We start from the raw sequence: 72,089 nt of genomic DNA, 5'->3' as shown, positions 1-72,089 counted from the left end.
AACCCTTTTCAGTCGATTCTAAAGCCCCAAACTACAGATCCAACCACCTAGGGTTAAGATACCACATAAAGTTGCTAACTTTACATCTATGCAAGGCATCAAAGGGATAAAAACACTTAATCAAAGCTTGTCAAGGGACTTAGAACATGAAGGAGGGCCAAGACTTGATAAAGTTGGCAACTTTAAGTCCCCAAAGGCCCTGAGATGTCCATATCTAAAGCCATATCTTCATATCATGCTCAAAACCAAGAATGGTGCCAAAATAGGCTAATAATGGCCATAAACTTTCATAGAAGAAGATCTAAGCAATGAAAGGTCAAGATTTCGACTTTGTACCTTAAAATGGTTGCCACCTTAGAGTAAACACCAGATCTACATCCTCTCCCTTCAGCTATGCATTCAAGTTTCTTCTCATAAACACCAAAAATGCACTCCTTAAGCCCTCACACACTCAAATGGGAGATGAGACACGATTTAGGGTTTCTCTGGACAAAGGGGGTGATAAGGGAGGCTACAAGTGAGGCTTAAGGCCTTTAAATAGGGTACAAACCCTGAAAATTAGGGTTTTCCTTTCCAGTGTCTACTCGTCGAGTTGGGGCCTTCCAACTCGTCACCGAAGTCCCGCGTCCTCATAAATGATCTCTACTCGATGAGTTGGAGCTCCCCACTCATTGAGTTCTAACCCAAAACCCTAAAAAATCTGAAAATAATTTGACACCTGAGACGAGCGTTACATACATACGCTTCGCGTGAAACACGTATCAACTCATGACATTGTGTAGAAGTTCCATGTAACAATTCTTGTGTATGTTGATGAGCGCTCATTTCTGAATTGTTATCAATTGGCCTTCCGATTCTATTGGATGCTAGATTCAACCAATATCAACATAGTAAAATGAAAATGCAATTTCTTCATCCGAATCCATATGGAATCTGTTATTTTGAAAATACATAACAATTATATTAACAACATATAACATAAAAATTCATCCAAAACATCAAGTCATTCATGTCATATAAAAATCTAGTTCAAACTAAAGATCAAGTAATACGAAACATCAAGTCAAAACATCCAGTTATCCAAAAAAATCATCAAATCATTCAAAACATCTACTTATCCAAAAAAACCATAAAATCATTCAAAACATCTACTTAGCGAAACATTCCATAATGTGCTCCAACAGTCTTGACCAAATTCTCACAAATAGCTGGATTAATGGTTAACCACATGTGCCTCTTATCCGCACCTTCACCAAAAATAGCAACAACAGTAGTGTATCTTGGATCAAATATTCCTCATCCTAACTTCTCCCACTTTTCCATACATGCACCCAAATTTGAAGAAGCATACTTTTCCACAAATATCTTAGCAATTGTTGCAATATCTTCCCCGATTTCAAGCAATCTTGAATTCAACGCCTCTTTGCCCTTATCTTTTTACTTTTATTTTGACTCTTTGCCGTATCTGTAGTATTTTGTTTTTTTGATTGAGCGGAGGACTCCTCACTGAGACCTATAGTTTCTTGTGGAGTGCAATTGATGTCGTCAAAGTCATGCAAACTATAGTGGATTGAATCTTGAGTAGGACGGGAAAGAGTAGAAGTTGGCCCCTAACTATGAATGTTTGTCGCAGTCACACCTTCAAACAACTATGTATAAAGGTCAGGGTACGGTGGTGGCGTGCGTTTCAAAGAATCCACATGTTTGTTTGACTGTTTGGAAAAAATATTTTATTATTTAAATATGATAATATATTTTTTATAACTAAACAAAATACATTCGATTCTAGTTCCCATTCTTCTTTGGAAAGATTGAAAGTGTTGGTTGTTGAATTGTATACATTGCCGGTTTTGTTTTTTAACTTCAAAAAAGCACCAAACTTTGACTTTAGGTAGTCATAGCGGTTCTTCATTTGTTTTTGGTTGGCAATAAATTTATGTTCAATTTTTTAAGGTTTCAGCTACATTCCTCCAAGATAGTGCTTTCAAACTACTCCTTTCCCGTCCACTGACCGTAACTTCACGTAAACAAGCTTTTAGAAACGTTTTCTTTACACCTTCAACCTTCCAACTAATCCTATCATTCTTTTCTCCCATTTCTTTGATCAATTCAACAAAAAAAAATGCATGTTTTAGCAACAAGTTAAGCATTGCAAACACACATTTTCAACAACAATTTAAGCAATATAAAGGAACATTTTCAACAAAACAAATGCATAATTCAGCAAAACTAATGGATATTTCATGATAACAGCAAGAACATATATGATTTCACTATAACATCAAACACAAATATTATGTCAGCAACAACATTGCAACATAATACTCAAACATAAAAACATTAAACATAAAAATTTGAGTATAAAAAATCAAACATAACATAAAAAATTCAACATCAACATTTCATCATATCCATTGAACACATTCAAGATTCGATCATATAACATCAAAATCGAGCATATAACATCAAAAATCGAGCATATAACATCAAATATTGATTTTGATTGAACAAATCAGAAACTAATAGCATAACAATTTCGATTTTTGATTTTCAAGTTTGAGGGGAAAGAAGGAAGAAATAGAAGAAGACCAATGAATTCAATTTTAAAAGAAAAAGAGAAACAAACCTGCTGCGGTCGGCAGAAGAACGAGTTGGAGACGGAAGACCTTGCGGCGGCGGCGGAGGAAGGCGGCGTTGTTGGGTGTAGCGTCGTCGACGTTTTGGGTGGGCGGCGCTGTCGGAAATTGAAGAGAAGAAGATGTGAAGCAAGCAGACGCGAAGGGAAGAAAAGAAGAGGAGAGGTCGTTCCTGTTTAGGGAAAATAAGAAAGGCGTGTCTCTTTTTTTTTTCTTTTCTTTTTTTCTTTTTCAGACTTTGTTTAATATCTGAAAAAAATGAGAGACATTTTTAATTTTAAGATGTAAAAAATAATGCGCAAACAAGCGCTCTGAATTTGAAATTTTAAGACATTGCCTCTTAATATTGCAATTAAGAGGTAAACAAACAAACCCTAAGTCCATCCATTTAGTAGCTACATGGTATAATAATGTGATACATGTACCAATAATAGAAACAGATACATACACAATAACATAGACGGATATGGATAATAAAAATTACTGTATTACCCTTTATGCATTCAGTTTACATGAACACATATAAAATATAATTAAGTTTTTTTACTTTCATTTTGTTTCCTCCATCATATTTGCAATTTAAAGTTACTATGATACACATTACTAAAAAAGATACATTTACTTTCAGTTTTGTTTTTTTAAAAGCATCTTACTTTCTGAAATTTTGCAGAAAAAGGAATTATAGATTCAATGGAGGATTTGATCTTGAGTTTATTTATCAAGAAGTTGAAGTAGAAATCTATTGAGTCAAGTAGGATGCGTTTCAATAATCAAATATGCGTTTCAATAATCAAATAAGAACAACTACTAAGGTTTTTACTAATTTTGAAAGCGAAATTGCAACAGATACACGTACTTTCGATTATATATATATATACATTCTAAAAAAACATATTTTTTTGTGAAATTTTGCAGAAAAAGGAATGATGGACTCACAAGATTAGTAGATAACCCCCGCTAACTGTATAACATGAGATGTTTTTAGAAAACTAAAAGTACATTGGTATTAAAGTATTTTCAGAAAAAAGTTATAATTACTAGTTTATGAAGATGAACTAACCCGATTTGTTATGATGTCTCTTTTGTAGAAATCGTAATCTTGAACATGAGAAAACACAATACACTTCAACAATTGGAATGAAAGTTGAAAACGTGTTACTGATATGAAATATAGATGGAATAAAAAATATTTATTATTAGAATATTAATTTCAAATTGCTAAATCCTAATAAAGGTTCATCAAAATAGATAGGACTTGTAATTAAAGATTTGAACATAAATTGCTATTGTTTGTTGATGCGTATGGCGAGCTTGATCTATCCAAAGCTGTGTGATCGGATTCTTTGTCGCCTCCGCACAATATCAAGAGAAGAAAGTCGTTAGTCGTTAGCCGTTCCTGGGAGAGTGCTCCCGGAAGAACGCTCCGACGGTCAAGTTAGAGTGTTTCTAGGGTTTCTCTGTGTGTATATAAGTCAGAGAAGAGTGCTTACCTTGTGAGTCCAAGGGTGTATCCTTTTGTACCTAGCGCTTTTGCCTAGTCCGTACCAGACAAGATCGCTTTTTGGGGGAGACAGGATCAGGGGCGTTGATTAGAGGATCATGCGCCTTTGACCGTTAGAGCGCTCTCATTGGTCTTGACGATAATGGCCTGACCCTGCTACTTGTCTCTTGACCGTATCTTTTGTCTTGGAGTTGGGAGCGTCCTTTGGCTGGCACGAGCCTTTCGTTGGGACTCCATAAGTGCTCCTAGCGGGCACTGAAGCCTTTTGTTGAGGCGCCCTGCTAGTGGGAGCGTTGGCGGACGCTGAGCTTACTGAGCCCGACCTGGCCGACACGCTAAGGCCTTGGCCAGGGTGTGGTTTTACCGTGCTGGCTTAGGCACATCATCATTTGCAAATGTGGAATTTGAATGTTATTTGAACCAAAAAAATTCGGTAATTTGATGAAAAATCGGGATTATAATTAATATCTATCAATTTATGATTTCTTTTTGTAGTAATAATTAAAATTATTTTTAAAAATGACACGTGGCATTATAATACGGTAGAATAGGACATGCGTCACAATGATTTTGTTTATTAATGATTTTGCTTATTAGATGATGAGTAGATACATAGATTAAGATTCCGAATAAAAGGAAAATCTCAAAAGTCTTTTTAAAATCAATTGATTTCTCACGTTGAGGAATCATACAATAATATTCGGATTTTGACCCATAAGTCTTTCTAAATTTTATAGAATGAGTGGTCTCTAACTCCAAGTATATGTTCTTATTTAGATTAAGAATAAAACGAAAAACCAAGTCAAAAGTCTTTTTAAAATCATGTTCTTATTTAGATTACGAATAAAACGAAAACCAAGTCAAAAGTCTTTTTAAAATCAATTGATTTCTCACATTGACTTCATGTAATCATAAATTCACAATCATTTAACTTACGAAAATTGATTTTACTTGATCATCCGATTAATTACAACAAGAGATGGCCTCATCAATTGAAATAATGGAATCAAATCTCACAACATCAAGTAAGCATATTCTGTTTATAGAGTTCTTCGTAGTTTATTAGCCGATATATATTTTTAATTTGATTACGTTTATATAATCAACATATATATTTGAATTGTTGATCTGACACAAAAAATGATGATATTCTGTAAGAGAATCAGGAGGAGAAATGCGAGTTAAAGCCCGAATTGGCCGATTATGGCAGTTTAAAAGACGATGGCGATTATCCCAGTGGAGAATTTGAGTTTAAAAAACCAGGTGCTTGGAAGAGCTTCGTGGTGAAGCTACGCATGCTAACTGTTTATCCATTGCAACGTGTTCGCAAAGGCAGCGTTCTGAATATCAAATTGCGCGGCAAGGTTTGGTCGTTTTCACCCCTTTTGATTTTATCAACTATTGTTCTTGAATCGAAATTACACAATAATGTTTATCGAAGTGAACATATTGGATGACGAAATTGATTTTTTACTGTTGCCAATTTCAGATAACTGATCAAGTGAAGGGTCGTTTCTCTTCAGGATTATCCCTACCTCAAATCTGTGAAAACCTAATTAAGGCAGCATATGATCCTCGTATATCTGGTGTTTATCTCCACATTGAAACCCTGAAATGTGGATGGGCCAAAATTGAAGAAACTAGAAGACACATACTGGATTTTAGAAAGTCAGGTAGATTTATAATAATTGTTATGAAATTACATGTATATGAGTTTTCAATTACCATAATTCTGATACTTGTATTAAACTGTGATAATTCAATTTAGGAAAGTTCATTGTTGGTTATGCACCTGTATGGCATGAAAAGGAGTATTACATTGCCTGTGCTTGTGAAGAGCTGTATGCCCCTCCAAGTGCGTACTTTTCATTGTATGGTTTAACTGCTCAAGCATCATTTCTTGGAGGTAAGTTTGACACATTACATTTCACTTCCAGCTTTAGAATTGTCCCCATTGTTGTTGCTTTACATCTATCAAATCTTGTGATCAACTTCTTAACTTAACTAACCAAAGTGGTGTGCATAAAGGTGTACTTGAGAAAGTAGGAGTTGAACCACAAGTAGAGAGGATTGGTAAATACAAGAGTTTTGGTGATCGACTAACTCGCAAGAATATATCTGAAGAAAATCGCGAGGTTCTTACAACATTAGTAGATAATATCTATGGGAATTGGGTCAACACGGTTTCTCAATCCAAAGGTGAAGTTAGCTTGTCCTTTCTTTAGTCTTGAATCTTGATATATCAAAGCAATCGATTCAGATTGTTTCATTTACAGGAAAGAAAAAGGAAGATATTGAAAGGTTTATCAATGAAGGAGTTTACCAAGTAGAAAAGTTGAAAGAAGATGGATGGATAACAGATATAAAATACGAAGATGAGGTTACATCTATGCTGAAAAAGAAATTAGGCATTGTGGAGAAGAAAAAACTTCCACTTGTTGCTTACAAGTAATGATCTCTTATTTAAATTAGTTTTTTTCATCTTATAATCTTACAAGCACTTGTCAATATGCTCCAGGAAATACTCAAGAGTTAGAAAATGGAGCTTGGGATTGACAGGTGGCAAAGATCAAATTGCAGTAATCAGAGCTTCAGGTAGCATTAGTCGTGTAGGAGGCTCATTTTTTGAACCTAATTCAGGCATCATTGCTGAGAAATTCATTGAGAAGATTCGCAAAGTAAGAGGTATGTATGTATATATACACTTCATTTTATGTCATTTTAGATTCATGTGTACGAACTTGTCTTGTTTTTTTTTTTTCAGAGTCAAAAAGGTATAAGGCAGTTATTATCCGAATTGATAGTCCTGGTGGTGATGTTCTTGCTTCTGACTTGTAAGTTCTTGTTAATATTAACCACAAGGCATTTAACATTAACATGGATATTTGATTTTTGATGTTGTTAAGGTTTTATTTTTGTGCAGGATGTGGAGGGAAATCAGTTTATTGGCTGAATCTAAGCCTGTGATTGCATCAATGGTTGATGTTTCAGCTAGTGGAGGATACTATATGGCAATGGCTGCACAAAGTATAGTCTCAGAGAATCTTACTTTGACTGGGTCAATTGGTGTTGTTTCAGGTAGATTACACTATCCTCGAATTTTCAGTTAGTTTTTTTTTTTTTGGTTAAATCTTTCATTATTAGGTGTCATTAATCATGAATAAGAATCTTAAATTCTTGGGTTTGTTGGTAATATTGACACTAATCACGATTGCTACTTAAAATAAGAAAAGAAACCATTTTTTATATGTTTTGAGCATGTTTGATCACTATTTTTGTTGTAGCTAAGTTTAATTTTGGGAAATTATATGAAAGAATTGGTTTCAACAAGGAAACCATATCAAAGGGACAATTTGCTGACCTGTATGCTTCTCATCGGCCATTCAGGTGAAAGGGTTCTTAATTTATTAAATGTATAAATAAACACGTATTAAATATGATTAAGAAAAATTATATCTTATGATTTTAACTACTATCACAGACCTGATGAAGAGAAACTGTTTGCGGAATCTGCCCAGAATATGTATAAACGATTTCGTGACAAGGCAGCAGCTTCAAGATCCATGAGTGTATGTAGTGAATATTTTTAAGCTACTCGTTTATAATTGGTTACATAATTTAATAACAAGTAATTGATGAATATATATATATATATATATATATATATATATATATATGCTGTTTACAGGTGGAAAAGATGGAGGAGATTGCTCAAGGGAGATTATGGACTGGTGATGATGCTGCTTCAAAGGGTTTAGTTGATGCAATTGGAGGCTTCTCACGTGCTGTGGCTATAGCCAAACACAAGGCCAAAATACCTCAACACAAAAAGGTTGCTTCCTTTCTGCTCTCTGTTTCCTTTGAGTGGCTGATAAAAGAAACTAAACTATTTTGTATTTTGTATTTTTTTTTTTTGTGATAATATTCTAGTAAATGTAATCCATATTGGTGACTGTGTCCAGGTTAGATTGGTTGAGGTGTCGAAACAATCACTTTCTTTACCACAAATCCTGTTCCGCATGATGACATCAGCAACGGGACTACATCAACTACATGATGGCTTCACATCGGGTGATGGGGTGCAAGCGCGTATGGATGATGGGATCATGTTTCAGGGATCAGAAGGATCTTTGCTTGCAGTTGCAGACCCTATTTTAAATCTGCTGAAAGACTACCTGAATTTTGTTTGATCTTAAGTGATGGGGCACTTGGTATATTTTCCTTGTTACACATTAATCTGTAACTCTTCATAAAACCTTAATTAATAATCTTGAAAACGTAAAAGAAACTATTCAAAAGAAATAAAAAGGGTTTCATGCATCACTTTAGTTAGCTGTCTCGAGTTGAGATAGAAGCTGGACAAAAGTATCCACATCCCTCATCGATGTTCCATCCTTGACTGCCTTGCTGGCTGCTTGGCTTAGCTTCTTCACTTTAACTACTCGCTGCTCCCCCTTATTACTCCCACTCACCGACTCATCCAACAACCGAGCCAACTCTACCGAGTCAGGAACACTATCGGGTGCATCCTCACAAACTCGTTTCCCAACACCCAACTCGTCAACCAATAGCTTAGCATCTACATACTGATCTGCACCCATTGGCCATGTCAGCATCATCACACCCGCTGCAACTCCTTCCAACGTCGAATTCCACCCACAATGACTCACAAACGACCCAACAGCCCTATGTCTCAGTACCGCCAACTGTGGGGCCCAACCTTTGACTATCAACCCTCGACCACTCACCCGATCTTCAAACCCACTTGGAATGGAGCCCGATTTGCTTCCCTTTGCACACAAGATAAAATTAATATTGCTTAGCTCTAAAGCTCCTATCAATGCACCCATTTGCTTCTCGCTTAATGTGGTTTGGCTCCCAAAGCATATATATACAACAGAGTCATCGGGTTTGTTGTCTAACCACATGAGCAGGTCGTTAGGTGGCACCACACTCGACCCACCACGTCCAGTGCCATGATCATCGGGAAGCAACGGGCCAACTGCCCAAACCCGATCATGACCCATTTGTTTCTTCATGTGATCAATGTACACCCCTTCCAACTCTTCGAATGTGTTGTATATAATTCCCCAGCTGCTCATGTTAGCCAACATTCCCTTCCTAAATGATTCGTAATGCGGTTCTCCTTTCTTAAAATTTTGTGACACGGGGAGCAACTGCCATAAAGGAAACTCCGGCGAGTTTGGGATTTCCGGGAAAGAAAGCGAAAACTTTTGATCTTTATCACCATTGTTGGGATTAATCTCCTCAACGTCTTGCCACAACGTTTGTAAAATGGAAGAACTAAGAACGCCTGAAGGTGAAAACACAATGCGCTGGATGCCCAGGTGGGAAGCGAGTTCACTAGTCCACCCGAGAAAGAAGTCAGAGACGATGGCCACCGGCGGCGAAGGGTGGGATCTGAACCATTTAACGATGGGATCAAACAGTTTCTGTGTGGAAATTACTTTGGCAATAAGGGGATCAGGGAATGGGGTGATCTCTGGATCATCGAGAAGAAGCTTGTGGAGAGAAGATGGATGGGAGGAGTGGAGAGGGTCGAGTAGTGGGAGGTTGGTGGGGGAGATGACGACGGTGACGGTTAGGCCACGGCGGAGGAGGAGGTCGGTGAGGTCGAGTAAGGGAATGATATGGCCGGAGCTAGGAAAAGGGTAGACCAGTAAATGTGTTGAGTGCCTCATGTTTCAAGGTTCGATGGTCGATAGATGTTGAGGGGTGGCGAAAGAAAATGCTTTATTCTGTGATCTCGTGGATTGGGTAAATTAATAGTATACTTTTGTAACTAATTTAGCAAGATGTTAGGACTTCTAGTTAGAGACTTGGTGTGCCGAATCTTATTTTTTTAATACTGGTAATCTCAAAATTAAAACAAAAAAAAAATGTTATGAATGTTTAAGATTTTTTAAATGTATGTGTAATATTCTTATAATATATTTAACCTAAGTGTTATAAATGTTAAATTTGATGTATTAAAATGATGATTTAATAATATGATAATTAATTAATTGGTAGGTGAATTGTCCTTTAACCAAGCAGAAGATGACTACTTGTGCTCACCGTATCTCAAGTTACCATCCAACCAAGAAGAAGATAACATGCAACCTAAGATCATGAAAATGACGAGGGACACTTACATCGTTATAATTATAGATAAGAATGTTTAAGGAATATGACTTGCACGACAAACAAATATCTAAACCATTTACCGAGTTGCATGTAATCAAAATCGTTGTTCATTTATTTTTTAGGTAGACGGAAGACGTGGTAGAATCAAAAGAAAAAGGGAATCCGAAATTCCATATTTTATCTTAAATATTACTAAAAGAGAAACCTTATGACATCATCTTAAATAATCTTTCAATCTTATTTTTTCCACCCTTAGATCAAATTGCTGACATCATCTTCCTCATATGGAATGTATTTAATTCCAATAAATGCTTTCCAATCATCAATCAATAACTTACATTCGTTGAAATGTAATGTATTTAATTCCAATAAAAGCTTTCCATATTTTACATCTTGAATTTTCAGTTATGAAGATTTTAATATGGTCAATTTTAAAAACATATTACTAACAAATCATTTCAATCAAGGCCTTAATATCAACCATTAATATAAATCCGTTTATATTAGTAAACCATTAATATAAAATCTTTTTTTATTAGGAAATTATTAATACCGAAAAATCATATTCAAATTATCACATACATATACGATTAATCATTGAATCTGCGACTCACATTTATTTTCAATCGTTTCGTTCTTTAAATCTTCTCCTACAACATTGTTAATATTGCTTATAACTTCCATCATCATTCTCTGCTATAAACATTCGCTCTTGTGCGCTAGAAGGTCAGTACCTTCTTTCGCTTTTTATAGTTTTTAAAATTATTTTTTGTTCCTATATCAAATGTATGTATTTATATATTTCGATTTTCTTTGTCACAAATTAAATGAAATCAGTTAACTACTTTTCTGAAACTTTTCAAATAAACATGAAAAGATATTAGGTACCTTTAACAAAACAAAAATTAATTATCTTGGGAACTGACATTAATTACGAAAATGTTACTTTTATATATTAGAGATGATTATGATTTTTTTTTTAATTTTTATGTTTTTTATGTCATAAGAATCCGGTTAATTTTCGCATGATTTTAAAATATCATTGAAATTATTATGTTTTTGTATATCATATCAACCTACTTTTTTTTTTATCTTTGTATAGTTACAATAAAATTTATTAATTTATCCAACAAATATAGATATTTCAAATTTTGTAATATTATTATACCTTACAAAATACAACTCCCTCCAAAATAAATTTTCGCCAGTAATTTCATCCATAATTTCAACAAATTTAAATTTGTATTTTCTTTATATAATTTTTTTTTAATGATCCTGATTTTTTTTCTCCAAAAGTATATCAAACATTTATGTCTTAGATAATGCTGCCCTATTATAATTATTATTTTCCAAAAGTATATCCGTTTAATGAGGAATTTGATATAATAAAGGAAATGAATGTTAATTAAAATGAGATATATATTTCATAATTATTACATGAGTTTATTAAAAAATTAATATCAAGGTGTAAACATTAAGCATTTTTAAAGTGAAATTTCAGAATACATACAAACGATGATGTTGTACAATGAAATATAAAATTGAATAGACTGAAAAAAAAACACTATTAAAGCAGTCAATCTTGAAAATAACATAGTTATGAAAAATTATAAATTAAGATAAAAATTATAAGATATTAGGAGATTTGTAAAAAGTACATTTAGTAAAAGCGTTACGGTTATTAGAAAAAATAAGACCGTTAAGATTAGTGAAAATACAATATATAAACTAAATTATCGCAATAGTAATGAAATGTCATTATTTGATATTTCATATAATTGAAAGATATATCAAATTACATTGATGATATACTAAAATTATTCAAAGTTGCGCCAAAAACTAATGCAAAGTTCTTGCGAACACCAAATAAATAAGAACAAACATAAAAGCTAGCATTTATATTTATAATCAATCAATTTAAAATAAACCAATCATGATTTAGAAAAGAATCTACATTGATGATATACTAAAATTAAATCTATATAACATTTAACATTTTATAAATTATATTACATCACTTTATTTGAATAAATGAAATAGTTGTCAATATTTAATGCAATAGAAAAAACGGTATATTGGTTGTCAATATATGTTTAAATTAGGTAACATTATTATGCAAGGAACGTCTAATTAAAATGCTTATAAATATATAAATATCATAACTATATGAGACGAGGAAAGTTGTTCAACTAATAAAACAAAAAATGATGTCTATAAAGAGATCTTTTAATGATTATATATATTTATCTTTTTCAATGTATTTTCTACACATTTCAATAACATCAATAACCATATATTTTTTTATAATCATTATATAATATCTATAAACGATTATATGTTTTTTTATGCGTTTCTCGCGTTTAACGCGGGCTATAATCTAGTATTCAATATATCAAAGATTTGGGAAGAGGCATCTACTCCTTGATTCGATGACAACTCATGTAGAAATGTGTCAGGAAACTAATATTTCATGCGAGTAAATATACATTCCTAAATTCCTTGGACAACATATTAGATAGTTAGGGAATGTATTTGGAAACTTATTTAATACATGCAAATTTATTTCGATGATAATAAATTTAAGAGTTTTAATAAATCAGATATAACATATCGATTGAAGGCAAATAACAATATGATGGTGGAAAACTTATGTTATAATCAGGGGCGGATTCAAAGAGAAGGGAGTGGGGGCACGTGCCCCCAATGTTCTAATAATTTCTATACATAATAAATTGAAAAATTCACATGAGTTTCTATAAAAATATGTGTTGCCCTCAACGAAATGAAGATCATATGTGAGATAAAGATAGTAGAGACATGCGTTATGAGTTTGGGTTGGGCTCCTTTGCTTTTGAGGTTAAATTTATTTTCTCAGTTTCAATGTTCTTCTGTAGTGTGTTCGGCTAGGATGATTACAAGTAGGCTTGCACAAAAAAACCGGTTCATGATCCGAACCGGTAAACCGGTTCACCATGAACCGGTCCACTATGAACCGAACTGATTCAAGAACCGAACCACCGGTTTGAACCCGTTCGAGATTTTAGATATTGAAACTGGTTTAGAACGGGTTTAATAACCGTGAACCGGTAGTCAAACCGGTTTAGAACCGGTGTAACCGGTTTAGATAGGTTCAAGTTTAATAATGACGGAACCGGTTTGAACCGAACCGGTTTAAGGATGAACTGATTTTACTATTCATGAATCAAAACCAAACCGGTTTTCTGAACTAGTTCGGTTTGAAAAAAAAACAGTTTGCTCACCCCTAATTACAGGGAGGAGTTATGCCCTTTTTACCGTTTTCATTTCTTTTTCACTGTGTACATTGTGTCAATGTGGAGTTGGAGCATGTTACCTTTGCATGTTACCTTTGTTTATTATTTACAATTTTATTTTTATTGTTTTTCACTGTAGAAATTTTATGTGAAATACATTATTTTTATTTTTTATTATATATTTTTTTGTTTGTATGTAATATTTACTATGTTTTTTTTATGTGAATATAAGGCTTATTATCTATAATTTGGTTATGCATTTAGTTCCATATTTATATATTTGTAAACCGTATTAAATAAATTTAATGTTAAGTTTTTAATAAAATGTAATATGAAACAAGTTTTTGTTAATAAGGTTAATCTTTATTATAATATCATTATGTATTTGTAAACCATATTAAATAAATTTGAACATTATATGTTCATTTTTTGTTAATAATGTTAATATTTATTGCAATATTATTATGACCCGACCTGATCATATAATTGACCGCTAGGCACTAGCTAGTACCTCCTATGATGAGAATTCCTGAACCCGTCACTGGTTATAATATTTATATGTAACTTCATCTCACAACAAAGTAAATATAATTTGGTACTGAATTAAGAAATTAAGAAAGACCTAAACATTATCACAACTATTTGATTGAAATAACCTTTATCTATATATTTGTAATACATTGATCTTTATGTAAATCAACAAATTCACCATAAAAGTTAAAGCTTTATGTAAATCAACAAATTCACCATAAAAGTTAAAGTTGGTTGATTCAAAATGAAATTTGACATAGTTTTAGTTTTAAGACACCTTATATAATAAGTTTTAGGACACTTTATATAATATAAAGTATCATATTTTTTTTTTACTCATTTCATAATATGAATAGTAGTTTCGTAATGGGCCTAATAACAAATATGCTTATTTCTATAAAAGAAAAGAGAAATTATATATATATATATATATATATATATATATATATATATATATATATATATATATATATATATATATATATATATATTACTTATTTTCCTACCATTATCATTTTCTTTCAATTTTATTTTTGAAACACACATTCGACACGCACAAGAATACACATACATACATAGCTGCTTCTTATCAGATATTTTGGATTTATATTGTAGTTTGTGTTTGTAATGAACTAGGCAAGATGATTTTGGTACAAAATTGGCATGCTACAATTATGTTAAGATTCTTTTTGTTTTCTCTAATGTTATTTGAAAGAAAGTTAATTTGTTATGTTTCATATCAAATGAAAGCTATCTTGTTAATGTTTGTCATTTTAATATATATATATATATATATATATATATATATATATATATATATATATATATATATATCTTTACTAACTTATAAAAGAAATCCTACTATTTCTATAAATAGATCCAATAAAATAATATTATTTTTTTAAGACGTTCAACTCTCTAAGCATAAAGTACAACTAATCATGAATAAAATAATATTAAATTTTAATCTGATTACATTTGAAATCTTATCTTCTCCAAAAATTTGACCCGATCTCTTATCAAATTAAAATAAAACAAATAATCCATTATATAGGCATTTTATTTGTAATTTTTTTAAGCTTTATTTATTGTTTATGTCCTCTAATCGAAATTGACCAATCAGTTGTAAAATCAAATACTTTGTTTAATATTAAGAAAAAATATTTATGTATGATTTATGACTAATAGAAAATTAGTATTCCATTTGTTATTCATGTTCCATGAAATATGGTTGTATTAATTTTATTATTTTTCGGTTTAAAACTTTAGATATTAAAGTGGATAATAAGATATATCCGTTTAGACTTATCTGTATCAAGCAAACCGGATTGTTAAGATTAACTTTGATTCTCCCGTTTATTAACTTTATCAATACTAATAAAGGTATAAGCAAGTCACTTCGTATGAATATGTCCTGATTTCTAAAATGAAGGACTATAAAGGTGTTAGGTTAAATACAAACAATCCTATGTGTGCATGCAACCCTAGTTGGATCTATGTTTTCACTATAAGACATACAACTTTATGAACACAAAATAAACCCTAGCATGCTTCTATGATTTTCGAAAATTACATAGAAGTGTAGTAGACATACCTTTGTTGTTATATAGCAATAACAACTAGTTTTCCTTGATCTCTTGAACTCACTTGTACTCTTGAAAGCAAGCACCACAATTGTAGTGCCTCTAATGGCTCACAAACACCTTGAAGCAAGAAGGCAACTAAGAGAGAGAAGGGAATGATGCTAATTTCGGCCCTAGGGTTTCCTTGGAATCAAGTGGCCTTAAATTGAAGCATAGGGCATGTATTTATACTATAGGGTGCTAGGGTTTTAGTCTAAACCCTAATGGACAGCTTAGTCAACAAGCAGCCCAAGGAACCTTATGGAATAAGGCCTTGGACGAAAATATGATGATCCTTCATCATAATTTCGTTCCCCCTTAGTCCATTAGGTTTCCTAGCCCAAAACTCAACTATCACACATTTGACAGTTTATACCATTTTATTTAATTAATCTCTTTTAGTCACCAAATTAATTCCTAATTAATTTATGACTAATACTAATTAAATAAATATGATTTCTCCTTTAATATATTATTCTTATAATATATAAATAAATCATAATATCTCCTCTCTCATATCAAATTACCTTGTCAAGTTGCTTTGGTGAAGGCAACCCAAAAGGACCATGCACACTCGGGTCAAGTATATACCAAATATAGTTACTAACTTAGACACTAATCCAACAGTCTCCCACTTGGATAAGTCTAGTAACTATATCTCACGTATGACTTCCGTACCCAATAGCAATCGTAGCTTTCAATAGCCGCTGTCAACCCTGACCAATAATCTGTCCTTTAGATAAGGGATCACATAATCCTCTGTTCTAGATATCATGCTAACAATACTTATTGTTTAGCACTTTATTTCTTGATCTCTGATTTGTTCGACATAGAACTCAGTTGAACACATCAACTTTATCCTGACCGGGACCGACACATAAGTCAAACCAAATCATCAAGTGGCCGAGATATAGCTTTTATCCTCATGGAATAAAAGGAACAGAAATACGTCGACTAATATGCCTTTATCATTTACTAGTTAAACCACACACAATAATACGTTTTATAACATCAAGTTACTGATGCGTTTTCGCATTATCAATGTATAATCAACTAGCAAACAATAACCATATCTCTAGGTTTAAAGATTATATGATATTATCATCTTGCGATCACTTGTGATAACATTCATGAAGTAATACCAGCAAGTGTGGGTCTATTTCAATGCTCAATACAAATTTCATAAGCACTCATAAACTTTGCAGCAAACCTTTGCTATGTCTAAAACTTTTCAGACAATCTACAAACAAATTTATGACAATCTTCCTTCATATCTACTTCCAACATATGAGCGATTATGAACTGTTCGAATAATCTTATTATTCAGGAAGTCAAAACATGCAAAATTGACACAATAGATAAATAATCAACACAAGATAGAAACTTTCTTATAAATAACACACCTTTATTTAATCATCATTTTTTGAATATGACATTATCTATTACAAGTATCCTACCTATCTAATCTAAACTAATATCGTCCTTCAGCCCTACGCTCCTAGCGTGCTGCAAATGCTTGACCCTACTCAGTCCCTTCGTAAGGGGATCTGCTGGGTTCTCTTCTGACGATACCCTCTTCACAACGAGGAGTCCCTCTTCTACCCGATGTCTAATAAAGTGGTATTTCCTGTCGATATGTCGAGATCTGCCATGATCCCTTGGTTCCTTGGTTAAGGCAACCGCTCCTTCATTATCACAGAAAATTTCCACGGGCTCCTTTATGGATGGCACAACTCCAAGGTCTCCAATGAAGTTCTTCAACCATATAGCCTCCTTTGACGCTTCGCTCGCCGCAATATACTCTGATTCGCATGTTGAATCAGCTACGGTCTCTTGCTTGGAACTTTTCCAAGTCACTGCTCCTCCATTTAGGGTAAAGACCCAGCCCGACTGCAATCGGAAGTTATCCCGATCCGTCTGAAAACTAGCATCACTGTACCCTCGTACCCTTAAGTCATCACTCCCACTGAGGACTAGAAACCATTCCTTGGTCCTCCGAAGGTACTTAAGAATATTCTTAACTGCAATCCAATGTGCTCTACCAGGGTTCCCTTGATATCTGATGACCATGCTCAAAGCGAAGGCCACATCAGGGCGAGTACAAGTCATAGCGTACATGATAGAGCCTACTGCGGAAGCGTAAGGTACTCGGCTCATATCAGCTATCTCTGTCTCTGTACTCGGGCTTTGAGTCTTACTCAGCTTGGTATTGCTTTGGATTGGCAACTCCCCTTTCTTGGAATTTTCCATACTAAAAAGCTTTAGTACCTTTTCCAAATATGTATCCTGACTGAGTCCTATCAGTCTCTTTTCCCTGTTTCTTACTATTCTTATTCCCAGAATATAAGCGGCTTCTCCGAGGTCTTTCATAGCGAAACATTTCCCAAGCCAGGACTTGACCTCCTGCAAGGTTGGGACATCGTTTCCTATGAGTAGTATGTCGTCGACATACAATACGAGGAAGCTTACTATACTCCCACTGGCTTTGACATACACACAAGATTCATCTTCGCTTCATAGAAAGCCAAACTCTTTAACCTTCTCATCAAAACAAAGATTCCATCTGCGAGATGCTTGTTTCAATCCATAAATAGATTTCTCAAGCTTGCATACTCTATTCGGATGCTTCACATCGACAAAACCCTCTGGCTGATTCATGTAGACATCCTCAGCCAACTTTCCATTAAGGAAAGCGGTTTTCACGTCCATCTGCCATATTTCATAATCATGAAACGCAACTATGGCAAGCATCACCCTAATAGACTTTATCTTTGCAACTGGTGAGAAGGTCTCATCATAGTCCACTCTGGGAGTTTGAGTAAAGCCCTTCGCAACTAATCGCGCTTTATAATTATGCACTTTCCCATCCATGTCCGTCTTCTTCTTGAAGATCCACTTGCACCCGACTGTCTTACGACCCGGTACATTATCAACCAAATTCCAAACTTGGTTGTCGTACATGGACTGAATCTCGCTGTCCATAGCCTCTTTCCATTTTGCAGACTCTGGGCCTGCCATGGCTTCCTTATAGCTGCTAGGTTCATCCAAATTTACTAGTGTACTATCACTAATAAATGTATCCCCTTCAGTAGTAATATGAAAACCATAAAACTGGGGTGGAACACTAGCCCTAGAGGAACGTCGAAGAGGTAAGGATACGTCAACAGGTTCAACAGGAGTTTCCTCCTCAAGTTGAGTGCCAGTATCAGAGGTTCCTTCATCGCTTTGATCTTGAATTTCTTCAAGTTCAATTTGCCTTCCACTGTCTTCTTGGCCTATCAATTCCCTTTCTCGGAAAACTCCTCTTCTAGCAACGAAGACAACATTGTCACTCGGTCTATAGAAAAGGTAGCCAAAAGACTTCTGCGGATAGCCGATGAAATAACACTTCTCACTGCGAGGTTCTAGTTTGTTGTGAGTCTCTCGTCTTACGAAAGCCTCGCAACCCCAAACCTTGATATGTGCCAACGAGGGAGCCTTCCCTGTCCACATCTCGTGAGGAGTCTTGGAAACCTTCTTGGTGGGAACTAAGTTAAGTATGTGGGCGGCAGTCTCTAAGGCATACCCCCAGAAAGCTATTGGTAACGAAGTCCGACTCATCATAGAACGAACCATGTCTAACAAGGTCCGATTACGTCTCTCAGCCACACCATTCAATTGTGGCGTTCTCGGAGGCGTCAATTGCGAAATGATTCCGCATTCTTTTATATAGTCGTGAAACTCAAGACTTAGGTACTCTCCTCCTCGGTATGACCGAAGCATCTTGATTTTCCTGCCCAACTGATTCTCCACTTCATTCTTAAACTCTTTGAACTTTTCAAAGGTTTCCGACTTTTGCTTGATCAAGTAGATATATCCATATCTGCTATAATCATCTATAAAAGTCACGTAGAAGCGGCAAGCATCCCTTATGGTGGATCTAAAGGGCCCACACACGTCGGTGTGTATGAGATCCAATAAACCCTCACCCCTTTCACAAGTGCCAGTAAAGGGTGACTTGGTCATCTTCCCAAGTAAACAAGACTCACATGTGTCATCGTCCCTAAGGTCGAATGACTCCAACACTCCATCCTTTTGGAGTTGGGCTATGCGTTTCTTGTTGACATGGCCAAGGCGACAATGCCACAAGCATGCTTTGTCTAGACTAGTAGACGAATCAATATTCAAAACATTATTTCCAAAATTATCAACAATCATCACTGATTCATAAATTCCATTACAAGGTAATGCATTGAAATAAAAGACACCATTCAAATAAACATTAATAGAACCATTATTATTATCAAAAGAATATCTGAAACCTTGTCTAAACAACCCGTGAAAAGAAATAATGTTTCTTGCCATATTTGGCGAATAACAGCAATTCTCTAAATCTATTCCTAACCCATTACTCAACACTAAAGAATAAACACCGACTTTGGTCACAGGCGAAGATCTTCTGTTTCCCATAATCAGGTTCATCTTCCCATGCTCCATCTCCCTACTTCTTTTTAGGCCCTGCAAATCAGAACAAATGTGGTAACCACATCCTGTATCAAGAACCCATGAAGTAGCAAATGATGAGTTATTAGATTTAATAGAATACATACCTGCAAATGTGGGCTTGATCTTCCCATCTCTTATGTCCTGCAGATATTGTGGGCAGCTTCGCTTCCAGTGGCCCTTTTGGTGGCAATAGAAGCACTCTGCTTCTTTAGGATCGGAAGAGGGTTTAACGGAGCCAGCTTTGGTCCCACTTGAGGACGAACCATCACGGGGTTTCCCTTTATGGTGGCTCTTACATGGAGCCTTCCTCTTTTTGCCCTTTCCTTGACCTATTGCCATCACAGGAGCGGCCACAGCGGGTGACGGTGCAACGGATTTGTCTTTGAGGTTGCTCTCAGCAGTCCTCAAGTGTCCTTGGAGCTTGCTCAAGGAGACCTCCTCTTTGTTCATATGGTAGGTCATCCTAAACTGATTGTAGCAGGAGGGCAAGGAGTGGAGGATTATGTCGATAGCCAAATCCTCATCAAACTTAACATTAAGTTTGAGAAGACGATCAACATACCTCTGCATTTTCTGCAAATGAGAGGTTAGGGATTCTCCACTCCCCATCTTAGCGGTGATCATGCTAGTAATGATCTCATAGCGCTCTTGCCTCGCGCTCTGGTGATACCTGTCCAGCAAATCCTGATGCATTTCATATGGATACATGTCCTCATAGGACTTTTGGAGTTCGAGGTTCATGGTGGCCAGCATGATGCAGTGAACTTTTGTGGCATCACGCTCATGGGCCTCAAAGGCGGCCAGTTCCTCAGGAGTAGCAACATCTGGGATGATCTTCTCAAGCTTTTCATCGAGGACATATTCTTTGTCCTCGTAGTGTGTGATCATGCGAATGTACCTCATCCACTCGTTGATGTTTGAACCATCAAATGTCACTTTCTGACACAAGTTCATCAACGAGAATGACCCAGAAGCGTTGTTGTTGTTGTTGTTGTTAGCAGACATCTGAAAAAGAAAGGGACAAAGCTTGATTAGAAATGAATCCCTAATTAAACACCCAAATGAGAAATTAGGGCTAGGATCCAACAACATTATTTACAACTTAGAAAGGGATGACGTACTCTAAAAGTAAATAACTTGAAGGTAAGTGAATGACGATTCACTAATTCTCACCATGAAAAACGAAAAAGCAATTTAGGTTTTAAATGTATTGAAAACTCCTAGATCTTTGAGATTCATTGAACTTTTCAATGGCATGTTTAAATCTCGATATGCATTTCACATTTGCGACTGGGATGCCGAGGATCGCAAACAAATTTGTGAATAACCATGCGAATTAACGTGGTGCACTCAATGTCACTATCACCCAATCAATGTGCCGGTAAACCACACACGCTCCATTGATCTATGACAAACATCGAGTCACCCTTCACTACCTATGTCATCCCCAAATTGATGTGCCGGTTAACCACACGCGCTCCATCAACGTTTGACAAGGGTACGAAGTGTAATTCCATGGATTAGCATCATTTTCACATTTTACCCTAAAGTAACTAAGAGTGGGAATTTGTAAAACAATGTAGTTACTTTAATATTTCCATTATACTTTTAATGAGGAATTAAGTGCCCTATCCTATCCGTTCGGCTAACGACCCTCCACCAGTCAAGCAACCGGTAGATGTGAGTGTACATCCATTAAGCGCCATTTTATAGGCAGCAACCTTATACCCACCTTATAGACTGGCTTCGTGAATGAGGCCTACTAGCGATAAGACTAGCTTATTCTTATACATATATAATTATTAATCTTATAATATCATAATTGTATAAGGGTGTATTTTAAAGCATTTCAAAATACTAGTATCTTAATGTGTATTTAAAATTTTCGAAAATTAAGGCTATCTAATTTAAAATTTTAAACACCAAAAACTTTGATTTAATAATTATCAAAATAAAAACAATTAATTTGAACTATTAAATCTTTAAGGTTTATCATAAAATCAAAACTGATATTATCCCCTAGATTTTTGTATTTTTAAATATATGGAAAGGATAATACAAGATCTTCAATTATCTAGTTTAAACAATTAAATTGATAATCACAAAGATAGCAATATCCAAATCCCTAAAATCTTGGGATCTTATCTTGGGGGGCAAGGGATTTTCGAAATCCCTAGGGTTTCTTAACCCTAATTTCGAAATTTGGAGGCTAGGCAAAAAAGTTTTAAGAACCCTATCAAAAATCGCCAACTAGGGTTTTGCAACCCTAATTTGCGAAAATCACCAAGCCTTAGGGTTTACTTGCCATAAACCCTAATTTGTCAAATTCATAATATGTATCAAATCCAATTGAAACAAAAAAACCAATAGCTCTGATACCACTGTTAGGTTAAATACAAACAATCCTATGTGTGCATGCAACCCTAGTTGGATCTATGTTTTCACTATAAGACATACAACTTTATGAACACAAAATAAACCCTAGCATGCTTCTATGATTTTCGAAAATTACATAGAAGTGTAGTAGACATACCTTTGTTGTTATATAGCAATAACAACTAGTTTCCTTGATCTCTTGAACTCTCTTGTACTCTTGAAAGCAAGCACCACAATTATAGTGCCTCTAATGGCTCACAAACACCTTGAAGCAAGAAGGCAACTAAGAGAGAGAAGGGAATGATGCTAATTTCGGCCCTAGGGTTTCCTTGGAATCAAGTGGCCTTAAATTGAAGCATAGGGCATGTATTTATACTATAGGGTGCTAGGGTTTTAGTCTAAACCCTAATGGACAGCTTAGTCAACAAGCAGCCCAAGGAACCTTATGGAATAAGGCCTTGGACGAAAATATGATGATCCTTCATCATAATTTCGTTCCCCCTTAGTCCATTAGGTTTCCTAGCCCAAAACTCAACTATCACACATTTGACAGTTTATACCCTTTTATTAAATTAATCTCTTTTAGTCACCAAATTAATTCCTAATTAATTTATGACTAATACTAATTAAATAAATATGATTTCTCCTTTAATATATTATTCTTATAATATATAAATAAATCATAATATCTCCTCTCTCATATCAAATTACCTTGTCAAGTTGCTTTGGTGAAGGCAACCCAAAAGGACCATGCACACTCGGGTCAAGTATATACCAAATATAGTTACTAACTTAGACACTAATCCAACAGTCTCCCACTTGGATAAGTCTAGTAACTATATCTCACGTATGACTTCCGTACCCAATAGCAATCGTAGCTTTCAATAGCCGCTGTCAACCCTGACCAATAATCTGTCCTTTAGATAAGGGATCACATAATCCTCTGTTCTAGATATCATGCTAACAATACTTATTGTTTAGCACTTTATTTCTTGATCTCTGATTTGTTCGACATAGAACTCAGTTGAACACATCAACTTTATACTGACCGGGACCGACACATAAGTCAAACCAAATCATCAAGTGGCCGAGATATAGCTTTTATCCTCATGGAATAAAAGGAACAGAAAGACGTCGACTAATATGCCTTTATCATTTACTAGTTAAACCACACACAATAATACGTTTTATAACATCAAGTTACTGATGCGTTTTCGCATTATCAATGTATAATCAACTAGCAAACAATAACCATATCTCTAGGTTTAAAGATTATATGATATTATCATCTTGCGATCACTTGTGATAACATTCATGAAGTAATACCAGCAAGTGTGGGTCTATTTCAATGCTCAATACAAATTTCATAAGCACTCATAAACTTTGCAGCAAACCTTTGCTATGTCTAAAACTTTTCAGACAATCTACAAACAAATTTATGACAATCTTCCTTCATATCTACTTCCAACATATGAGCGATTATGAACTGTTCGAATAATCTTATTATTCAGGAAGTCAAAACATGCAAAATTGACACAATAGATAAATAATCAACACAAGATAGAAACTTTCTTATAAATAACACACCTTTATTTAATCATCATTTTTTGAATATGACATTATCTATTACAAGTATCCTACCTATCTAATCTAAACTAATATCGTCCTTCAGCCCTACGCTCCTAGCGTGCTGCAAATGCTTGACCCTACTCAGTCCCTTCGTAAGGGGATCTGCTGGGTTCTCTTCTGACGATACCCTCTTCACAACGAGGAGTCCCTCTTCTACCCGATGTCTAATAAAGTGGTATTTCCTGTCGATATGTCGAGATCTGCCATGATCCCTTGGTTCCTTGGTTAAGGCAACCGCTCCTTCATTATCACAGAAAATTTCCACGGGCTCCTTTATGGATGGCACAACTCCAAGGTCTCCAATGAAGTTCTTCAACCATATAGCCTCCTTTGACGCTTCGCTCGCCGCAATATACTCTGATTCGCATGTTGAATCAGCTACGGTCTCTTGCTTGGAACTTTTCCAAGTCACTGCTCCTCCATTTAGGGTAAAGACCCAGCCCGACTGCAATCGGAAGTTATCCCGATCCGTCTGAAAACTAGCATCACTGTACCCTCGTACCCTTAAGTCATCACTCCCACTGAGGACTAGAAACCATTCCTTGGTCCTCCGAAGGTACTTAAGAATATTCTTAACTGCAATCCAATGTGCTCTACCAGGGTTCCCTTGATATCTGATGACCATGCTCAAAGCGAAGGCCACATCAGGGCGAGTACAAGTCATAGCGTACATGATAGAGCCTACTGCGGAAGCGTAAGGTACTCGGCTCATATCAGCTATCTCTGTCTCTGTACTCGGGCTTTGAGTCTTACTCAGCTTGGTATTGCTTTGGATTGGCAACTCCCCTTTCTTGGAATTTTCCATACTAAAAAGCTTTAGTACCTTTTCCAAATATGTATCCTGACTGAGTCCTATCAGTCTCTTTTCCCTGTTTCTTACTATTCTTATTCCCAGAATATAAGCGGCTTCTCCGAGGTCTTTCATAGCGAAACATTTCCCAAGCCAGGACTTGACCTCCTGCAAGGTTGGGACATCGTTTCCTATGAGTAGTATGTCGTCGACATACAATACGAGGAAGCTTACTATACTCCCACTGGCTTTGACATACACACAAGATTCATCTTCACTTCATAGAAAGCCAAACTCTTTAACCTTCTCATCAAAACAAAGATTCCATCTGCGAGATGCTTGTTTCAATCCATAAATAGATTTCTCAAGCTTGCATACTCTATTCGGATGCTTCACATCGACAAAACCCTCTGGCTGATTCATGTAGACATCCTCAGCCAACTTTCCATTAAGGAAAGCGGTTTTCACGTCCATCTGCCATATTTCATAATCATGAAACGCAACTATGGCAAGCATCACCCTAATAGACTTTATCTTTGCAACTGGTGAGAAGGTCTCATCATAGTCCACTCTGGGAGTTTGAGTAAAGCCCTTCGCAACTAATCGCGCTTTATAATTATGCACTTTCCCATCCATGTCCGTCTTCTTCTTGAAGATCCACTTGCACCCGACTGTCTTACGACCCGGTACATTATCAACCAAATTCCAAACTTGGTTGTCGTACATGGACTGAATCTCGCTGTCCATAGCCTCTTTCCATTTTGCAGACTCTGGGCCTGCCATGGCTTCCTTATAGCTGCTAGGTTCATCCAAATTTACTAGTGTACTATCACTAATAAATGTATCCCCTTCAGTAGTAATATGAAAACCATAAAACTGGGGTGGAACACTAGCCCTAGAGGAACGTCGAAGAGGTAAGGATACGTCAACAGGTTCAACAGGAGTTTCCTCCTCAAGTTGAGTGCCAGTATCAGAGGTTCCTTCATCGCTTTGATCTTGAATTTCTTCAAGTTCAATTTGCCTTCCACTGTCTTCTTGGCCTATCAATTCCCTTTCTCGGAAAACTCCTCTTCTAGCAACGAAGACAACATTGTCACTCGGTCTATAGAAAAGGTAGCCAAAAGACTTCTGCGGATAGCCGATGAAATAACACTTCTCACTGCGAGGTTCTAGTTTGTTGTGAGTCTCTCGTCTTACGAAAGCCTCGCAACCCCAAACCTTGATATGTGCCAACGAGGGAGCCTTCCCTGTCCACATCTCGTGAGGAGTCTTGGAAACCTTCTTGGTGGGAACTAAGTTAAGTATGTGGGCGGCAGTCTCTAAGGCATACCCCCAGAAAGCTATTGGTAACGAAGTCCGACTCATCATAGAACGAACCATGTCTAACAAGGTCCGATTACGTCTCTCAGCCACACCATTCAATTGTGGCGTTCTCGGAGGCGTCAATTGCGAAATGATTCCGCATTCTTTTATATAGTCGTGAAACTCAAGACTTAGGTACTCTCCTCCTCGGTCTGACCGAAGCATCTTGATTTTCCTGCCCAACTGATTCTCCACTTCATTCTTAAACTCTTTGAACTTTTCAAAGGTTTCCGACTTTTGCTTGATCAAGTAGATATATCCATATCTGCTATAATCATCTATAAAAGTCACGTAGAAGCGGCAAGCATCCCTTGTGGTGGATCTAAAGGGCCCACACACGTCGGTGTGTATGAGATCCAATAAACCCTCACCCCTTTCACAAGTGCCAGTAAAGGGTGACTTGGTCATCTTCCCAAGTAAACAAGACTCACATGTGTCATCGTCCCTAAGGTCGAATGACTCCAACACTCCATCCTTTTGGAGTTGGGCTATGCGTTTCTTGTTGACATGGCCAAGGCGACAATGCCACAAGCATGCTTTGTCTAGACTAGTAGACGAATCAATATTCAAAACATTATTTCCAAAATTATCAACAATCATCACTGATTCATAAATCCCATTACAAGGTAATGCATTGAAATAAAAGACACCATTCAAATAAACATTAATAGAACCATTATTATTATCAAAAGAATATCTGAAACCTTGTCTAAACAACCCGTGAAAAGAAATAATGTTTCTTGCCATATCTGGCGAATAACAGCAATTCTCTAAATCTATTCCTAACCCATTACTCAACACTAAAGAATAAACACCGACTTTGGTCACAGGCGAAGATCTTCTGTTTCCCATAATCAGGTTCATCTTCCCATGCTCCATCTCCCTACTTCTTTTTAGGCCCTGCAAATCAGAACAAATGTGGTAACCACATCCTGTATCAAGAACCCATGAAGTAGCAAATGATGAGTTATTAGATTTAATAGAATACATACCTGCAAATGTGGGCTTGATCTTCCCATCTCTTATGTCCTGCAGATATTGTGGGCAGCTTCGCTTCCAGTGGCCCTTTTGGTGGCAATAGAAGCACTCTGCTTCTTTAGGATCGGAAGAGGGTTTAACGGAGCCAGCTTTGGTCCCACTTGAGGACGAACCATCACGGGGTTTCCCTTTATGGTGGCTCTTACATGGAGCCTTCCTCTTTTTGCCCTTTCCTTGACCTATTGCCATCACAGGAGCGGCCACAGCGGGTGACGGTGCAACGGATTTGTCTTTGAGGTTGCTCTCAGCAGTCCTCAAGTGTCCTTGGAGCTTGCTCAAGGAGACCTCCTCTTTGTTCATATGGTAGGTCATCCTAAACTGATTGTAGCAGGAGGGCAAGGAGTGGAGGATTATGTCGATAGCCAAATCCTCATCAAACTTAACATTAAGTTTGAGAAGACGATCAACATACCTCTGCATTTTCTGCAAATGAGAGGTTAGGGATTCTCCACTCCCCATCTTAGCGGTGATCATGCTAGTAATGATCTCATAGCGCTCTTGCCTCGCGCTCTGGTGATACCTGTCCAGCAAATCCTGATGCATTTCATATGGATACATGTCCTCATAGGACTTTTGGAGTTCGAGGTTCATGGTGGCCAGCATGATGCAGTGAACTTTTGTGGCATCACGCTCGTGGGCCTCAAAGGCGGCCAGTTCCTCAGGAGTAGCAACATCTGGGATGATCTTCTCAAGCTTTTCATCGAGGACATATTCTTTGTCCTCGTAGCGTGTGATCATGCGAATGTACCTCATCCACTCGTTGAAGTTTGAACCATCAAATGTCACTTTCTGAGACAAGTTCATCAACGAGAATGACCCAGAAGCGTTGTTGTTGTTGTTGTTGTTAGCAGACATCTGAAAAAGAAAGGGACAAAGCTTGATTAGAAATGAATCCCTAATTAAACACCCAAATGAGAAATTAGGGCTAGGATCCAACAACATTATTTACAACTTAGAAAGGGATGTCGTACTCTAAAAGTAAATAACTTGAAGGTAAGTGAATGACGATTCACTAATTCTCACCATGAAAAACGAAAAAGCAATTTAGGTTTTAAATGTATTGAAAACTCCTAGATCTTTGAGATTCATTGAACTTTTCAATGACATGTTTAAATCTCGATATGCATTTCACATTTGCGACTGGGATGCCGAGGATCGCAAACAAATTTGTGAATAACCATGCGAATTAACGTGGTGCACTCAATGTCACTATCACCCAATCAATGTGCCGGTAAACCACACACGCTCCATTGATCTATGACAAACATCGAGTCACCCTTCACTACCTATGTCATCCCCAAATTGATGTGCCGGTTAACCACACGCGCTCCATCAACGTTTGACAAGGGTACGAAGTGTAATTCCATGGATTAGCATCATTTTCACATTTTACCCTAAAGTAACTAAGAGTGGGAATTTGTAAAACAATGTAGTTACTTTAATATTTCCATTATACTTTTAATGAGGAATTAAGTGCCCTATCCTATCCGTTCGGCTAACGACCCTCCACCAGTCAAGCAACCGGTAGATGTGAGTGTACATCCATTAAGCGCCATTTTATAGGCAGCAACCTTATACCCACCTTATAGACTGGCTTCGTGAATGAGGCCTACTAGCGATAAGACTAGCTTATTCTTATACATATATAATTATTAATCTTATAATATCATAATTGTATAAGGGTGTATTTTAAAGCATTTCAAAATACTAGTATCTTAATGTGTATTTAAAATTTTCGAAAATTAAGGCTATCTAATTTAAAATTTTAAACACCAAAAACTTTGATTTAATAATTATCAAAATAAAAACAATTAATTTGAACTATTAAATCTTTAAGGTTTATCATAAAATCAAAACTGATATTATCCCCTAGATTTTTGTATTTTTAAATATATGGAAAGGATAATACAAGATCTTCAATTATCTAGTTTAAACAATTAAATTGATAATCACAAAGATAGCAATATCCAAATCCCTAAAATCTTGGGATCTTATCTTGGGGGGCAAGGGATTTTCGAAATCCCTAGGGTTTCTTAACCCTAATTTCGAAATTTGGAGGCTAGGCAAAAAAGTTTTAAGAACCCTATCAAAAATCGCCAACTAGGGTTTTGCAACCCTAATTTGCGAAAATCACCAAGCCTTAGGGTTTACTTGCCATAAACCCTAATTTGTCAAATTCATAATATGTATCAAATCCAATTGAAACAAAAAAACCAATAGCTCTGATACCACTGTTAGGTTAAATACAAACAATCCTATGTGTGCATGCAACCCTAGTTGGATCTATGTTTTCACTATAAGACATACAACTTTATGAACACAAAATAAACCCTAGCATGCTTCTATGATTTTCGAAAATTACATAGAAGTGTAGTAGACATACCTTTGTTGTTATATAGCAATAACAACTAGTTTCCTTGATCTCTTGAACTCTCTTGTACTCTTGAAAGCAAGCACCACAATTGTAGTGCCTCTAATGGCTCACAAGCACCTTGAAGCAAGAAGGCAACTAAGAGAGAGAAGGGAATGATGCTAATTTCGGCCCTAGGGTTTCCTTGGAATCAAGTGGCCTTAAATTGAAGCATAGGGCATGTATTTATACTATAGGGTGCTAGGGTTTTAGTCTAAACCCTAATGGACAGCTTAGTCAACAAGCAGCCCAAGGAACCTTATGGAATAAGGCCTTGGACGAAAATATGATGATCCTTCATCATAATTTCGTTCCCCCTTAGTCCATTAGGTTTCCTAGCCCAAAACTCAACTATCACACATTTGACAGTTTATACCCTTTTATTTAATTAATCTCTTTTAGTCACCAAATTAATTCCTAATTAATTTATGACTAATACTAATTAAATAAATATGATTTCTCCTTTAATATATTATTCTTATAATATATAAATAAATCATAATATCTCCTCTCTCATATCAAATTACCTTGTCAAGTTGCTTTGGTGAAGGCAACCCAAAATGACCATGCACACTCGGGTCAAGTATATACCAAATATAGTTACTAAGTTAGACACTAATCCAACAAAAGGTACACTACACACCAAAATATTTAGTTTCTTTTGTATTGCGAGGGTTACATTTATTTGTTGCCGTAAAACCGATTGATAACAATATGCATATGTTTTGTGTTTTGTGTTACTTAAAATCTAACATGTTTCCGTATAGAACTTATTGCCGAATGAGAAACTATTTTTCTCCGCCGTTTTGCGCGGGTCTACGGCTAGTATATATATATAATTTTAGTGTCAGAAAATACATTTTTTGTGGATCGAGAAATTATATATTTTTTTTTGTATTAATAATTAAAATCCAAATTATAAATTTTATAATAAAATAATGATCAAGTTGTTTAATTAAAATAAAAAATCAAATTTCTTATTACTTGTAGTTGAATTTGGAATCATGTTATCTTAAAATACAAATGGACATTATGAATTTATGATTATTCTTCTTGTAAAAAAGACATGAACCCACTTTCCAAAAACCTATGGGCTTGGAAGTGAAAAATCATCAACTGATGCTCACTTCTTCCTGATATCTTCTTATGGAACTCCCGACTTTGGTTATGGATTGGTGGATGTGGCGCCATAGCTCCCTTATTTCTTCTCGTTCTCGATTGCTTTTGAGTTTTGAAATACAAAAGGTAAAACCCTAATCCTACAAAGCGAGCACTAAATCGGATTATATTTTTGAAACACACTCCCAGAGATGCTTTTGATGAGATCTTTTTAATGCCTATACTGATTGTAGCTTGTACTTTTATAATGTGAATTGTTATGAAAAGGGCGACATGATTCGGTGCAAAATTGGCATCGGTGGTGGTGTCGAGATTGTTTTTGTTTGTCATTTAAAAATTTATTTGTTCCGTCTCATATGAAAATTGAAAGCTAACTTTACTTCTTTTTGTTTTGGATTATTGCTGTAAGTGATGTGTACAAGTGATTTGTATAAATTCCTGTTGAAAATTTATTAAAGGATTCGTTACACAGCACTTGATCTGAAAGAGGTACAAATTAAACTTGTTTTTCCACCCATTAAAATATTCTTGAACACAACACTACTCCGAGTCATAGCCTTTGTGTGCATGGTACAATCTTTTGGAATTACCTATGAAGGCCTTTGAATACATATTCTTCTTAAAAGGAGAGCTCATGTAATCTTTGAAAATCTTCCTCTGATTATTATGATTTTTGAAAATCTCTTCTTATGATTATAATCTTTAAACAATTTTGTTGCATGAATATGTCAAAATCACAATAATCAGTACACACCACATATGACTATCAAAGTTGAATGTATGAATTGCTTGTAGTTGTACAACCAATTTATCCAGTGAGATGAAGGTTGATCAAGATCGGCATCATGTGCATGAAGGAATCTTGGAGAGATTTATACTATTGGGCTTATTGGCTTTTCAGTCTTTTCCTAATGATATTAATGCTCACAAAGTTGGTTGATGAACATATCCAAATCCCTCATGGATGTTCCTTCTTTGACTGCCTTGATGCCTGTTTGGCTCAGTTCCTTAATTTTAACTCGTTCCGGCCTATCACAACTCAGTGACTCATCCAACAACTGAGTCAACTCGACCGAGTCAGGAACATTTTCGGGTCTACCCTCACAAACTCGTTTCCCAACACCCAACTGGTCTACCAATAGCTTCTCGTTTGCAAATTGATCCGCACCCAGTGGCCACGTCAGCATCATGACACCTGCTGCAACCCCTTCCAATGTTGAGTTCCACCCGCAATGAGTAACAAACGACCCAACAGCTCGATGTCTGAGTATCACCAACTGTGGGGCCCAACCTTTGACTATCAACCCTCGACCACTCATCCGATCTTCAAATCCACTTGGGATAAACTTCAAATCACTTGTCTTTACACACAATATAAAGTCAACGTTACTGAGTTCAAGCGCACTTGTCAATACACTCATTTCTTTCTCACTTAATCTCTCTATGCTCCCGAAGCATATATATACAACAGAGTCGTCGGGCTTTTTGTCCAACCACATGAGCAAGCGATCACGTGGCACTGCACTCGACCCGCCGCGTCCCACCGGGCCATCTTCTTCGGGGAGTAACGGGCCCACAGCCCAAACCCTATCATGGCCAATCTGTTTCTTCATGTGGTCAATATAAACCCCTTCTAAATCTTCAAAAGTGTTGTACACAATTCCCCATGCGGTCATGTTACCTATAACACCCTTCCTGAAAGATTCGAAATTCGGTTCTCCCTCTTTGTAACTACGCCACAGCGGTGACAACTGCCGCCAAGGAAATTCCGGCGAGTTGGGAATTTCCGGTAAAGAAAGCAAGAAGCTTTCATCTCTGTCACCATTGAGCGCGTTAATCTCCGGTAGATCTCGCCACAACATATGAAAAATGGAAGAACCTAACGCACCTGCAGGAGAAAACACCACACGTCGGATACCTAGGTGGGCGGCGAGTTCATTGGTCCACCCAAGAAAGAAGTCAGAGATGATGGCCACTGGCGGTGAAGGGTGGGATTGAAACCAGCGGACGATGGGGTCAAACATTTGTTGGGTGGCAATTACTTTGGCGATAAGGGGATGAGGAGATGGGTGGTGGTCAGGGTCGGGGTCGGAGAAGAGGAGTTTGTGGAGGGAAGAGGGGTATGAAGAGATGAGAGGGTGGAGTAAAGGGAGGTTGGAGGAGGAGATGATGATGGTGATGGTGAGGCCATGCCGGAGGAGGTGGTGTGTGAAGTCGAGTAAGGGGATAATATGGCCGGATGCATTAAAAGGGTATATTAGTAAATGTGGGTTGTCGTTTGAGTCGTACATGTTTAAGGTTATGATAGATGGTATTGGTGTTAGAAAATGGGAAGTTTGATGTATTTATATAAGCTTAATAAAAAAAACGAATGAAAGATGGTGGTTTGTTGACCTGGTAAAACTTGAAACCCTACGATATTAGTCGATTTTTTATGAGCTCTTGAGGAGTCATGTTCGTTATTTAAAATGTCTAGACTTTGTTTGGTTTTATATGGAGAGATGTTGGTAGAAATATGCTTGGAACTCGGAAGCCAAAAATATTATTTAACATGAAGTGACTTCATGGCTTACGTTGTTTTCGTTAAACGGTTATGGTTTATTTAGGATATAACAAATTATATGACTTGTTTGACATTAATTAATTAGCAACCATTATAAAAGGTTTGGTGACAATGATTTTGGACCATAGTTTAGTTTTTATTTTACTTTTGTATTTAGAGGGCTATATAACTTATATGTTCATTGTTTTGTTCACAAACTTCAGCTAGTCATTGTGGCGGTCACAATAAAACATCCCGACGTTGGAGACTTTTTTGATATGTTAGTTGTTCTAATGAATGTTGTGTGTGCTTCTTGTAAACGTACAAATATGATGCGCGAAAGTCAAAAAGAAAAATTAGAAGAATCCATTGGTCGTGGTGAAATTGAAACCAAAAATGGATTAAACCAAGAACTTTCTCTTACTAGAGCCGGAGATGCGCGTTGGAATTCTCATTATAAAACTCTATCGCGTTTGGTTGGTTTGTTTTCATCTATTTTTGGTGTGCTTGAATATATTGAAGATGAAGGCCTTAATAGTTTTAGTCAACGTCAAGCAAGTGGTCTTCGCATATATCTTCGATCATTTGATTTTGTGTTCTACTTGCAATTGATGTTGAAAATTTTAGGGATTACAAACATATTGTCGCAAGCTCTACAAAGAAAGGATCAAGATATCGTGAATGCTATAAGTTTGGTGAAATCAACCACTACAACATTAAAAAAGATGAGAAATGATGGGTTTGATGCACTTATATTGGATATCACCTCTTTTTGTGAGAATAATGGCATTAAAATGTTGAACGTGGAAGAAGTTTATGTCAACCCAAGAGCTCGAAGACAATATACCAATATTTTCAATCGCCATTTTTACGAGTTTTTTTGTTTTAACATGTTTTTGGATATGCAAATCCAAGAGTTCGGTGATCGTTTTAATGAAATAAGTTCTAAACTGCTTATTTGTATGACGGTTTGAATCCACATGATTCATTTTGTGACTTTGACCCATCAAAGTTACGGAAGTTAATTGATTTCTATCCACATGATTTTAGTTATAAAGATAGGTTGGATATTCTACAAGAACTTTTGGTTTACCCCAATCATATGCAACAAGATAAAAGATTTGCATCTTTGAAGAGCATATCCGACCTTGCTAAAGTAATGGTGGAAACCAAGATGCATCGGTTATTTCCTTTGATTTATCAGTTAGTGAAGTTGTCGTTGGTCTTGCCGATTGCAACCGCAACGGCAGAGAGATGTTTTTCCGGGATGAAGCTTGTAAAGTCAGATTTGCGGAATCGAATTTCAGATGATTTTCTAAATGATTGTGTAATTTGCACGGTTGAAAGAGAAGGATTTTCAAAGATTACAAATGAAAATGTTATCAAACGTTTCTTAGCTATGCGCCCTCGTAGATTTCAACTGTAAAATGACATTTAGTTGAAGGTTTTAATGTTATTCTACTTTTTGGTTATTATTATTATTATTATTAATCTACATCGGTCAACGGTCAACTATACACCCACTTGACTTTCGGGCTGGATCCGCCACTGTATATAAGTATTTAAATATTCTTGAAAAAACTCTTTATATACCAAATCAAACACTATCTTCTTTTTAGGATAGAGAGGGTAAGCGTTTTAAATAAATAACAAGTTAACAAACATGTTATGTGGGTAACTAGACGGAATAGCCGTGGTGAATCATGAATTTTCTTTGTCCGAAACATTAGTGATCTGGCTGGCTACATGATTCATTGATTGTGTCGGGCAAAAATGACCGCATTTGAAGAAAATGTGTATTAGTATTTCACTATGATATAAAAACATTTCACAATTAACTTATAGGTGAATATAACACTTTGTATGGCCTAATTGGATCACTAAAGGAGCATGACCCGGTAAGCCTTCAATCCTTGTCCTTCCGTTCTCTCTTTTCCTTTTCGAATTATATATATAGAGTGAAAAAATTAAAACGAAAAATAATGGGAGTAATAAAATTGAAAAGTTTGTGTCTTTTCTGCCACTTTTTGTTAGAGTTTGAGACGTCATTAAGTCACGTCAACGTTACATAACCAAATAACGAATGTCAACATGTCATGTTATCATGCAACGTCAACGTCCCATGCCACGTCAACAGTGACAACTAGATGACCGGGTAAAGTGGTCAATATTGCAACAAATCAAAAAACATAGTATTAAATTGCAATAAAAAAAACAGAATGTCAAAATCGGAATAAATAAAAATATAACGATTTTTATGCAATTTACTCTTAATTTATTGAACTAAATAGTCAAATTTCAAACCATTCATAGTTTTAGCATAAACATAGACAATTAACTTCAAAATTCGAACAATCACATAACCAAGTCAATATTTGACAATATAATCAGTTAATTACAATAAACAATTACAAAAATAGGCATCAAACTTTAAATAACACAATTTCACAATTACATATAATTAAAATATATAATACACAAAGAAAAAAACAACAAAAGAAAAGAGAGGAGAGTAATATATGGACTCTAGATAGTAGATACTTCTATTTCCGATTTAAGAAAAAGGACATTTTTTGTTTTGCTTTGTATTTGATTTATTTTCTAGATGTGTCAAGTATTAAACCATCACAGATAAGATTTTTGATTGGTATGGACCGGAAAAAGTATATAATTCTTTATAAAATATTTTTTTTGTTTAATAAATTAGTTGATTAACTAATAAAAAATATATGAGGCCTAACTACAAGTAGAGTATAGAGTATAGTGTAAAATCTTTTCTATAAAAAATATTTTTTTGGTTTATAAATTAGTTATTAATTTAATAAATATTTGGAATGAAGTTTTGTTCTTCAATGGAAAATAGTTTTTCAAAAGTTTATTGGAATAGTAAAAAAAAGATTTAGGTCATTTAACTTTTGATTTTGTGTTCATTTGGTCATTTAACTCATTTTAAGTTTTAAAAGTTCACCAAATTTTTGGCTTTGTACTAATTTAGTCACCTGACTTTTGGTTTGGTCACTTAACATTCAGATTTGTACTCATTTAGTCAATTAAAGCCAGTTTTCCAAACCGGTTATATAGGATTGGATACCAAAAACCGGTTCATAAGTCGGAACAAATACAAATTTAGCCAAAGCCAGTATTGTTTTTTTTTTCTTTTATAAGAGAAACTTAAGTAGTTTCAAATCCGTTCCATACCAATCAAAAATCTTTAAGTTTTTATAAAATACGTGAACAAAATTCCCTTATAATATAAGCCCAACCAAATTTATAATCTTACTCTTTAAGTGAAAGCAATAATCCTAACACTTGTTGGTATATTTCTTATTCAAACTATTTTTACTAACCCGGTGTTACATTACATGCAACATGTTGGATTTTCCTTGTCAAATTATTTGTGCACCTCTTTTTCTTAGTGAAAGGAGTAAAGTAAGCATCTGTGATATAAATATACGGAATTCACGTGTTAGTTGATGTATGCACGAAACCCCTGGATAGCAACATATGCACATGACTTACGACAAAAAATATTACCTTCAAACATTTTGAATCCTAATCTTTGATTTAACTGATCATTCAAATTTCAAAATGGCAATAACACTTCCTTAATTGACCGGCATGAAGTTTAAAAATTAACCTCGTATAATATATTTAATACATGATAAAAAAACGTTACGTTGTATACAACTATTCAAAAGTAATTAACCATGAATTTGGAGTTATGTTATCTAAAATACTTCTTAATATAAACGAAATGAAATATATAACCTCTCCCAAAGACCCAAACCTTGGTTTTGGAAATAAAAAGGGTTAATTTCAAATTGGACAATGAACTATTTAAAATGTTCAAAAAAAAAAAAAACATCTGTGAATTAAAAAAATATTATCATAAGGTCATGGAATATTAAAGTGTTAAAAAAAAAGTAACCTCATATAACAAGTTTAACAAGTCAAATTTTGGGTTAATGTTAAAATTGGTTAACAAACTATTTAAATTGTTCATGAAACATGTGAATAATTAAAAAGAACGTATATCAAGAAAGATTAATTGCTTGAGGATTTTGTTAAACCTCAAGCTAATTTGAAGTTTTGAGCTTTAGAATATGAAAAATGGTTCTTCTCGAATTCTCATATTGAATGTACAATGTTATAATAAGGAAAAAAGTGAGAGTATCATGCTCTAATTGTTATATATTTTTCAAATTAAAATATGTTATAACATAAATAAATGGAAGTAGGATACAATTTTTTTTTTAACAACCAAAACGTATAATACATAAATATATGAAAATACATTGTTATTTCTTTTATATACCGCTAGTAGTAATGATCTAAAAGACCAAAACATACATTCTACCGTTATGCTCAGGCCACCTGATAAAACTTCCATTTAATGTTCATAATGGATGAAGGAAAAAAAATCCTCAAGTAGAAGAAAAATGTTGATGGATCAACCCAATCTCTTGTGACCCACACCTGAAGTTTACCTTGTTTTATAAGACCCTGACATTTTAGCTTTGAAAATTGGGTTAATATTATAAAAGTCCTAAATTTTAACGCGTAATTGAAAAAAGCTCTGATATTTTTTTCTTATTGTTGTGGCCACAACTTTCTCGTAGAATTATTACTCTAGTCCACTTAACGATGTTAAGTTGGTTAACTTTTTTGCAAAATTAGTCCTAAAAAGTTCAAATAAAGTATACAAAAAACGAAAAATAAAGTTAAAAAACCATGTGGTGTAATTTTTTTCAAATCTCAGGAACTAAATTTGAACTTTTTTGGACTAATTTTGCAAAAAAGTTTACCAATTTAACCATGAAACTCGTTAAATGGGCTAGAGTGATAATTCTACGAGAAAGTTGTGGCCACAACAATAATAAAAAAAATATCAGGGTTTTTTTCAATTACGAGTTAAAAATTTAAAGCTTTTATAATATTAACCCTTAAAAATTAAAAAGATTTTGTATTACAGATAATGACAATTTCAACCCCTTAACCTATAAATGAGTCGATTGGGTTATAAATTAACTCCAATAGAAGAAATGAGCTGGAAAGGTTAGACCCTAAAATCTAAATACAATATAAAAATGAGGTTTGAAGTTGTTTGCAGTTTTGGACAACAGTCGACATGATCCAATTCCAAAATATCGAAAACACCAAACCATAACACTGATGGACCCACAAGAGGAATTCAATGTCAACCCGTCGACTTGTTTCCTCCCTCTATCATCAACTTAATTGATTATTTATAGAGAGTAAACGTAAGCCCTGACGTCACTACATTCTTCATACCAATGTTTGTTAGCTTCTAAATTAAATGTTTCCATTTTTTAAATAAAATAACAGTGAACACATTTACTTATTTTAAGTATTCAAATGAATCACACAAAGCATCTTCATTAATTCCACGTTCTACCAATCTATCCAGATAGGCGGTAGTCGACACACGGTTTTAATCATAAATCGGTCCTTATAAATATCCAACTTTCTCTATTCCCTGGACAGATCATCAAACCATGACTCACTCAACACATTTACTAGTCTACCCCTTTTCTAGCTCCGGTCATATCATTCCCTTACTCGACCTCACCGACACCCTCCTCCGCCGTGGCCTAACCATCACCGTCGTCATCTCCCCCCTCAACCTTCAACTACTTGACCCTCTCCTCTCATCCCACCCCTCTACTCTCCACAAGCTTCTCTCCCCTGATCCCGAAATCAACCTATCCTCTCATCCCCTTATCAGCAAAGTAATTTCCACTCAGAAACAGTTCGACCCCATCGTTAAATGGTTCAGATCCCACCCTTCGCCGCCGGTGGCCATCATCTCTGACTTCTTTCTCGGGTGGACTAGTGAACTCGCTTCCCAACTTGGCATCCGGCGCGTGGTGTTCAACCCTTCAGGTGTTTTTGGTATTTCCATTATTCAAACCATGTGGCGTGATGCGGCAGAGAATAACGCCTACAATGGTGTCGACAAAGATGATAACTCCTTGGTTTCTTTCCCGGAAATCCCTAGCTCGCCGGAGTTTCAAATGTGGCAGTTGCCAACAGTCTCACGTAATTTTAAAAAAGGAGATCCGGATTACGAGTCTGTCAGGAAAGGAATGTTGTCTAATATGACTAGTTGGGGGTCTGTGTACAATACATTTGAAGACTTGGAGAAAACCTACATGGATCACATGAAGAAACAAATGGGTCATGATCGGGTTTGGGCCGTTGGCCCATTACTTCCTAAAGATGGTACCGCTCGTGGCGGGGCAAGTGCGGCGCCACCGCATGAGCTACTCACGTGGTTAGACAACAAACCAGATGAGTCTGTTGTCTATATATGTTTTGGAAGCCGAACCACATTAAACGAGAATCAAATGAGTGCATTAACGGGTGCACTTGAGCTTAGCAATGTTAATTTTATTTTGTGTGCAAAGGGAAGTGATTCGGCGTTTAAAGAACGGGTGGGTGATCGAGGGTTCATAGTCGAAGGGTGGGCCCCACAGTTGGCCATATTGAGACATCGGGCTGTAGGGTCATTTGTGACTCATTGTGGGTGGAATTCCACATTGGAAGGAATTTCAGCGGGTGTGATGCTGCTGACGTGGCCAATGGGTGCTGACCAATATGCAGATGAGAAGTTATTGGTTGACGAGTTGGGTGTTGGGAAACGAGCTTGTGAGGGTCGACCTGACAATGTACCTGACTCGGTTGAGTTGGCTCGATTGTTGGATGAGTCGATGAGTGGGGAGATATTGGAACGAGTTAAAGTGAAGGAGCTAAGTCAAGCAGCTAAAAAGGCAGTCAATGGAGGATCGTCGATAAGGGATCTGGATATGTTCGTTAAACTTATATGTGAGCTCTAAATTCTCGTAATTTAAGCAGCTAGCATGATTGACATGTAATTTAATAAAAAGATACTAGTATATGATTATTAATCATAATTTTAGATATGCACCCCTTTGTTTTACATACATGCACACCTCACATACATACATTTTTATTATAGATTAAAGAGTTAATATATAATTTAAATTATTAGTTCTACACGTGATAGTTTTTTATAAAGTATTAAAAACTGAAATAGTTGTATCATATGTTAGGTTCTTAAAGGTTGTACCCCCACATGTGGAGATTCTACCGGTTCATACATATAATCAAACATATCTTTATCTAATAAAAGAATCCACTTTAGTCATGTGGCATCTACAAACCTCATAATCTTTCAAAGTTAAATTCCTAATATACCCCTGGTACAAATCAACCTTTGAATCTATGCAATCCAATTCTATCGCTTCAAAATTCTGTAATTTTGTAATCATCTGTTAATTTTAATCCCGTTAAATGAGCAAGCAAATCACAAGATATAAGGAAGAAAATCGTTTCCAAATATATTCCTCAGTCGCATCTTTTATGCAATTGCAACTCAAAAAGGAGCAAGAACCAATGTTTCGCTTCACTATTGCTATTCTCAAACTTGCGATCGATAATCAACAAGCCGCCATCCTTCGTGAAATCAAACCCAAATAAGAGGTTTTGTGTCCAATGATCATTTTCATCTGTGTTTTATATCACTCTTGTCTTGCTCAAATGGTTTGTATCTCCTCCCCTCCATCTTTCTTTCAATTCATTGAGTTTTTTATATACATCCTCATGTTCCCCATATATGCTTATTATAGAAACAAGTAATACAAGAAAAATAGGGTTCATTAAAACGTGTTTTTGTGTTGTTTTAGGAACAGAAAAAGCATACACAAAAATCTCTCATTTTGACATCGTTTCAGAAATCTCTCATATTGACATCGATGCAGAACTTACTCTATAGTAACTCTCATAACTTATTTACTTTAGATTTCTTAAAATTAACTTCCGTGTTTGAGGCGTAGATGTATATAAGCCTCAATTTGGCAATGATACATGGTTGTGACACTACGACAACCATGGTAGTTTTAGTAGTAATTTACAACATAATCATAATCAAAATTGTACTAAAAACTTTTAGTTGACATTAATACATAAAAGTTTGACTCATTTTTCTGATTTATTTAAATTTTATCTTTTTAATGAACTAAGTTATTGAAGTCTTAAATTCTATATAAAGAGATTGTACAATGTGTTGTAAGCATGTTTTTCAAGCTTGGTATGATAATTTTGGTTCAAAGTATCAAATATGAGTACTTCTCTCGGTGTAATTAACGCATTCCTCATTCCAAAGTCCCATTATGATCCTATTCCTCATTCCAAAGTCCCATTATGATCCTATCAGAAAGATGTTTTGCAAGTAAGTCTTTTACTTGGGTATGTAGTGCTTTGGTTATTATCATGTCAAAATATTAGTGAACACATTTTGTAAGTTATTATTATTATTTTGAACAACAATAGATTTTTTAAGTATGATATCCTAATAAGAAAAAACAATCAAAGTATTGACCTAATAAGAAAATTTTAAAATACATTGCTATGATTGGGTAGATTTATGGTTTCAGTTTCATCTCAAAGGAAGATGAGGCTTACTACATGAGACCTCATTCGTGTTTCTTATTTAATTTTGTATAAATGATAGCTCGTGTTGACATTATCTACCAAACTAAATTAATTTTTAGTTTTTCTCTTTTGCAGTATAAAAATTTCAACTTATTATGAACATATAAGATATATACTGGCTATGTCTGAAGAAGTGTTATATTGATTATTTCCCAGGTCATAAGGAACTTTATTTAAACAACCAGGTTGCGATATGATTTTACAATTTGCTAAAGGAGTTGGTAATAACAACATTTTATTTCAATATGGTGAATTAATTTCATCAAAAATATATATATATCACAAGCCACACTAACCAGATACTCTTGCAATTCAGATTTGTAATCATTGTTTCATTTTTCTGGTTGGCCATTCAGAAAATTCATAGTTTTTTACAGTTATTTCAATGTGATTTTCATCTCAGTTTCACTCACATATTGGTTTCAAAATCTCAATGTAAATCGGATAATAGATGATCTTGATACTAATATGGTCAACTACATCAGAAAGGACTTTCTTACCCCTGGTGCTATTGGAAAATCTTTTTTTTCTTTGAAGTTGACAAATTTACCCTTAGGTTGGACCTTCTGTGATCCTCTCTTTGGTTTGTCACTGTTTTTAGGAAATGACATTTTTTGCCCTGGTGCTATATATGCTAATTGCTGATATCAACTAATGATGATTGTTGTCACTTCACTTAGTCTTAATCTATGATGTTATTCTTATTGTGCCACAAGAGTTAATTGCTATTAATTGCTTGGTGGGTGTTAGTTTTTGTTGGGGTTTCAAGGTCTCAAACAAATCAATAAATGACTTTAGTTTATTTGAATACTATGTTTTCAATGATTGATTTGGGTGATGCACATATTTGTTGGCGATACTTACTACGGAATCTATCAAATTAATTTTATTTGTTTAGACGGTTGATTTAAATATAAATGTTTGTTTTTTTTGTTTTCCTTTTAGATGTTTGTATTTAAATATAAATGTTTATTTTATATTTTGAAAATCCTACAATGTTGTACAAATCTAATCTTTTAAGAGAAAAAGAATTTATGAGCTTACAGTTAATGTTGTATTTTATTTTCCTTTACATTTATCTTTACTAAGTCTACCATTTGTGTTAGACCTCTCCTATGCTATGCAATGCCTAGAAAAGTTAGATTAAGTGAAATTACATATGTCAATATTCTGGATTTCTTAATGATACAGACTATCGAACATTTATGTTTGATGTCCATTGATGAACTTTGGGTTCAAATCATTGAGTTTTCATTACATTTTTAATTATCAATATTGTTTATTTTCTTATCCGTGGTTTTCACGGGTTGTAACCTAGTTTAACATATTTGCAAACTTGGGGTAATCAGTCTCAGGGGTTCTAATCTAGCTCTACTAGCCAAATGGCTTTGGAGACTCAAGTCGGACCCTTCTTCCCTGTGGGGGAAACTAGTCATATCTCTTTATAGAATGGACTGGACTTGGAAATTCTTCCCAGTTAGTTTAGAGGTATCTTGCGTTTGGAAAAACATTCTGAGTATAACTAAAGACTTTGGGACAGTAAATATTAATATTGCTGAACTGTTCAAAAAAGAATTAGGAAATGAGAATCTAACGACATTTTGGCATGGAGATTTGACTGAGGTTGGAATTCTAAAAGATATTTTCCGCTGCTATTTAAACTTGAATCGCAAAAGCAATGCATGGTCAAAGATCTCTATCATAAAATTAGGGACAGATTCGCATGTGTCTTGGGTTTGGAAAAGAATGCCTACAACAGTGGAGGAAAAAATCGAATTAACTTGCTGCAATTTAGTGCTCCAGGAAGTCAGCCTTACTTTTTCAGTTGATAAGTGGAAGTGGACTGCAAACATCTCTTGACCTCCCGTATAAACACCATTGGAACAACTGGGTCCCAATTAAAATTAATTTTTTTGGATGGCGTGCGGTACCTAATCGCCTCCCAAGTAGGGCGTCGTTAGCAGGATAAGGGCTAGACATATATTTCATTAAGAAAGAGACGATTCGTCGAGGAACTCTAACTAGATCTAGCGAGTGTCTCCGTCAGATACACTCTTCGTGGTTAAACAATAGAATTGAGAAAATATCGCTATAATGAATGAGGACCGTCGTCAATTGGTCAATTCATTTTTTGAGAGTTTGTTGCTTGTGTAAAGTGGCAATTTTAAAAAGAGGAGTGGCTCTTACATCTACAATATGTTCACTATGTGGTGTGTCAGACCAGACTGAAACCCATCTCTTTCTGCATTGCCAAAGTGTAATGGAGATTTGGGAGCTACTCAAGAATTGGTGTGAATTGGATGTTGGGATGCAAATGAGCCAAGCTACTCGTGAGCTATTTGGAATCAACTCGTTAAAAGATCGACTCGAAACCAATGTTAAACGAGTCCGGGCTTAATATTAAGCTCGTTTATTAAACGAGCTCGAGCTCGAGCCTGTATCACTAAGCTTGATTAGGCTCATGAGCCTAAACGAGCTTGTATATAATATAATTTATTATTATTATTATTATTATTATTATTATTATTATTATTATTATATTAAAATAAAAACATATATGGAGAATTAAGGATATAGGGTATTAGTAAACGAGCTTCTTACCAAGCTCGAACCAAGCCTAAGCTTATTTAGGTATGTTAGACAAAAAACAAGTCGAGATCGAACCAGAGTCGAGCTTGTTAAATTCTTTACGAGCTCGAGCTGAGCTCAATACAATGAAGCTCGAATCAATACGAGTTCAAGCTCGAGCCCATTATAACTTAAACGAGCCAAAGCCAAGCCTGGTTAGGCTCGGGCTCGACTCGACTCGTTTGCACCCCTAATTGGATGTATGAAAATCTGGAACAATTATTAGCACTTTCACATTGTTTTTGTCGTTCCCCAACACAGAGATTCTCTTGATTACTGTTTGGTTCATATGGAAGGCAAGAAATGACCGCATTTTCAACAATGCGGTAACATCCCCATCATGGATTTTGGAGGAAACTAAGTCAAATGTGTTTCTCTGGCTAAAAAGTAGAAAGATAGATAGATAGATATGTCGCCTGGTGTGTGTATCTCTTTCTTAAAATATGCATAGGTTACTAGTGTCGTCGATTGTTTTCGGTTGGTTTGGTCGTGGGTTCTGTTGTCACAAATTGGTTTTCCCTTACATTTGTCTAATATGGAGCTTTTGACTTGATGGATATGTCACAAACGTCTATGTCTTAACATAAGTTGTTGTGTTTTGGATTCAATTTATTATTAGACTATCTGACCCTTCATATGATTTGTTGCAAATGTCTAATGGTTTACACAAGTTGATATGCACGAAATACTAATTAATACCACTTTCATAATTCTAGACAATCTAAACAATGGGCGTGACTCTTAACTCTTAAGAATTCATAATAAAAATGCCAAAGTCAAGTTTTACCCTGTTAATATTAAGCTTATAAAAAATATCAACCTTAATAGCACAATTATCATCTATTAATGACTTAAACATGTTGTGTTTTGGATTCAAGTTATTATTAGACTATCTGACCCTTCATGTGATCTTTTGCAAATGTCTAATGGTTTACACAAGTTGCTAAGCATGAAATACTAATTAATATCTCTTTCATAATTCTAGACAATCTAAACAATGGGCGTGACTCTTAACTCTTAATAATTCATAAAAAATGCCAAAGTCAAGTTTTACCCTATCAATATTAAGCTTATAAATATCAACCTTAATAGCACAATTATCATTTATTAATGACTTAAACATGACTCACAACACACATTTACTCGTTTACCCTATTGATGGCTCCAACCATATTATCCCCTTACTCGACTTCACCCACCTCTTCCTCTGTTATGGCCTCACCATCACCATCATCATCTCCCCCTCCAACCCCACTCTACTCCACCCTCTCATCTCCTCATACAATGACGGTTTTACTATGGTGTTAGTAGTGGTACCGACAACGCCCGGTTTTCTCGGACGCAATGCAACTTGATTTTTTTTCCTACTATCATGACAATACTAAAAATTTTCATGACACTCATACTATGAAATTTTGGATCCACCCATGTCCTCATACCCCTCTTCCCACCACAAACTCCTCTTCTATGAAACCAACCACCACTCATCCCCTTATCGCCAAAGTAATTGCCACCCAACAACTGTTTGACCCCATCGTCCCATGGTTTCAATCCCACCCATCACCACCAATGGCCATCATTTTCGATTTCTTTCTAGGGTGGAGCAATGAACTCGCCACCTACCTAGGTATCTGACGCGTGTTGTTTTCATGTTCAGGTGCTCTCGGTTATTCTATTTTTCATATGTTATGGCAGAATCAATCGGAAATTAACGTGCTCAATAGTGACGAAGATGAAAGAGAAAGCTTCTTGCTTTCTTTACTTGAAATTTCCAACTCGCCGAAGTATCCTTGGTGGCAGTTATCATCGACGTGGCGTGCTTACAAAAAGGGAGAACCAGATTAGCAATCTGTAACACCCGGTTTTGAAAGTGTTCGATTGTGTTTTCGAAGGCCAAGGGTCAATTTTGTAAAACTCGCCAAGTTGTCCGATTACTCCTACGAGTACTCGCTACTCGCCCTCTTGCCGAGGCGAGTTGCAAAATCCGAGTACTCCCCGATCGGACCCTTACTGAACTGAGCGGTATTGTAAAACCTGGTCAACTCGGTTATTAATATGTATAATATACTTAATGATTTATTATTTAACATACACACATGTGATTATTACTACATATATATCTTAAATTTTCAACAATTATTCACAAAGTGAGACTATTATGCGTTTTTCTATTTTTGTGTATTCACATGTATCTAATATTGTTATATATTTCAATCAACTTTAGATTTTAACTTATGATTTTGACATATATAGTTTCCCTAAAAATATTTCTACATGAATTACCGAATCCGAGTACTCCCTGAGTACTCCCGGGTACTCGCTACTCGGTAGTTGGCCGAACAGGTACCGAGTAACAAGTTTTACAACCTTGCCAAGGATATAAGCGTAATCTGACGATTCGGTCTTTTATGGGTCTTGGGGAAAGGTTTTAAGGCTTGGGGTGTAGCTAGGAGCATAGGGCTTCTTGCCACCTTTTCGTGGATATAAAGTTCGTCGGAAACGGACTTAGAACGAAGAAGTTATAGTACTTTGAAGTTGTTGGCAGAATTGGTCCCTAAATGGAAAAGCTTGCATTTCAGCCCATACATGCAAGGTGGCAGCTAGGTGAGTACTTCCAACGTAGTGCTGGATAATGAAACGCGGATGTTGAAGACGTATGCCCAGCGTACGGGGATTACGCCCAACGTACGTCTAGGATCTCTGAAACCCTAATTTTTAGGGTTGGCACACTATTTAAAGCACCTTAAGTTCGAGGGGGTGTGCCTCCCTTTCATTCTCAGAGCCTTAAACCCTAAATTCGAGTGGTAGCTTCATCCAAGAGTGTTGTGAGCTTTGTGGGTGCATTTTGGGTGGTTTTAGTGCATTTCAAGAAGATGGAACTTGTTGCAAATATGGGAATCAAGGAGGAGCTTGTGGATCTGGAATTTGGGACTCATTCTTAGCTTGATGAAGGTATAAAGCTTTGATCTTGATCATGCATCTCTTAGATCTACCATTATGAGTTTTAGTACATTTTGGTCCCAATGATGGAACTTTATTGTTGAAATCCGACTCTTAGGCTTAAAGTTGCCACTCTGTGTGTTAAATGAGTCCCAAAGGCAGAAAGTTGCCATCTTGGAGGTCTTAATGGGTTCACGCAAGAGTTAAGACCATTTCTATGGAAGTAGATTATCATTTTTGGAGTTTGAGCTTATGTGGATCATGCAAAGCCATCAAGTAAGCAACTTTATGGTTTAAGACGTTGAAGAGGACTTGGATCTGTAATTGTAGCTTCTGGAGTAGAGTATTAAGCACTTAATGGAAAAGTGGCTTAACAGAGGAGTACGTTGGGCGTACATGCAGGTACGTGCAGCGTACACTCCATTCAGCTTGTACGCTTAGCGTACAAAAGAGTACGCCCCGCGTACTCATCAATTATGGGTTTAGTGTGTTTTGGGCCTCGGGTTGGGCCAAACATTGGACTTTGTGTTTTGGGGCCCTGTTGGGCCATCAGGTTTTGGGATTGATATTTATTTGTGGAGGCCCATTATGGTTTTGAGCCCAATTTGGAAATCGGGCCATTAAGGACTTATGGACATTATAGTATCGGGCTTTTGTTTTGGGTTTGTGCCTTAGTTTTGGATCATATTGGGCCAGGGGTAGAATGGTCATTTTACCCCATGCATGGATTAAGGATTATGGTATCGGAACCAATTGCTAATTGGGTATATTGATTGGTAGTGACATGATGTGTGTGAAACGAACTAGTTTTAATCCTACTTTTTAATATAAATTAGACACACAAAAGGCAGTGAACCTGTCAAATGATGGTATAGTTTAGCAAGCAGGGTATTGAACACAGGGAACGACAATTAAGCTAATTACTAATATTACCTAAAAGCTAGCAATAAAAGAAAAGGGTTTTCTCTAGTTTTGCAAGACTAGAAACTTAAGTACTTAACTAATACTCAACTAAGCAACTAACAACTAAGCAAACGAAAATCAACTAAATTCAATAATGGGAAAGACTTCTGTTTAGGTTTTGAATCATTTATTCTTATGTTTGATTTTATGACAAGTGCAATGGGTTAATTAGCATTGGCTACCGATTAATGTGATTAGGTTCACGTTCGCTATTACTAATCCTTAGAAAACAAATCAATTTAAGCAGTGATCAAGTGATTAAACTAATTAATTTCCTAGTTTATTGATTCGGGTTAAGTAAGACTTGTAGTAGCTAATCAAATTGCTAATTCAATTAACCTCTTGATGATGGTTCGTCACACAAGGCTTACACATTAATTTTCTTATTTTCTAGTTAACCCTAGTTTCACGTTCGCTATTCCTAGGCATATAACAATGTTTTCACACAAATCATATGAGATTAACAATTAAGAGATGTTCTTGCAACTTAATATGTTGGTTAATTAACAGAAAATAGTTGTATTTAACACATAAGGTTCTTTAACAAGCTTAACAAAACAAAATCACCAAATTAAATTAATACAATCATAAAATCAAACCATATTCATAAAGTCGTCTTTCCTAAAAAGAAGTTATGAGTTTTTAGCTCATAATTAAAGCAGAAAACAACTCAAAAACAAAATCAATTGATGCAAACATAGTTTAAACAAAAGATTAAGTAAAGAGTACACTTGATTTGCCTTGATCTCCCAATAATCAGATGATTAGACTTGATCTTCGAGTTCCAGAGCTTTAGCAGCAACTTGAATCGCAAATTGATCCCCAAGGGTTCCAGAGAGAAGTCCTAAATTCGTGAATTAAGGTCCCTTATAGACTTTCTGAAAACAGGGGCTCCTCGTCAAGTCCATAGACCGACTCGGCGATTCCACCACTTAAAATCAGTATACGATAAGGAATCGTATTTGTTCACTAATCTTCGAGCCTACTCGGCGAGTGGGCACCCAACTCACTGAGTTCTTCAGGGTTTTTTCTTTCTTTCTTTCTTCTTTCTTCAATTCCCATGCTTCCTATAGCTTTTTCTGCTTCCTTTTGCTTCCGAGCTCATCTTTTAGGCTACAAATACATTTTAAACATATTTAAGTACCTTTTGTTCATAATTTGTAATGAAATAGCCAAAAGGTATTAAGATTTAACACAAAATATATGACTAATTATGCACATATCAAAATACCCCACACTTGACTTTTGCTTGCCCCCAAGCAAAACTGAATTTTAACATACTAGCATCACATAAAACAATCTCAATCAAACGCAGCCATCATGCCAAGACTGCAACGCATGCATTTATGTCTAAATTTTTCCTAAGGACCCCCCTCAATTCTAAATACTAACAATCCTCATAAATACTCGCCCACTTCTTTTGAACTATGCTCATTTTATGCATGCCTCCGAATCCATCCCCAGAAAACTTCCTAACCTCAATGTATTTTTGGTCAAGCAACCCAAGCATACATAATCTAGAAAATTACAACTTTTCGATACCACTATGGAGCTTATTGGAATTCTTCACTTCTTTGATAATTTAATCTTGATTTCTTTGAATTCACCACCTTTTTGATTGATTTTCCGTATCTTCAAATTTTTGGATTTCTTCAGAACTTTGATCTTTTGATCTTCATACTTTGATTGCTCCAAAATTCATACAACTTTTCTTTAAATTCTCTCTCTTTTATTAACATGTAACTCATTTTTTTTCACTCAATACCTACATGCTTAATCAGGGACGCTCAACTTCAACCTTTATTGGTTAAAGATATTAGTTTTCCTGGATATATTTCAAGTAAATGATGCTAAACATATTGCATCCCTCAAACTAAGCGAGGTTGTGTTTTTGTCCCATGGTTTCACTAGAATAAAGGGGGCCACAAATGCACTATAACGTATATTGGCTCAACTAAACATTTGGGTTCTCATAAAATCATCAAACACAATACTAGCATGATTCCTAACTGCTTTTACCAAAATTTTCTAAATTAACCCTAGAAAATTTTATGCAAGAATTTCAAAAATTTTAAAATTTAACTAACATTTCAACTAATGTAACCAATCCCCTACCCGACACTTAATTTATGCAATGTCCCCATTCATATAATGCATGATAAAGAATAATAAAATAAAGAGAGAATTGGAACAATTTCCCCTGGGATAGTAGTGGTGAGGTTGATCTTCTTCATTTAAACGCCTTCTTCATTTAACTTTAGGCATGGGAACAACTCATCCATGTTTTGCGCGTCATTCGTCTTGTGTGGTACAGCTCCAAATATGCAGGAAAAAACTCTCGAAATGCTCGGAAAATTATCTCCAAAGAAAAGAACTAATGCTCGTATCAAGTGTGGTAAAATCGTGAACTTGACAATAGAATTAACGAGTGACTCGTCAAGTAGATGTGCTAACTCGTCGAGTTGCAGCGTGACTGGCAGAAAATTCGCAAAATTGCACATGGACTCGGCGAGTAGACCACAGTGTGAAAAAAAATTGTATTCTGCCCAGGTCCGTTTCTGATGTATGGGGGTAATATAAACTAATACTTTCCCTCATTTCTCTTCAGTAAATAAATACTCTATAACCCTCTTCATTACTGGACTCAACCTTGGACTCGAAAACTTCTATTCTTTTGCCTAGACTCGACTCTTCACGCTCTATACTCTTTCACTTCACTCTTTTATCCCAATTCTGAAAATACCAAAGACAAACATGCGTAATAAAAAGGAAAAACAACCAATCCTAAAAATTACTAAATGTTCAAACAACCCAAACAAATCAAACAAAAGAAAATAAAATTTGTTTCAAAGCAACCAAACAATTAAAATAAAAAGGATAACTCAATCTTCATCTTCCTCCTCATCATCACCAACACCGCTTCCTCCGGTTTTGCTCCGTCTTTGGCTCACTCTCTCGTCCCAACTCCGTACATATGGATACTCAAGCCCGGGTCTTGGTGCAATATTCATTTGATTAAACAAATAAACAAATGACTCATTATGATAGTTCATACTCTGACCAAGATCATCTTGGTACCTCCTAAATTCCACGTTGTACCAATCCATTGGTAGTTCATCATCCACGGGAATTATCGGTGGATCTTCGCGGACTGGCTCATGCCTTGGTCGGACCCGCCGACCCGGTTCCTTGGGCGCTAATATCGCATCATTATTAGAGATGGCAACATGGCGAACACCATAATCCTCTATGATCCTTGCCCTCCTATACAACGTGATGCTAAAAGGAGGTGTGGGTACCATCGTCAAATAGTTACCGGCCCCTTGCTCCAATATACCAAACGTCCTCGCCAATCGAGTTACGAACATCTCACCATTGATCTTAGAAGTGATCCTTTCCTTGACCACCCCTTCCCCCAAGTATCTAGCCAAGAAATAAGGAAGGTTGAAAATGCGTTAGGAGTGATAATGCTCCACAAATAAAAGATGTCAAGGGTCGGAACCTTGTCATCATCCTTATGCATGTTGATGGTGCTTGCAACAAGGCGGTGGATCAAACAGTGGATGGGAGAATGGATACTCCCTTCTTGAGCGGAAGATGGTATATAAACCCGGTTATCAATAGTGTTCCACCAAGTAGAAGCAACCACTTCCTCGGGTAGATCTCTATGACAGTTCCCCAAAAATACCCCAAAAGCTTCGGACATTACCACAGATTGATCATATAGCCTCCAACCAAGTTCTGCTATGCTACATCGGTGAATTTCCCCGCCAAGACAGAAAGTAAGGACCCCAGGATTGTAGTAACTGCTACCACCTCGGAAGGAGACGGTTGAGAAAAATTCCCAGCACAACTCTTGGTATACTGGTTCCTGGATTCTGAAAAGTTGGTTCCACCCATCACATGTAACCGTCACCCCATTATGATTAAAGGTCTTGATCAAGTACGGGGTTAACTCCTCTTCTAATCATGACTGGCCAATCCAATGCCAATCAATCTCATTCGGCACATAGATCTCTTTCTTCATCAATGTATCCAATTTCTTCTTGGCTCGTACTAGTGATGATTTGGATGTGATTTGAGGAAAATTTAACCACAGGATATCCCCATGTCCGCTTCCACGAGAGCTTTGGCCCCTCCTTGACATTTTTCTCTGCAAAACTAAACCCATAACACACAAACAAAACACAAAAAAAAAATAAAAATGTAAAAAGTTAAGTGTCACTGCAACATGGACTCGTCGAGTCCACGAACCGAATCAGCGAGTAGCATGAACAGTTCATCGCCATTCTTAATTCTGATTTAGATCTAATCATCCATCAAAAATCCAAATTAGGTCCAAGGGTTTGTTCCGGGATGTCTATCAAACATTAATTCATAATAAATTTTAACTATAGCAACCAAATTCATCCAAAATTGAAACCCTAGAAATCCAAGTCAAGTTCAAAATCGGGATTTCCACAAATTAGGGTCTTTATTCTACCAAAGATAGGAACTTTAACAAAATTAGAAGCAAAAGATGTTACCTTTTGATGGAAATTTGAAGAAATCACAAGAAATTGAAGGTGGATGCTTGAGAGGCGATTTGCTCGTCGAGTGCTATGGTGACTGTGAATGAGACCCAAGTTTACCAATTAGGTTAAAAACCCTAATTTCACAGATTGTAAAAATATATTCTTTTTCTGATTAAAATGTGGACTCGCCGATTAGATGCGCGATTCTGCAAAATTGTCGCGATTTTTCAAATAGACTAGCCGAGTAAGAATTAGGACTCGTCGAGTTTTTGAATCTATGTAAAAATATATGAAATTTTTTTATGTTCTTTAAAATTATGCCACCATACCCCACACTTAAGATTTACTTGCCCTCAAGCAATCATTTTAAACAAAGAAGAAGATTGAGATACATAAATCCTAAGAAAAACCAATAAAAGACGAAAAAATAAAATGAAAAAGAAAAGAAAAAAGAAATCAAACTCTAAGATCGGGTTGCCTTCCGAAAGCGCTTCTTTTTGAGGAGTCGTTAGCTGGACTCCTTCCCGCTTTACCTTTCAGCGGCTTCATCCATTGGGAATTCCTTCTTAATCCTTTGTGCTTTATACTTTGTTTTGTAAGCATGGCTTTTTCTTTTCTACGCCTTCTTCAACTCCTCCTTTCTTCTTTTGGTATCATTACCTTCAGATTTCCACTTTATCCCCTTACCACATTTCTTCGTCCTTTCTTCTACCATGTGCCCCATCATGTCTATTCCTCCTTTATCTACCTTGATCGCCTTTTCAATCATCATCTCATCATCACTCAAGGTGACGACTTCTTCCTCACTTTCTTCATATGCTTGAGAATCCGGTGGTTTAAAAGTGAATATTTCAAAATTAGTAGAAACTGAAGCGCGAGGTTTTGTTCTTGTGGTTAGCTTATCCCCTTTTTCTTCTTGATTATTTGTGTGCAATCTAATAGAAGAGTTACGATCTTCAATTTCCAAGACCTTAGCATTCTTGTGGTCCTTATTCTTATCAACTTGAATTTCTTCCCCATTTTTTAAATTCTCTTCATCAAGTGTTGAGGTTATTTCTTCAAAGTTGTCCTTAACTCCTTCAAGTAACCTTTCCAATTCCTTTAAATCGCCTTGAGCATCAAACTCTTTATCTAAAGAATATTGCTTTGCATTATCTTCTTCCAAAAGTGCTAACTCTTTCTCTAGCAATTCATCCCCCAATTCCATTGATGAAGCTTTATCTTCAATCGATTTTTTATGCTCCTTTTCTTGATTAGTGACAAAAGTAACCAAATCATCCCCCACCCTAAGTGTAAGTGTTGATTCCCGCATATCAACTATGGAAAATGCGGTATTCAAGAATGGTCTTCCAAGGATGATTGGAATCTTGGGGTCCTCTTCCATGTCCAAAACTACGTAGTCAGTAGGAAACACCAACTTATCCACCTTTATTAGAAGGTTTTCACATACTCCTTTTGGATGGATCACCGTTTTATCAGCTAAATGGATGGTCATGTGGATAGTTTTAAGTTCTGTAAGGTTCAACTTTTTGAAGAAGGAGTAGGGCATAATATTGATGCTAGCCCCCGAATCAGCTAATGCCTGAGTAGTAACCAAATTCCCAAATTAGCAATGTATAGTGATGCTTCCCGGATCACCCATCTTTTCCGAAAGTTCATCCAACACTATTTCTGAGACTTCTTCTAGGTTCTTTCTGTTTGTGAGAAGCTCTTTAAGCAAGGATGCATACTTTGGTGTGTGAAGGAGTGTTTCAACAAATGGATTGTTCAGTTGAAGTGCCCTTAGATGATCCATGATCTTCTTATACTCTTGTATCTGCATATTCTGAATGGCTCGGCATGGGAATGGTAATCGTGGCTGATATGGCTTTAAATATGAAGTATTTTTGCTGGCAGGCTGTGAACTCGTCGAGTCGATGCCACAGTTTGCGATTCTGGACTTGTTTCTTCATCTTCAAGCTCCACTTGTGCTTCCACTTCCTGGATTGGCTTCAGAGGATAAAAACTATTTTTAGAGCTCGTTGTTTATCACATTCACATGTGCTATTCTCGGGTTCTTTTCGGGATTACTTGGAAGTTCACATGTTGCTCTTTGGTTGACTTGTAGTGCGAGTTGGCCTAATTGTTTCTTAATATTAAGAATGGAGGCTTGCTGGTTTCTCATTAATGCTTGTTGCTCTTTCATCATGAGTTGTTGCTCTCTTATTGCAGCATCGATTTCGTTGTGTCTTTTTTCGGACGCAGCTGCAAGTCTTGTGAGCATATCTTCAAAGTCTAGCTTCTTCTCGTGCACTGGCTCCTCTTTTTGGAAGAAACCTCTTGTCTTCATTTTATATTTCTCATCCTTAGCCTTTTTGTATTCATCATAAGGTAGCCATTCTTTCCTTGGTTTTCTCTAATCTTCATCGTATTTATCGCCACTCGAGTAACACACTTGCGCCTTCCGGTTCCCGTTCTCATCAAGTTCGCAATCCCTTGTAAGGTGAGGTCCGCTACAATTTTCACACCCCACTCTAATGGCATGGATGGATTGATCCATCTTAGTCGTCCTTCGCTCCATATTCTCTAATTTGGCCATCACAACTACCATGCTATCATTTACACAGTTCGCCACCCCTCGAGTCAAATCATGTCTTGGATTATGATATTCCTTAGAGTGCTTAGAGAATTCATCAATGTGTCTTTTAACTTCTACTGGATTTTTCTTCGTTAATGGGCCTTGAGAGTCGAGTATTTGTCTAGTAGTGAGATTTACTCCATCATAGAAGGTTGACACTTCTTGTTGCACATTGAGGTCATTTTGTGGGCAATTCCTTAGTGGACCTTTGTAGCGCTCCCATGCTTCGAATAAAGACTCTCCCACTTGTTGCTCAAAATTGGCAATTGCCTTCTTGAGTTTAGCAATTTTAGATGGTAGAAAAAATTGTTCCAGAAACTCCTCATGCATCTTAGCCCATGTAGTAATCTCTCCCGATGGTAGTGCTTTTAACCAATCCTTTGCAACCCATTTAAAAGTAACAGGGGGCATCCTCAATAACATCGTCTCTCTAGGTACATTTGGAATGTTGAAGTAGTCGGCGATGTCATTAACTTCATCAAGATGCTTGTATGTATCTTCATAATCCTTTCCGGTGAAAGGAATCTCCTTTAATGCAGTAAGGATGTGCCCCTTAAGTTCAAACGTGGTAGTGGCGGGTATGGAGGGTTGCACAAGCCCCGGACCGATGTCATCTTGAATCCTCTTTTTGTATGCCTCCACCGAAAGGTCGGCAATGTTGGCCATGGTGCTGTCGGGTTCTTCTTCGTGATCACTTTCTTCAAAATCGGTAACGCTTTCCTCCTTCTCGGTTTCGTACTCGGTGTCTTCTTTGTGTTGCTGGATTCCCCCACTTTCTTTCCCTTCTTCTTGCCAAAAATCGATTTAAGACTCTTGAAAGGTGACTTCTTCGGAGTATCTTCTTGAGTCTTGTCCTCGTTCTTGCGAAACGATGATTTGAGGTTTTCAAGTGGTGGAATCAAGGATGAATTTGATCCACGAGTCATAAACAATCTGCAATAAGCAGAAGAACACACGTAAAAAAATAAAATAAACTGAAAAACGAAACTGGAAAACTGACTTGGACTCGTCGAGTCTGTGCGAATGGACTCGGCGGGTTCAAGGGTAAAACAGAAAAAATTTTAAAAAGAAATTTCTAAAAGAAAAGAAACGAAAACCTAAACCTAATTAAATTTTTTTTCCTAAAGCAGTAACTTTGTGCAAGAAAATCTTACACAAATGATCGATAACACTAGCAATTAAAATTAATTTTAGAACCGCTCCCCGGTAACGGCGCCAAAAAACTTGATGTGTGTGAAACGAACTAGTTTTAATCCTACTTTTTAATATAAATTAGACACAAAAAAGGCAGTGAACCTGTCAATTGATGGTATAGTTTAGCAAGCAGCGTATCGAACACAGGGAACGACAATTAAGCTAATTACTAATATTACCTAAAAGCTAGCAATAAAAGAAAAGGGTTATCTCTAGTTTTTGCAAGACTAGAAACTTAAGTACTTAACTAATACTCAACTAAGCAACTAACAACTAAGCAAACGAAAATCAACTAAATTCAATAATGGGAAAGACTTCTGTTTAGGTTTTGAATCATTTATTCTTATGGTTGATTTTATGACAAGTGTAATGGATTAATTAGCATTGGCTACCGATTAATGTGATTAGGTTCACGTTCGCTATTACTAATCCTTAGAAAACAAATCAATTTAAGCAGTGATCAAGTGATTAAACTAATTAATTTCCTAGTTTATTGATTAGGGTTAAGTAAGACTTGTAGTAGCTAATCAAATTGCTAATTCAATTAACCTCTTGATGATGGTTCGTCACACAAGGCTTACACATTAATTTTCCTATTTTCTAGTTAACCCTAGTTTCACGTTCTCTATTCCTAGGCATATAACAATGTTTTCACACAAATCATATGAGATTAACAATTAAGAGATGTTCTTGCAACTTAATATATTGGTTAATTAACAGAAAATAGTTGTAGTTAACACATAAGGTTCTTTAACAAGTTTAACAAAACAAAATCACCAAATTAAATTAATCCAATCATAAAATCAAACCATATTCATAAAGTCGTCTATCCTAAAGAGAATTTATGAGTTTTTAGCTCATAATTAAAGCAGAAAACAACTCAAAAACAAAATCAATTGATGCAAACATAGTTTAAACAAAAGATTAAGTAAAGAGTACACTTGATTTTCCTTGATCTCCCCAAAATCAGATGATTAGACTTGATCTTCGAGTTCCAGAGCTTTAGCAGCAATTTGAATCGCAAATTGATCCCCAAGGGATCCAGAGAGAAGTCCTAAATTCGTGAATTAAAGTCCCTTATAGACTTTCTGAAAACAGGGGCTACTCGTCGAGTCCATAGACCGACTCGGCGATTCCACCACTTAAAATCAGTATACGATAAGGAATCGTATTTGTTCACTAATCTTCGAGCCTACTCGGCGAGTAGGCACTCAACTCACCGAGTTCTTCAGGGTTTTTTCTTTCTTTCTTCTTTCTTCAATTCCCATGCTTCCTATAGCTTTTTCTGCTTCCTTTTGCTTCCGAGCTCATCTTTTAGGCTACAAATACATTTTAAACATATTTAAGTACCTTTTGTTCATAATTTGTAATGAAATAGCCAAAAGGTATTTAGATTTAACACAAAATATATGACTAATTATGCACATATCAAAATACCCCACACTTGACTTTTGCTTGCCCCCAAACAAAACTGAATCATACATAATTATAAAAAAGCTAGCATTTTTTCTTGAATCTCATGCATTTGAAACCCCCATTCTTTTTTCCTTTCACCACATTCATTTGAAACTCCCATGACTTTTCAATTTCTTTATAATAATAATTATAATTTGGTAATTAGATTAAATAAATATCAAATCTAAAGTGTATTCATATATAAATTAAATTTCAATATTAAAATAATATCTTTAATTCTACTTATAAAATCATGTTTTTTTAACTTTTAACATATTATACTTAATTTATTAGTTTTAATATATCGTTGAATGTAAACCATTATCATTTTAAAGGTATAATTTTTGAACAATTTGTATAAAATACTTAAATTATTAATTAAAATATAACATTATAGGCTCAACTTAAATATATATTTTATTTAACTTAAACAATCCAAAGATTATTTTATAAATAATTAAAAGTGATAAATTATAGTGTCTTTCTAATAATGATTGTAGGTTGGTTAATATGGTTAAATAAATATCAAACCTAAAGTGTAATCATAAATAGAATAAATTTCAGTTTTAAAATAATATCCTTACTTCTATTTATAAAGTTATGTCTTTAAATTTTAACATATTATACTTAATTTATTAGATTTAAAATGTTGTTGCATGTAAACCATTATCAGTTTAAAGCTATAATTTTTGAAAAGTTTGGACAAAATACTTAAATTGTTAATTTAAATATAACATTACAGTGTTAACTTAAATATAAATTTCAGTTCCACTAAAAAAACCAAATAATATTTTGTAAATAGTTAAAAGTGATAAATTATAGTGATAAATGTAAAAACTAAATTGTAATATCAGTTTAACTAAAATATTTCCTAAATATATTTATATAATCGTTAAAAAATTTCAAATAAGTAGCTTAAAATAACTTATAATAACAATAGTTAAAAATAACTCTATATAAATGATTATATTGTTACCTTTAAAATCAAAAAATAATGTTTGATATTTTAAATAATTATAATGATAGAAATTAAAACATTAAGCAAATATATTTTAAAAAATTAGTTAAAAATAACAACTATAAATAATATTAAACCATATATAATATTTAATTTTATTGATGTGTAACTCGTGAGTAGAAGTCATTCAAACAAATGAGATTATGACGTTATAATAAATTTATATATTATCATATAATTCAAAATAGTCAATATATTTTATCAAATTAATATACGAATTATTATATCAAATTTAACAACAACGTTAGTGTTATATTTTAAAAAATATATATTTGTAAAGACTTCAACTATATAGGTGTTTCTGCGCATTACAATGTCAACTCAAATATAAATTTCAGTTTCATTTAAAAAAACTAAAGAATATTTTATAAATAGTTAAAATTGATAAATTGTAGTGATAAAAGCAAAAACTAAATTGTAATTCCAATTTAACTAAAATATTTCTTAAATATATTTTTATAATCATTAAAAGTTTCTAATAAGTAGCTTAAAATAACTTACAATAACAATAGTTAAAAACAACTCTATATAAATGATTATATTGTTAGCTTTAAAATGAAAAAACAGTGTTTGATGTTTTAAATAATTATAATGATAGAAATTAAAACATTAAGCAAATAAATTTAAAAAAATTAATTAACAATAAAACAACTATAAATAACATCAAATCATATATAATATTTAATTTTATTCATGTGTAACTCGCGGGTGAAAGTCATTCAAACGATTGAGATTAAAAGTTATAATAAACGTATATATTATTATATAATTCAAAATAATCAATATATTATATCAATTTAGTATATGTAAATTATTATATTAAATTTAATAACAACGTTATTGTTATATTTAAAAAAATCATATATTTGTAAAGACTTCAGCTATATAGGTGTTTCTGCGCAACGCGCGGGCATTCGCCTAATTTTAACATACTAGCATCACATAAAACAATCTCAATCAAACGCAGCCACGGTTGGTTATACTGAGAAATCAGGCTATTATGTCCTTTTTGAGTTATTATGGGTGGAACTCGACGTTGGAAGGAGTTGCAGCAGGTCTCGTGATGCTGATGTGGCCATAGGGTGTAAACCAATATGCGAATGAGAAGCTACTAGTTGATTAGTTGGGTGTTAGGAAACGAGTTTGTGAGGGAGGAAATGCGAGTATTCCTGACTCGATTGAGTTGGCTTAGTTGTTGGATGATTCATTGAGTTGTAATAGGCTAGAACGAGTGAAAATTAAGGAGTTAAGCCAAGCAGCTACCAAGGTGGTGAAACAAGGAGCATCCATGACATATTTGGATATGTTCACCAAGTTTCTATCAGAGTTTTAAAATCTCAGTAGAGAAAAAGGATAAAACACAATAATGATGAGCACTGGATATTAAAATGTCACACAAATTCCTTCATTCAATTAATATACTATAAGCACTTTATGCATTTAAACTAATTACATTTTCTATAATATTTTAACATATAGAAAAACAAGTAAAATCAGTACCTAAAAATTGATTTAGAGGATTTTTCCAACGACTTCTTCTTCAGTTCCAACCATCCAACAGACAAAGGTATGACATTCAATTGTTAGGTACCAAACAAAATACACGTATGGAAACTCTCAAGAATCCATATCTGTCACACCCCCAAACCGGAACGGCGGAAACGTTCGTGGGCAGAGGACGTCATGTACAATATCATAACTATGCACAATAGTAAAACAAGCAACAACATCCATTGCATTAATAGAATAGTTAATACATGTGTGTTCTTTGTATAGTAGTATGACACCAAAAATGTATAACAAAAATAAAAGACGAGTCTTGAACATGCTCCGTCTTCTCAAACCTGTGCTCGTGTACCTGTCTATTGGTTCCCTGAGAATACAAGTTATTTTGAAAGAGAGTATCAACATTTAAGTTGGTGAGTTCATAAGTATTTAGTATTTAATGTTTGTACTTGATATATGAAAGTGTTAGTTTATGTTCTCTAGAAAATCCTATATTTTCTATAATAAATGAAAAGTAGTCTTCAACCCTAAGACTCAAATGTTTGTATGTTTTGTTCTCTATAATAGTATAATGTATGTTTGTACTATGAAATTGTATAATGTATGTTTTCCATAAAGGTAGATTATCTTCACTAGAAAAATAGTATGCTTGTTCATGTATGAACCTTTCTGTATGCATAAAATGGAAAATATTGACTTGCAGTAGTATTGTTTTAAATAACACCACTGAAGTAAGTTTGTTTTGTAAACCGATTGTAAGATCACTAATCAAATGAAGTTATTTGAATATATATTACTCGTAAATAGATCGGGATTTTCTCCCTGTGAGTTTTTATAACCATAATAACCTTGTCTGCCTGATAACGACGTTTTTCAGGCGTCAAAACTGTTAACAACATTTGTCACCCGTAGACTTGATGGTCCCAACTATAGCTAACAGCCAAGGTGCGAGATTGTCATTCCCGAAATAGATTTATACACAATTGTCATCGCTCTCCTTACAAGAGACTCTACTTATAAGCTCAAGACTTTTACCCATACTTAGATAAGTATATAAAAATGACTCACAAATTGTTTCAACGTATTACGAGTAATAACTGAGAATCCTTTTTGTTTATAACATATAACCTTGTAAAAATAGTTTCGTTTTCCCTTAACTATACTCATTATAAATAATAGTCTGTTTCCGTTTTGTTATGAAAATTGTTGCGTCTTATCAAAGTTTGTAATTCTAATAATGCATGTGTATTAGTACATGTAATAGTTTCTCTGATCTAGAAAATAGTATGTATTGATCCTCTAAACTATACCTATTATAGTTTACTAGTATGTTTGTTTGAACTGTAAATGATTTGGAGAAAAGACTAAATTGTTCAACATATGCAACTGAGTTAAGTATGTTTGAAAATGGGGGTTTAATATTCATGTATATATTTAGCAAGTATAACTATGATTTAGCCGACAGTCGGACTAGTGATCCTATCCTAAGCCCACAACCAAACAAGGAACAGGAGTTACGGTATTTAGTAATAGTCCTAAGTCCGTTAAAGCATACTTACACATACACTACTAGAAAAACAGCTTTTCACGACGCGCAATCAATGACACACGCTGATAGAGGATACGCATTTGTGAGTGCCCTAAAAATTGATGTCAGTTTTCCAAAATATGAAGCATAGAGAACACGTATTTTTGCGTGCCCTAAAATTAGTGTCTGATAAATAAAAAAAACACGGAGGGCACCTTAAATAAAATGTGTGTCGTCTAACCACATCGCTTTATAAATTTTAATGAAATGCACGTTTCATCTGAGGGGGAAATGAAATCCAAAAATTAAAAAGCCCTCTTTGTTTCCACTGGCTGAAAACCCTAGCTCATCCCCGCCGAATACCCTTTCTTTCTTTCTTTATTCTCTCTCGATTCTCAAACCTCCATTCTTTGACCCTCCCGAGTGTCTCCCACCGTCATCCTCTATTTTTGGTTATATATTTAACACCCTCTGTTGTCAGTTTGGAGTTCATACGATCTCTGTCTCCAACTTTGTATTTAGCCCTCTTTAATTTTGATGAGAGCAACGACACCATCGAGAATGTCAAAGAAAAGATCCAGGTTCTTATTTCTCCTTTATTCATACCTCTAATTTTGATTTTGTTTCTTCTTGTATTCTCCTCTATAAAACCCTAACTGGAATAGCGATACATATATTAATCATGATTTCCTCCCTTACTTTTCTACTCATCATCTGAGGTGATTGAATGGAAGCAGATATTGGACGCCGACGATCCATCATCGAAATTTTCTCCCTTACTTCTGTCCCCCAGGTCTCTCTCTCTAAACCTATTTCCTCATTTTAGGGATCATTTCATTTATATGTTCGTTCGCGATCCATCATCGAGATTTTCTGCAACAAATTCGTTTGTGGTGCTGATTACAACAAATTCGTTCATTGTAGATGAGTCACCCCTCCGACTTCTTACACCTGGGTAAGAGAATAAGGTATTTTTGGTTTTTGGTTTGATTGGCAATGATTCTTGACACTTACGACCCTATGACCATCTTCTTACTCACACCATTTCTATCCTATCGTTCTTGCTTTTCATCTCCTTCTCACTATAAATAATTTCAGGTTCTATCTAAGAAATCAATTTTAGGGGGTATTAGGGTTGGAATTTTCTAATTTAGTGGTTTGTTGTTTTCAAAATTAGGATTAATTGATGCTGGTAGTTTGGTCACACGCCTTCTTCACTGTGGGATAGAGATCTTCTCCCATTGTTTCTGCTAAGGTACATTTCATTGATTTCCCTCTCAACAAAGAAATGCATACTCCCATTTACCTAACTGAGTGATGAGGGTAATTAAGTCAGAAAAGAATGGGGAGTCCCTTCTGATATTTTTGGAAAATTGCTTGGTAGTCAGAAAAGAATGGCCATTTGACCTCTCTCTCTCTCTCTCTCTCTCATGCCGGAGAACGCGATTTGAAGGATTACCAATCAAGAATGATTGGTTATGGTTATGATTTAAAAGGCAAAGAAAAAGGCAGTTGAGGTAGCTGGATCTTTTTTTATCAAGGGACTTGCAATTGGAGGGTTTTAGGCCCACATGAACTGTCAAAGTATATTCTTGCTTCTTTCTGTCGGATGTTTCCAATTGTGTTGGTGTTTGGTTGGGTAGCCACAAAAATGAGCTTCATGAGGCGTTATCAAGAGCAAGTGTCCATAACAAAAGCTTGGTACTGTTTTGTTTTCCTATTTCTATTTAATCTTATTATCCCTCTTAAATAATCTCTTTTCTCTTTTATTTATTTATCTATTGATACCCTTTTGTGAAGTGTTGAAGCAGATTAGCTAGAATACTAATTCAAATGTTCCATATGATGATGTTGTTGTAGGGTGTTTTATGGGATAATCTCCAACTTAGTGTTGCACAATACGTAAACAGTGATGTCCATGTATCAGATTCATCTCTAAGCCAAAAACAATTATAATGAACATAAAGATATTTGCCATTTACTTGAAAGAAGCGACAAGTGAGAATGAAATACTACCTTGGCCCAAGGAGGGAGGCCAACATCATTCAAAGGTTCACCATCCTGTTTCACTCCAAAATGGTAAGAGTTTGAGTTAACAAGAAAGTCTGACATGTAATAGAATTCAGGCACTAACTCCTTCACATCACTTGTATTAGAAAGGCAGTTCCGATATGTGCTCTCAATACTTTGAAAAAGTCGGTCTGTATGGTCAAATTTACCACCCTATAAAAAGAATAACACACATCTTATCTTACTTTGATCAAAATTCTACAACTTACTTTATGGAAGAAAAAAAACACAAATAAGTATACCTGCAATGTACGGTGGAGGCCTGTAAAAGGCTCTAACCTAAGGAGATAATATAACACAATACCCATGCTTGAGTAATGGGATCCATAAAAGAAACTGCAAAATAATATTAAGCATGTTACTAATTTTTTTTATATATAGGGGTCTATAATGCAAGATCACTAAAAGAATTACCTAGGGATATCAGGGTCAGAGAAGTTACGGTATCTATCTTCAAAAACCTAAAATGATAAGCAAACAAGTACCCTTTTAGCATATTCAAACTACTGATCAAGTTGCTGGAAATAGCAATGTATTTTACTCTTTTTACCAATATACACAATCTACTTTATATTTTACCCATAACAGTAATATACTTTACATTTATTTACTCATAAATTTCTTTACTGATAATAGCATATTAAAGTACATTGCTATTCTGCGTGGTTTGTCCTTTTCGAAATTCATACAGAAAGAGAAATTTAACTAAATAACCTCAAACCACTTTTGATCGAGTGCTCCAACAGGCTTTGAAAGATCACGAAAAGTAGAAGACTTGCTAAAATCAAGAGTGTCAGATGAATAATCTGCCACTACCCAAGGAAACACAAGATATTGAGTCAAGTCATTATATGATCTGCCCGAAAGGGTATTGAGAACCATTAAATATTCAAAGTTTGTAATGTCTCTTCTCCTCCAACTTTCTCTTGCAGTTTCAGCATGCTCCAATGAAACACGTCTATCAATGAAGGAAATAACTCCAGATTTGTCTTTGTACCCCTTTGGAGAAACATATTATTTTTTAGTGGAAACTATCAAGCTTCCAACATCTTTGGCTTCTTTATTTGATGCAAAATTAAAAAATATTGGAGCCGTTAAATCGTTGAAGTAAATCTCTATGGCAGTGTATCTGAGCAAATAGCGAGTCCAGTGGACAGCCTTTATCTATTATAAAAAAACCAAATATTTAAGGGAAATGAATTTGAAAAGGATTGATTTAGAAAAGAAAAAAAGAACCTTGCCAATTTCCCATCTTCTATGGCGCTTGATGTTTTCAGATTGCTTCTGAAGAAGATTACCAAGAACTACATTTATGTTATCAGAGGCTTCCCCCTCGGATGTTAAATCTAAATTAAGTGGCCATTTCATGAACTTTTGCTTTTTTGCTGCTAAATTATCACTTCTATTTGAATCAAAACCACCAGATGCTTGAATACTTCTAAAAACAGATGATCCACCTGTGCCTTCAACCAAGAACTCCCCAAAAAATGTAGAAACTTCTTCATCATAGCCAAACGACCTGCTAGTTTCCTTTTTGGTGTAACAAGTACACATAGAACAGACATCAGGACCTGCCAGTTGATCAAGGTCATAACAATCAATATATACATATAGCATATGGTATATCATTATTTACCTTGCTGAGTGATGAGGGTAATAAAGTCAGAAAAGAATGGGAGTCCCTTCTGATCTTTTTGGAACATTGCCTGGTAGTCAGAAAAGAATGGCCATCTGACCTCTCTCTCTCTCATGCCGAAGAACACGATTTGAAGGATTACCAATCAAGAATGATTGGTTATGGTTATGATTTAAAAGGCAAAGAAAAAGGCAGTCGAGGTAGCTAGATCTTTTTTTTATCAAGGGACTTGCAATTGGAGGGTTTTAGGCCCACATGAACTGTCAAAGTATATTCTTGCTTCTTTCTGTCGGATGTTTCCAATTGTGTTCGTGTTTCAATTGAGTTTATTAACATTTTTACTAATAATGGGAAGATAAAAAGTAATGGAGGTTTAGGGTTTTTAAGGATGCCACGTTTTGAAGCTTGTGTTGCAATAACTGAGGCTTTGAAGTCTAACGTTTTTAATACCTTTCTTAACTTTTTGTCCAACCCTAAAAGACGCGAATACCCTTCTTATCTTCTTCATCAAATGTGCATATAAGGACTTTATAAAAGGGAAGAAAAGAATGAGATGCGTTTAGGTGTTTGTTCTAGAAGCAATGATGTGATTGAACCTATGATTAAGCCTCAGTGGTATGTCAACTGCAATGGTATTGCTAAAGAAGCTCTTGATGCTGTAATGGATGAAAATAACAAGAAAATTGATATACTTCCAAAACAGTATGCTGCTGAATGGAAAAGGTCACCTTCTTTAGTCTTTCATTCTACCTTTAAAATTGATATACAACATTTAAACTTTATTAATTAATTTTAAATTTTTTTGATTTTACAGATGGCTTGAGAACATTCATGATTGGTGTGTATCAAGGCAGCTTTGGTGGGGCCACCGAGTTCCTGCATGGTATGTGACATTGGAGGATGATAAAATGAAAGAGCTTGGAGCATACATGGATCATTGGGTGGTTGCTAGGGATGAGAAAGAGGCTGAAGCTGAGGCTAAAAAGTTCTTTTCAGGGAAAAAGTTTGAATTGGCTCAAGATCCTGATGTTTTAGACACATGGTTTTCTTCAGGACTCTTTATATGTATTAGGGTGGCCTGATGATACTCAAGATTTGAAGACTTTTTATCCAACTGTTGTTCTTGAAACTGGGCATGACATTTTTTTCTTTTGGGTTGCTCCTATGGTGATGCTTGGGATGAAATTAGGAGGCGATGTACCTTTCCAAAAGGTTAGTTAAGTTTTTTAAATTATTTACAATACTATAATGCAACTTTAGAAACAAATGAAAGCAGGATGCTATAGTACATAAATTAAATGAAAGTATGTTGATTTTGACTTATTTCCTGCTTTTAGCCCTATATCATCACGAGCCCCTGAAACACCAGTTCAGCTACATCTGATGTGAGAGGTTCTAGCAGAGATATGGCCTCACTCAGACTAGTGCGAACACAGGAAATGCCAACAGCCATGGCTAATCTAGATTTAATTTCTTTAATCCAGGTGGTGGGGACACCAAATTACATGTGCCCTGAACTACTTGCAGATATTCCTTATGGCTTCAAATCAGATATATGGTCCCTAGGTATTTATTTTTCATTACAATTTCAACATCACTTATGAAACAAGGGTGAAATGGTCATTTACTCATATACCCCAACTTGGGTTCAGTATGCATAATGATTTCAGGAAGTTACCCTTCTTAAACTTGAGCCCAAACTTTAACCCACATGTTTGTTGCTTTTCATTTCCCACTTATTTTTTGTGTTCAATAATATATATTTTAGGTTGTTGTATGTATGAGATGGCTGCTCATCGCCCAACATTTAAAGCTTTTGTAAGTCCTCTTGATTCTTGAACCAGTTTTTCTTATTAAATAGTAAATACTCCTTTTCTTAATCCCTATTTAACACATGATTAGGGTTATTTTCGGTGTTTACCTTTATTGTTAGAACAGCTATTTGTATTGTCTTTACTAGTTTTCAGCTTCATCATAAATTGAGGTTTGATCATCAGAATAATTATTTGATGATTGAATGAATCTAGTTCAGAGTTTGTTATATATATATATATATATATATATATATATATATATATATATATATATATATATATTGGTTTCAGGACATGGCTGGATTGATAAGTAAGATAAACAGATCCTGTATTGGTCCTTTGCCTCCTTGTTATTCTCCATCTCTGTAAGTCAATTGGTTATATAAAGTATAAACAAACTTACTCTCATTTATATAATCTTCAAAAACACAAATATTTAAACAACAATTTCATGATTTAAACATCAAACCTTTCGGAAGTTGTAAAATAAAATCAATTTTTTTTTCTCTTCAGAAAAACCCTTATCAAAGGAATGTTGTGTAAGTACCCAAAACATCGACCCACTGTAAGCATTTTCCTAATTGCACAAATTTCAAGGAATATCAATATAAATTATTTTTTAAACTTATCTTCTTCTTAAAATTAATTAGGAAACTGAAATCTTGAAACATTCATATCTACAACCATATGTTGACCAATACCAGCCTTTAACAGAATTTTGAAGAAATCTGATTTAGAGAAAAAGGGAATCCAACCTGTTCAGGTTCACTGACATCCGATACAGCAAAGTGCAACAACTTTCAAATAAGGGAGATTTGCACTACTCATAAGGGAGGTCTGTCATCTCATCTATGGTCAAAATTTATATTAATTATTTTTCTTTTCTTATTTTTTATTTATTAAATGTTTTTTAAAAATTAGCCTATAAGGGAAGGGGATTTCATAATTCAACCAAAGGTGGACTTCGACATCAGTATCAGTACAGTTTCTAGTCTTCTAAATCTTGGGTACTTAACATAATTTTATATTTTTATATTTATATGAAGCAATTATTATCTTTAATATAAATATTTTATCTATTAAAATGGTTTTCAGGTATCAAGCTGTAGCTTACATTGAAGCATCTGCATATATCTACCAAGATGGAAAGGTAAAATATTTTTATGTGTAAAATTACAGAATTGGTCATCTGAATTTTTTTGTTTTGCTTGCACATACAGTCCTCATGGTTTCTTTTGTTAAATCTAACACTTAGTTTTTTTTTAATATGACCATTTTGCCCTTGTAGCTTTTAATGGAGGTTGATCATTTGCAAGATGTCCTGGGGCCATATATACAGAACAGGATAACACTTGCTAAGGTTGCTACAAAACCTCCAAGAAAATGACTTTGTCCAGAACCCATGTTGATGTTAGCTTCCATGTTCAGCCCCTTTTAATGGATTTATGTTAAAGTGCTAAAGTTGAAGTTTAAAGTGTCAAGGGTTGGAATGCTAGTAAAGAAAGTTGAAGGATTGACTAGTAAACATAAAATTTTAAGCAACCAATTTAGTAAAGAAAGTTGAAGGATTGAATAGTAAACATAAAAGTAGAATGAAAATGACAAGTGATTTTGTGTTGTGTTTACAGGGTTGATGAAAGCGAATAGCTCTGGAGTTAGAAGTGGAAAAGAAAGCTCAAGCTGAAAGAGATACGATGCTGAAAATGCAAGTGGTGTATTCTTCATTTCAATTGTTAGTATGAAACATAGAGTAGATTAGATAAATGCAAATTTATATATTGTAAGAAATAGAATTGTATGACATTAAATTTTATGCAATGGATTGTATTTTTTTGTATATGGTATTTTATTTCTATTATGACACATTAAATGCAAATTTAATTTAAAAATTAATAAATATATAAATATATTTTTTTAAATATTTAAATTTACGAAACGCAAAAATGTGTATTATCTTCATTTATGACATGGCCTTTCTTGACATGGGCTTTCTTGATACGCATTGTGTGTCATTAACACGTGCGGCGTAAGGTTACGACACACGAATGTGTGTCATCTTCCTTTATGATAGGGCCTTCCTTGATACGCATTGCGTGTCGTAAACACGCGTCGTAAATGCACGTAATCTATAGACGACGCGCAAAAGCGCGTCGTCTCTCTTTATGACAGGGCCTTCCTTGACGCGCATTTGCGCGTCGTCTGATCCTTTTACGACGCGCAATGAGCGTCGTAAAGGTTGTTTTTCTAGTAGTGATAAATGTATAAATGAATATGATTTTGATATAAACAGAATTCTAAAAATAGTTCTAAAAGAGTTTTCTAAAATGATTTTGATAAATATTTAAGCATAAGAAATCCTTTTGTTTGTTTCCCTGTGTAAATGTTTAACACAATTAAATTGTGTTCTACTTGTATTCCCCACCTAAAAGCATTTAAAAAGGTAAATTGTAGGGGTATGAATTCACCTTATGTGAGTGATTCGATTGAATGTTCGATATAGGATGTTATTTCCACGAGTGAAGTCCCGTAGCAAAACCGAGTCATAATTAGCATTTTATGTAAAATATATGTATACAGTTAGTGTATAAACATAAGAATGATAAGCAATTTGACTAATTTTTAAGTTTAACTTACAAAGAAGAGTGTTAGAAGCAAAATGGAAGGCTGTTATGAGTTTACGGCTAGCCCCAAGAGTTCACGGCCCAAGAAGATCTTAGTGTTCTTGGGTTTTCGGTTGAATGTTCTTGATGAAATGAAGGAGATTCAAGGGTTTACAATTGAGTATTCTTAAGGAAATAAAGAACACTTGAAGATCCAAGCAAGATCCTAAGAAGATTCAAAGGATGATGGATGATATTTGAGAGAGAAAAGGTGTTCACGGTTGGAGTTCTTAAGAGAGAAAGGTGTGTTTTCGGTTGGAATTGAAGAAGTGAGGAGGAGTTCACGGTTTGGTCCTCATATTGGGTCAAAACTGATGGGACACCTTCGTTGGTTTCCACACCGAGTGGATAAGACCGAGATTTACGGTCCGAGGAATGAGTTCTCGGCTGTGAACTGAGGTTTACGGCTGCGAACCTCGTTTTCGGCTCATGCGAGGGTTTGCGGCTTGGATGAAGGTTCTCGGTTCCAAGTGTTTTCCTCCTTAAACACACAACACCTTTGAATACAAGGTTTATACACCTATAATTCATTAATCTAACTATATTAAGATTATTAAAAAAATAAGTTTGACCTTTATTTGATATGTTTGACTTTCGTTAACTAAGGTTGACTTTGTTTTTCAAGATTTGAAATTACGGGTTGTCACGATATCTGAAACAATCATGTATCAGAATATCAGAAAACGTTAAAGAGGTAATCATGTATTTTTACCTTCAAAGCATATTAAAATTTGCTTATGGTGTATGTCATTTTTTAAGGTTGTGCAGATTTTTTTTGCTTTCATAGGATGAATATGATTCTCAACCTCATTGAATACAATTTACAACTGAGAGTACAATTGATCGCAAACTATCCCTCCCCATGGATATTTTGCGACAAAAAAAATGCACAATTAATTTTTTAAAAAACATTAGTAATGATAATTATAAATTAACGACATGGTACATTTTGAATTCATCAAGGTTGGATACCAAAGCCAAAATTTCATCTTTCACAAGCTGACGAGGAAACCTTCCATTGAAACCCTTCTCTAACTGAGAGTACAATTGATCGCAAACTGTGCCTCCCCACTAATAACTCATTAATCAATATGTCATGCACATCAACGCCAAGATTGGAATCAGAGCCACCAAAATATTCATCAAACTGGAAGTCGTTTACAAGACATAATTCTCTCTTCCCGAAAGTCAATTCGTACCCCTCGATCTCAAAAATCATTTCCTTTGCTTCATTATGAGGGTCTGCTACAACTTCTATGCAAAACACGTAATGCAGAAGTGAAGAATCCCCATCTACCACCATAGGAATATCTAACCACATACCAAAACATGTCTTTAGAAACATAGCCTCGCGTGGTGGTCTGTCCCTAAATCTTGCAAGAATATCCGTAGCAATTATGGGTTTGCAAGATAGTGTAATTGATGCATCAAAAATCTTGTCATGCTGCAAATAAAACTAAACAAATTAATTTTAAGGTAATTCAAAAGTTTAAATGGTGATTCAGAACGAAATGTATTATCTATGTAAACTTGATTGACTAGAATTTTGGT

The 72,089-nt window shown here is 35.2% G+C and overlaps 7 protein-coding genes and 1 non-coding gene across 8 annotated transcripts; 5 read left to right on the top strand and 3 right to left on the bottom strand.

Moving 5' to 3' along the window:
* The first annotated feature begins 4,953 nt into the window (after window positions 1-4,953).
* Window positions 4,954-8,460, top strand: LOC111915636 (serine protease SPPA, chloroplastic). The gene is made up of 13 exons (XM_023911276.3): window positions 4,954-5,162; window positions 5,296-5,501; window positions 5,627-5,810; window positions 5,906-6,043; window positions 6,166-6,336; window positions 6,414-6,585; window positions 6,656-6,822; window positions 6,902-6,971; window positions 7,061-7,215; window positions 7,422-7,524; window positions 7,619-7,706; window positions 7,826-7,969; window positions 8,100-8,460. The coding sequence occupies exons 1-13, from the start codon at window positions 5,117-5,119 to the stop codon at window positions 8,325-8,327; spliced, it is 1,872 nt and encodes a 623-aa protein (XP_023767044.1). The 5' UTR covers window positions 4,954-5,116; the 3' UTR covers window positions 8,328-8,460.
* A 2-nt stretch (window positions 8,461-8,462) lies between these two features.
* On the bottom strand, window positions 8,463-9,839 carry LOC111915620 (UDP-glycosyltransferase 89B2). The gene has a single exon (XM_023911262.1). The coding sequence runs from the start codon at window positions 9,837-9,839 to the stop codon at window positions 8,463-8,465; it is 1,377 nt and encodes a 458-aa protein (XP_023767030.1).
* A 21,442-nt stretch (window positions 9,840-31,281) lies between these two features.
* Window positions 31,282-33,473, bottom strand: LOC111915635 (UDP-glycosyltransferase 89B2). The gene has a single exon (XM_023911274.3). The coding sequence runs from the start codon at window positions 33,207-33,209 to the stop codon at window positions 31,836-31,838; it is 1,374 nt and encodes a 457-aa protein (XP_023767042.1). The 5' UTR covers window positions 33,210-33,473; the 3' UTR covers window positions 31,282-31,835.
* A 316-nt stretch (window positions 33,474-33,789) lies between these two features.
* On the top strand, window positions 33,790-34,886 carry LOC111915619 (uncharacterized). Its single transcript, XM_023911261.1, has 2 exons — window positions 33,790-34,352; window positions 34,511-34,886. The coding sequence occupies exons 1-2, from the start codon at window positions 33,790-33,792 to the stop codon at window positions 34,884-34,886; spliced, it is 939 nt and encodes a 312-aa protein (XP_023767029.1).
* A 4,090-nt stretch (window positions 34,887-38,976) lies between these two features.
* LOC111915618 (flavonol 3-O-glucosyltransferase UGT89B1) lies at window positions 38,977-40,317 on the top strand. The gene has a single exon (XM_023911260.1). It carries the CDS (start codon window positions 38,977-38,979, stop codon window positions 40,315-40,317), a length of 1,341 nt encoding a protein of 446 aa, XP_023767028.1.
* A 15,515-nt stretch (window positions 40,318-55,832) lies between these two features.
* LOC111915662 (small nucleolar RNA R71) lies at window positions 55,833-55,939 on the top strand. Its single transcript, XR_002858224.1, has one exon. It is a non-coding gene; the product is annotated as a small nucleolar RNA R71 (small nucleolar RNA).
* Window positions 55,940-65,161: 9,222 nt separating this feature from the next.
* LOC128134123 (BEACH domain-containing protein B-like) lies at window positions 65,162-66,131 on the bottom strand. Its single transcript, XM_052771566.1, has 3 exons — window positions 66,065-66,131; window positions 65,665-65,999; window positions 65,162-65,592 (listed from the first exon to the last, which is right to left on the bottom strand). The coding sequence occupies exons 1-3, from the start codon at window positions 66,129-66,131 to the stop codon at window positions 65,443-65,445; spliced, it is 552 nt and encodes a 183-aa protein (XP_052627526.1). The 3' UTR covers window positions 65,162-65,442.
* Window positions 66,132-66,593: 462 nt separating this feature from the next.
* Window positions 66,594-67,146, top strand: LOC122197869 (valine--tRNA ligase, mitochondrial 1). Its single transcript, XM_042902006.2, has 2 exons — window positions 66,594-66,787; window positions 66,879-67,146. The coding sequence occupies exons 1-2, from the start codon at window positions 66,618-66,620 to the stop codon at window positions 67,144-67,146; spliced, it is 438 nt and encodes a 145-aa protein (XP_042757940.1). The 5' UTR covers window positions 66,594-66,617.
* Window positions 67,147-72,089: the final 4,943 nt, after the last annotated feature.

The sequence above is a fragment of the Lactuca sativa genome, chromosome 5 (assembly GCF_002870075.4).
Source record: "Lactuca sativa cultivar Salinas chromosome 5, Lsat_Salinas_v11, whole genome shotgun sequence".
NCBI classification, from domain to species: domain Eukaryota; kingdom Viridiplantae; phylum Streptophyta; class Magnoliopsida; order Asterales; family Asteraceae; genus Lactuca; species Lactuca sativa.
The sequence above is the reverse complement of the archived record's forward strand: the minus strand, read 5'-3'. Positions and strand labels throughout refer to the sequence as shown.

Bases quoted from the DNA above. Each gene is read 5' to 3' on its own strand.
- LOC111915635 (XM_023911274.3), bottom strand. From the start codon at position 33,209: ATGTACGACTCAAACGACAACCCACATTTACTAATATACCCTTTTAAT.
- LOC111915618 (XM_023911260.1), top strand. From the start codon at position 38,977: ATGACTCACTCAACACATTTACTAGTCTACCCCTTTTCTAGCTCCGGT.
- LOC122197869 (XM_042902006.2), top strand. From the start codon at position 66,618: ATGCGTTTAGGTGTTTGTTCTAGAAGCAATGATGTGATTGAACCTATG. The intron at 66,788-66,878 runs GTCACCTTCTTT...TTGATTTTACAG, and splicing joins TATGCTGCTGAATGGAAAAG to ATGGCTTGAGAACATTCATG.
- LOC128134123 (XM_052771566.1), bottom strand. From the start codon at position 66,131: ATGTTCCAAAAAGATCAGAAGGGACTCCCATTCTTTTCTGACTTTATT. The intron at 66,000-66,064 runs GTAAATAATGAT...ATCAACTGGCAG, and splicing joins TACCCTCATCACTCAGCAAG to GTCCTGATGTCTGTTCTATG. The intron at 65,593-65,664 runs GTTCTTTTTTTC...TTTTTATAATAG, and splicing joins GAAGATGGGAAATTGGCAAG to ATAAAGGCTGTCCACTGGAC.
- LOC111915636 (XM_023911276.3), top strand. From the start codon at position 5,117: ATGGCCTCATCAATTGAAATAATGGAATCAAATCTCACAACATCAA. The intron at 6,586-6,655 runs GTAATGATCTCT...AATATGCTCCAG, and splicing joins CTTCCACTTGTTGCTTACAA to GAAATACTCAAGAGTTAGAA. The intron at 6,972-7,060 runs GTAAGTTCTTGT...ATTTTTGTGCAG, and splicing joins GATGTTCTTGCTTCTGACTT to GATGTGGAGGGAAATCAGTT.
- LOC111915620 (XM_023911262.1), bottom strand. From the start codon at position 9,839: ATGAGGCACTCAACACATTTACTGGTCTACCCTTTTCCTAGCTCCGGC.
- LOC111915619 (XM_023911261.1), top strand. From the start codon at position 33,790: ATGATGCGCGAAAGTCAAAAAGAAAAATTAGAAGAATCCATTGGTCGT. The intron at 34,353-34,510 runs GTTTTTGGATAT...ACATGATTTTAG, and splicing joins GAGTTTTTTTGTTTTAACAT to TTATAAAGATAGGTTGGATA.